At 37.5% G+C, this 72,089-nt stretch overlaps 1 long non-coding RNA gene across 1 annotated transcript; it reads right to left on the bottom strand.

The window, feature by feature from the left end:
* Positions 1 to 40,657: 40,657 nt before the first annotated feature.
* Positions 40,658 to 46,231, bottom strand: LOC115343230. The gene is made up of 3 exons (XR_003924060.2): positions 46,165 to 46,231; positions 45,627 to 45,631; positions 40,658 to 40,799 (listed from the first exon to the last, which is right to left on the bottom strand). It is a non-coding gene; the product is annotated as an uncharacterized LOC115343230 (long non-coding RNA).
* Between the last annotated feature and the right edge of the window lie 25,858 nt (positions 46,232 to 72,089).

The following is a 72,089-nucleotide window of genomic DNA, read 5'->3' as shown; positions in this document are numbered from 1 at the left end:
CAGAATTCTGTGTATTGACAGAGTTGAAATGTTAGCTCTAAAAGGAAAGCGTGAAGTTCTGTAAATCTGCAATTGTATCTAGCAGGGAGAAAAAAAAAAAATTGTCATGCTTGCTTTTTATCTTCTACCCTGCTAGGCAGGCATTAAAATAAAGGAAACAGTGGGGTTGGGTTTTTGTTTTGTTTTGGTTTGGTTTTTTAATATGTTTCCCATTTTTCAAGACAGCTACTTCTGTCATCAGGAGAAATCTTAAATACAAAATCTTATGTTATTATTGACCCAAGACTCCTCTTAAAATTACTTTTAACATACTGAAGATAGCTAAAATTATTTCTTGATTCCTCTTCTATACACACTGTATCACCTACAGTGATACAGTGATACAGCTACACCTGTAAAAATAATTGGAGAAAGATCAAAATCTGTTATATTCACTTATACTTTTTGTGCAAAACACAAACTGTGGTGGTTCCTCAGAGTGTCATCAGTTTTAGCTATCATTACACTGTTACCAAGGATGAATCACATAATTTATGTGAAGGATATGATATGGTTGTCTACTACCCATCTATATTTTATCAGATACAAATCTTGAGTGAGCAGTTCACCTGGACAGATGAATACACCACATGAAGAGTAACTACAAATGACTTGTTGAGTAAACCCTCATACAACTTGGATTCTTGTTATTACATATGAATATAACATAGACTAAATTATATTTAAATTATGCAAAAATAAATAAAAACTAGAGTAATCTCAGCAATTATTTTCTGTGAGCCATACTGCCTACAGATTTTCCTAACTGTCCATGACAAGTCTTGTCATGAACTCAGTTTAAGAAGAATATTTGTTCCAATTTGGTTTGTCTAACCTGTGTTGAGAATGGAGTAAAATAATTCTCCTATCACATCTGTTCCACATAAACATACACACCATCTGATATTTCTTGAAATAGTAGGGTAGTATTCTGTGTAATTTAGGAAATTAAATTGGGCTTCAAGGCATGAATTTTACTTAACTCTCTGAGTCCTATTAATTTCTTTAACACTGGCAGAAAACAAGCTTAGTGCAGGTAAAAACATTTTGAGACAGGAAATACAGACATAGATGTGTTTGAACTGTATCAGAATTTAAATCATCTGTGCATTTGCTGCATTTTGTTTTTTTCCTCACTGTGAGGTCCTCTAGCTGAAGGTGCAAGTGTAGGCTTAAAACTGGTTTGAAAGAGTTTTCAATAAAACTTAGAAAAGATACCAGTCTAAATAGGTGCATAGAACAGTGGAATAAAGTGCTTGCTTTAAATCAAGTATTTTAATAATGATTTATTCTATCATTTCTCTCTGAATAGCAGAAATGTGTTAAGTAAAATTAGATCTGTTGCTGTAATCTTGCAAGTGCTTTATTTGAAAATAATGAACACCATTATTAAAGAAGCATTGGAACACACCTATAAAGGTAAGGGTTTGATTTCCACCAGTGTCTCCAAATGAATGTGGTGGAGTAAAAGCAAAACCAGGCCCAATAGTAAAATCCATACTCTGGATAATAAATTATCCAGACACTGTATATTAGCTAAGGCAGTCAGATTCCAGGACTATTAACAAACAGTGGAGTTAGCCTTGTAGTGAAAAAAGTTTTTATTCTCAGCATCTTTTTGCATATGTTCATCTTAATGTCAGGTAACATGAACATGTCATTTGCCAGTAATTCTGATTTAGACTCAGCTTTTGAGTTTTATAATTTCTCATCAGCTCCTTTGAAAAATTTCCAGAGTATAGGAGGAAAGACAGCAAAACTCAGCTGGACTTTGTGTCAGCAATTGTGGCATACAAATGTCTTAGTCTTAAAAAGATGCTCTATAAAAGATTTCCCATATACTTATTTATAACTCAAGACCATACACGATGGCAATTAACTTCCACCAAAAAAAAGAATAAAAGACAATTTTACCTGAAATACCCAGAATCTGAGGTATAAAATAGTGCCTTTCTCTCTCTCCTTCAGTATAACATAGTGCCTCTCTCTCCTTCAGCCCTCATCTCTAAGAAATCCTAAGAAAAGAGGGCTCTTTTAAAATGAGCAATGATCAGATATTGATTACAGAAATAGATATGCCATTTTAAGATATTACCACTGTTGCTGCTCTTTGTTATTGCCAGTCTGCTGGAAAGCTGAAAAGCTCACATAATCATCTCACATCATCTTCCATGTAGAGACAGCTGAGATGGTCTAAAAACTGTTCCCCATGTAGGATAAACTAACTGGTCTGACTTTGAAAATAGAAGAGCAAATGAAGAATTTCTGATGTTGTCTTCTTCTTCTGTTCAAATTGTTCTGTTATTTAAGGGACTTCAGCCATTTTTCAACCTGAATAACAGACACATGGATATTTTTTAATGAAACTGTAGATAATATTTTCATGAATTGAAATAGTATGAACAATGTTTTACAAGACCAAAATATAACTTAGAAGAGCTTAGTACTGTAACTGTCAAGCAATTTCTTTCACAATATTTGCATAATTTGATCTAATTAATCCTCTGTTCTGTTCAGTTTCACCATTAAGATACAGTGAGCATCAGAATATTCATTAAATTGTCCACATACATACTTAGGGAACTACAATACATTAACTGACAGAGGTGATAATTCCTTTCTGAAAATTGTGGACAAGTGAGGTAAGAAATAATAGCAAGCACCTAGCACAATGTCAAATCAAATCATTAAGAGAAAACAATCTTCAAAGCATATGTTTCTTTTCACACGTACTTTTTGTCAAGCAGAGAGAATATTTCAGCCACTCTTAGAAGTTAACTTGAGTCCATTTCATATGACATTTACAACTATATGGTAGCTGGGTTATTTGGAACAAGAGCAGTAAGCCTCAAATCAAAGGTTTGGAAATGCAATATCAAAATCATATACTAAATCGCTCTGTTTTTTTTTTTTTTTTTTTATTTAAAAACTAGAGTATAGGCATTTAGTGGGCTCTTTGTTTTTCTAGGAGGCTTTTATTTATGATGTGGAAATATCTTAGCCTTGGTGGGCTGTCATTTATAAAATTGACTGCCTAAGTATATCCTAAAATATCACAGTATAGAACGTTTCCTATATTGTCATCGGTCTCTGATTTATCATCATTTCAAATCTGTGCTTTCTGCATAATTTTCCCAATGAACCAGAGAAATACAATAATGATCAGTTTTTAAATTCAACTGCTCTAATCAATAATAGTTTGCAGAAGTGAGCATTTAGTTTGATAAAATTCTGGGATAGAAATGTTTAGCGATTAACTTAACTTTCAGGAATCTTGATTAAAATTTCTTAAGAAATGTACATGGAAGCTGAAGAGGTTCCATTGAACAATTATTTTGCTTTGGCTGTTGGGTTGGGAGGGTGGGGTTTGAAGGGGGATTATAAGTAGGGGACCAGACTGGTGCTTTTTCTGCGGGTGCTATTTACTACAAGACCACTGAAAATGTTCACTATTCTTCATGAATATGAGGATCCCAGTAAATATGAAATATAAGCAAGAATGTATATATGCACAGTAAGCGTAATCTGCAAGCTTTTTTCATGGGAACAAATAAAGGCCACAAGACTGCCCACATGTGCAATCTGCAACCTCAAAAAGATGAAAATGAATTAACCACACACTTTCACCCATTTGTTTAACTTACTACCTGGGCATTTGCTCACTAATTTTAGAAAATAGGTTAAGATGTCTAGTTTTTACTAGCTAGACAACTGAATAAATTTTTACCTATCAAAGTAGTCTCTATCATACTCTCCTTCACCCTGTGATATTTAACAATGCAAGATATAATTGCATCCCTTTATCATAGATGTATTTCTAACTTTTAGGTGCATTGCATTTGCATTTTATCTTTAAACTCTATAAAGTGAAAAATTGTTCAAGCAGATTTGCTGAATGTTTATGGTTTTTTAGCAGATAATAGCAGATAATAAGAGGATGTCACTTTGAAGAGGTTAACAGTAAAAATGAATATATTTTGCTTTTTTTTTTACATGCATGCAAATAATTCTTAATGACCCAATTGCATACTCTCATACTTTATCAGGATTATACCCCATGTATCAGTAAGTAATGTGACAAGGGAACTTCTTTATGCCTGATATAAATCAATGATTTCTGCCTTAATTTAAAAGCTGAGTGATGATAAGATGCTGTGACTCAATAAATTTGTGCTTCTAATATTATGCAGAAGAACATAAAACCTGTTTGTGCATTATAATGTAGCAATAATGTATCCCTTCCTAATCACCGGCATACCTATCTTTTCTAGCTTGCCTATAGCATGCATAATAAAAAGTTTGCAAAATATGGAGAAATTCTAATTTTCATATACCTGCATTATGAATCCCTGCAGCTATTACAAAAAATACTAAAATCCTTAAACTATGAGGATAAAATACAATTTACAGGGTACATTTTCTTATTATTGCCTTTGAAGATAGCATCAGTTGTCTACACAGACCTATAAAATGTTTTAAGGGTTGAAAGATACACCTTAATGCACTTATCTTTCCTTTCTTAATAAAAGATAAAACAACAACAACAACACTCTGAATGATAAACAAACAAAAGCAAGCAATAACTTACTGCTTGCCTAAGTTGACCTCAGGTTTAAGAATCAAGGATTGCTTTTTGTTGGCTCTGGCATTAGCTAAACTAAATCCTAAAGTGTATTCTTTGATGGTGTGAAGTTGGTCTAATTGTATCCTAGTGAAGTGACACTGATTTGCACTAGCTGCAGATCAGGGCCCTTACAGGACTAACCACCTGCCCATGTTACAGAATTAACTGGGGATAAGACTAATTGTTTTGTAACTGTTTAGTAGAGGATTGGCTACCGATTAGTTCTTTTTGACCTTGTCTCTTTAACCTTGTGCAGATATCTCAGTGGGAGAAGAAACAGGAATGGAGAAGGTGGAACAGGATGATAAGGAAGCTGTGCTATTTTCTAGTGCAAGAAATTAATCATTTGATATACGTTCAATGTGAACTTTGTGATCTATGGGTGATGTATGGATGTTTCTTTTAGCTTTTCAGAAATACAATCCCCTCAAGCTTATAGATCAGTTGGAAAAAGAAGAGAAGGTAGAGATTATTGTAATGTATCTAAGACAAGCGTGAGAGGGAGGCTGGTATTTTTTCCTATATTGGAATCACTTCACAAAGAATATTTTTGAGAGGTTTCTTCAATATAAATCACAGCATTCTAGTTCAAAGCAACAAATTCAAACAAACGTGCAAAATATACAAACTAGTAAGTTCAGGATACTAATTTAGATATGGTTGTTTACATTCTCACCCCATTTTGCTAAGTGTGAAATGTTGAAAGCACTTGTAAAGACCACAAGCATTTTGGTCCTGGCTTTAAGTAAAAGAAACAGTGTAAAAAGGGAGTTATTGCCTAACTTAACGAAAGCTTTTGCAATATTTACATTTTCTTTTGAACAGAAGTTTCATAGAGTTAAAAACATTGTTCACTGGTGGAATACATTAATGAAATTTTTTTTTTTTTTTTTTTTTTAGCAATAAAAGGGAATAAAGGACCTCATAAATATGCTTACAGCTAGTGTTTACAAAATCTGCTAATGATCTCACTAATGGAAGCTAGATTATGGAATGTATTTTGGACCAGGTTTATGCCCAGAGCAGCCATTTTACAAGGAGTCCCTCATAGATGTTAATTTTTACTTTGGATCTGCAGTTCTTCAATTTGAAGAACATGCATTATGCTGAGGAATGAATCTTTCAGTGGGTGCATTTACATGTACTTTTTTTTTTTTTAAATTCTGTGAATCTTCTTTACACATGCACATTTCAATTATAAAAAAAATTTTTCTGATTATTTTGAACTCAAGTACGTAAAACTCTTAAAAGAATCCATGATACCTAGTTTCCATTGGTGTGTGATCCTAAAAATGTCAAGTGTATTTGTATGATGAGATACTCTTCCACCTTTAAACACTGTGACCTAGAGCAAGTCAAGTTTTAGAGTTTTAGATTGACTGAATAGAAAAATAATCTCTTTCTTTTAGTGCAGTAGCAGAGCTGAACAAAATGACTTGGGTGAAATGTTCAGATCTGATGTTTGTATGATCCCGCTAGTTGGAAAGAGATTATAGAAAGTATTTTACAGCAGGTTTATTTAGAGACTGCAGGGCCCAGTGCTGGTACTGTTCAAGACAGTGAAAAATTTCCAATTAATTGCAGTTACGAGAAGATCAGGTACAGAACAGCTAACCTCTATTAGATTTTATTGCTCACCTCTTGGGCTGTTTAAGATACACACTAACTTTCCGTTTTCCCCTGCCCTCCAGGGTAAGTATTTGCAATATTTGCCCTTGATGAATAGTACATGCAATCAAGGACTACGACCTGTGAACATTCCCCACTGTGGCTCTTCTGTGAAAGGACTGCAACTTTGCACACTGGGTTACAAGTCTGTCATTTTGAGGACGTCAGCAGCACCAAAGTGGAGAAAGCAAGTTCCTAAGCAGCGAGAAAGATGCCTTGTACTCTGACTCTGCTCCCATCTCAATATTATCATTCAGTTTAATGGGAACACAAACAAATCTTGAGGGCCTTATTCTGATTTCATGTAATTAAAGACTAAACTCTGGAGCCCAATTTAAGAAAAGACTTTAATATTTCATGTTGCAGAGACTTAACCTTGTTAGAAAGAGGGACATGACTAGATATTGATGTCTAATATTAATTATATTAACTATAAAACAAAATTTATTAATTAAAATATAAAAACTTCAATATTAGACTGTTAGTTTGGAAGGTAGTCACAGCCTGAACTCTGATGTAAAGATAGAAACAGCAGGTTTTCAGGCTTCCCTCCATTATCCCAAGAATCCTCATCATTTGACTTTTGATGTTTTTATGTTGCTGCCAAAAAAATGGCATCTCTGATATGGGTAAACCCATAAAACAACTAAACCCCTTAATTCCCTTTGGACCACTGACAAGCTAGCCATCTCTTGGAACAGTTTTGGGTTTTGAAAATTTAGACAAAATTAAATAAGTAATCTAAAGATTTCAGTTTTCTTAACTCTGAATCCCTTCCTTTGCCTATCCATTGATTTTCATCCATGAAAGTAACAAAATACTAGCCATTAGAATTTTTTTTTACAGTTACTCATTACACATTCCTCATATACTTTTTACTAATTATAAAGTAAATATATCTTTTTAGAACAGGTTTCCCATTCACCAGGTTATCATCCTTCAGGTACTAGAATTTTAGAATCATACCATATTCAAAAGCAAATATTTATTTTAGTCTTCTGTGCTTCTTTATTTCTCAAAATATTGTGACAAGCCTTGGAGAATAGGGTGGGTTTTGAAAAGGAAGTATGAATGTAAAAACTATGCATACAGAATAAGTTTAACTTAGCTGCAGAAGACAAAGGTAATGGAATTAGAAAGAATTCAGCTGGGATGCAAAAATCATTTACATTGATAAGTGGGAAGGAAATAACTTCAGGGTGGATTTTTGAGATACATTTCCTATGTTAACTTTCTGAGAATATTTGGAGATACAGTGTTACAAATATGGCTAGCAGGGTCCTAGGAAGCAAATATATATTGTATTCTTCTTCACCTATTTGCCTTAGTTTTCTCACTTCTTATGATCCTGCTCACATGGCAGTGCTTTTTCAAAATTTGAGCCAACCTTGGAGACAGTTTTCTTGTCTCCCTCACTGTTGAAGAGCCCACAGCCAGTTTGTGTGGAAAGTCAAAGAAGGAATGTTAGAGAAACAGCTAACAGAAGTGATGTTTAATTGTTGATTTTACTAGCTCTCCAGAGGGGATTATGGGAGGATTCATGTGAAGTTTGTTTCTTATTGAAAAATAACAAAATGCCACAAACCATAAGTTTTTTAACTTCTGTTAACTCCTGTGTACTTTTCTTGGACACCGGACCCAACTTGTTGGTATGGGCAAGTATATATACCTTCCTAACAAACACTTTACATGAGAAAATGAAATGCTAGATAATGCGCACTAAAAACATGGAGAATATTGGAAATGAAATTAATATCTGCAAATTCCAACAATAAGTATATACTGGGGACTTTATGCACTTTCACAGTGTATCTATATGTTCTTCATCTTGACCTCATTAGATACCTATAGATCTGCATGTATAATAAAGACTCATAAACACAAAACTACATATATGCTCAGTGTTAAACTTTGCTTTCTTAAAATAATCCCAACCATTCTCTGAGGGATTCTTTTGCCACAGAAAATCTACCAATACATATTTTTACAGGATGACTCATTGATTTATCTTCCTGTATTTCATTTTATTTCTTGTGTGGAATCTGCACAGCAATTAGCTGCTGAGGTTTCTGAGTGTTTTCTCTTTCAAGTTTTCCTTTTGAGGATTCACTTCAGCCTTAGTTGGATTTAGTATATTTCTTTGTGAAGCTCTTAAGCTGCAGATATGAAGGGAAGACTTAACATTATCATAGTACATCCTGTCTGCCTTCTTTCAGTAAATCCAATCCAAGCATGTATGGAAAACTAAACTCAGCATCATCAGTGATATAAGAGACTGGTTTGGACTTAAACATATTTTTTAAAACTCAAGAATTCAAATGTGCAGATATACTTATGCATGGCTACATGCACATCCACAGTCAACAGTTAGAGCTAGACTGCTGAAATCACTGCAAGATGGTTTTAGTTATTTCAGCGTATATTACAGTGGAGATGTGATTAAATGGTAAGTCATATTTTTTCTAAAGGTATTTACTTAAAAAACTTGCATTTTCAAATCTACTCAATGTTCACAGTTCTGATTAATTTCAGTCTGTATAGTCCTTTGGAAAATCATGCCAAATATTCATTCATGCTGAGGTGACATTTCTTAGGCTTCTTTAAAGTGTTTAGTAGAAAAATGTTACAGTGGAACCTTTTTACTGATGATGAGGTTGAGTTGACCATATATCCCCCGATAGAAGTGTGCCCTTTCTGATGAAAAGTGGTGATGTGGCATGGGAATTCATAATAATAATGCATTATAGCGAACAGGAACATGTTGTAGAGAAGAGGATGGTTACCCAAGGGAACCAGACTGCCGTTCCCAGATCCACTGCAACAACACATCCAATTAAATGTTTTGGAAGACTGCAAATATTTCACAGAATCATAGAATACCAGACTGGAAGGGACCTCAAGGATCATCTGGTCCAGCCTTTCTTGGCAAAAGCACAGTCTAGACAAGGTGGCCCAGCACCCTGACCAGCTGAAATTTAAGCGTCCAACGTTGGGGAATCTATCACTTCCCTGGGGAGATTATTCCAATGCCTGATTGTTCTCATTGTGAAAAATTTTCCTCTTGTGTCCAATCAGAATCTCCCCAGGGGTGACTTGTACCCATTACCCCTTGTCTTTTCCACGTGACTCCTTGTAAAAAGGGAGTCTCCATCTTCTTTGTTGCCACCCTTTAAGTACTGGAATGTGGTGGTAAGGTCTCGCCTAAGCCTTCTTTTCTCAAGGTTGAACAAGCCCAGTTCTCTCAGCCTTTCCTCATACAGCAGGCTTCCCAGGACTTTGATCATCTTTGTGGCCTTCTCTGGACCCTCTCTGGCCTGTCCACATCTTTCTTTTGTAGCAGGGACCAAAACTGAGCACAGTATTCCAGGTGTGGCCTGACCAGCGCTGAGTAGAGTGGGATAATGACTTCTTTATCTCTGCTGATGATGCCCTTGTTGCTGCAGCCTGCATCCTGTTGGGTTTCTTTGCCACAGCAGCACACTGTTCACTCATATGGAGCTTGTTGTCCAGCAGGACCCCCAGGTCCCTTTCCACAGAGCTGGTCCCCAGCCGGGTAGATGCCAGCCTGTGCTGCACTCCTGGATTATGTTTTCCCAGGTGCAAGACCTTACCCTTGTTCTTGTTGAACTTCATAAGGTTCTTGGTAGCCCACTCTTCCAGCCTATCCAGGTCTTCCTGCAGGGTGGCTCTCCCTTCCGAAGTGTCCACTTCCCCACTCAGTTTGGTATCATCGCCAAGCTTCATCACGGTACACTTGATCCCATCATCCAGATCCCTTATGAAGATATTAAACAGCGTTGGGCCCAATATCAGTCCCTGGGCGACCCAGCTTGTGACAGGTTGCCAGTTTGAAAAGGAGGTATTTACCAGCACCCCCTGGGTGCGGCGTGTCAGCCAGTTCCCCACCCACCACACAGACCACTTGTCTAGTCCGTAACCCATCAGTTTCTCTAGGAGGAGGCTGTGGGAAACCATACTGAAAGCCTTGGAGAAATCCAGGTAGACAATGTCCACCGCTCGCCCCACATCAATCAAGCAGGTTACTTTGTCATAGAAGGTGATCAGGTTTATCAAGCACAATTTGCCCTTGGTGAGTCCATGCTGGCTTTTCCCAGTCACGTGTTTCATTTGACTTGTGATAGCCCCCAGGATGATTCGTTCCATAACTTTCCCAGGGACTGAAATAAGACTGATGGGCCTATAATTTCCTGGATCCTCCTTTAAGCCCTTCTTGTAGATGGGGGTGACATTAGCCTTCTTCCAGTCTTCTGGGATGTTGCCTGATGTTCATGACTTCTCAGATATTATGGACAGTGGCCTCACAACGATGTCTGCCAGCTTTCTTAACACTCTCATGTGGATATTGTAGGGGCCCATTGATTTGTAGGGGTCAAGCTCCTGTAATAGTTCACATACCAATGCTTCCTTCACTGACGGTGTGTCTGTGTTTGCATTAACCTGGGTTTTTGTTCCCAAGGCCTGGGGCCCAACAGTGCTGGTAAAGACAGAGGTGAAGAAAGTGTTGAGAACCTCTGCCTCTTCAGTGTTGTTGGTGGCTAATTCACCTCTCCTGTTTAACAGTGGGCCAATATTTTCCTTCTGTTTCTGCTTGTTGTTTACGTACCTGAAGAACCCTTTCTTGTAGTTTTTGACATCTCTGGCCAATTTCAATATGAGCTGAGCTTTTGCTTTTCTAACTGCATGTCTGCATGCCCTGGCAATGCCCTTGTAGTTCTCAACAGGTATTCATCTGCTTTTCCATCTCTGGTAAGCTTCTCTTTTGGTTTTGAGCAGACTGAGAAGCTCACAGTTAAGCCAAGGGGGTCCCTTGATCCACCTACTTCCCTTCCCTTTTAAAGGGGATGAACTGGTTTTGTGCTTCCAGGAGAATGTTTTTGAAAAACTCCCAGCACTCGCTAGCTCTTTTATCCTCCATGGAAGGTTCCTATGGAATCCCACTGTATTGGGTTTGTGTGGCAAGGTTTTGGTAGCGGGGGGATTACAGGGGTGGCTTCAGTGAGAAGCTGCTAGAAGCTTCCCCTGTGTCCAACAGAGCCAATGCCAGCCGGCTCTAAGACTGACCCGCTGCCGGCCAAGGCCTAGCCCATCAGTGATGGTTGTAGCGCCTCTGTGATAACATATTTAAGAAGGGGAAAAAAGTTGCCATGGGATAGAAACTGCAGCCAGAGAGAGGAGTGAGAATATGTGAGAGAAACAGCCCTGCAGACCCCCAGGTCAGTGAAGAAGGAAGGGGAGGAGGTGCTTCAGGTGCAGGAGCAGAGCTTCCCCTGCAGCCCGTGGAGAAGACCATGGTGAGGCAGGTTGTCCCCCTGCAGCCCATGGAGGTCCACGGTGGAGCAGATATCCACCTGCAGCCCATGGAGGACCCCACGCCGGAGCAGGTGGATGCCCGAAGGAGGCTGTGACCCTGTGGGAAACTCGCACTGGAGCAGGCTCCTGGCAGGACCTGTGGCCCCGTGGAGAGAGAGGCCCACGCTGGAACAGGTTTTCTGTCAGGAACAGGTTTTCTGGCAGGACTTGTGACCCCACGGGGGACCCACACTGGAGCAGTCTGTGCCTGAAGGACTGCAGCCCGTGGAAAGGACCCATGCTGGAGCAGTTTGTGAAGAACTGCAGCCCGTGGGAAGGACCCACACTGGAGAAGTTCGTGGAGGACTGTCTCCCGTGGGAGGGACCCCATGCTGGAGCAGGGGAAGAGTGTGATGAGTCCTGCCCCCAGAAAGGATGAAGTGGCAGAGATAACGTGTGATGAACTGACCGCAACCCCCATTCCCCGTCCCCCTGCACTGCTGGAGGGGGCTAGGTAGAGAATCTGGGAGTGAAGTTGTACCCAGGAAGAAGGGAGGGGTGGAGGGAATGTGTTTTGAGATTTGTTTTTTTTCTCATTACCCTACTCTTGTTGATTGGTAATAAATTGAGTTAATTTTCCCCAAGTTGAGTCTGTTTTGCCCATGACGGTAATTGGTGAGTGATCTCTCCCTGTCCTTATCTCAACCCAAGAGCCCTTTGTTATATTTTCTCTCCCCTGTCCAGCTGATGGGAGGAGTGATAGAATGGCTTTGGTGGGCACCTGGCATCCAGCCAGGGTTAACCCACCACACCCTCCCAACTGAGCTCTGAGCGAGCTGCAGTTTGCTCTTCTAAAACCTTTGTCTTAGTACTAACCTTCTGTGTGCTCACCAGGATCCCCAATGCCTCAATATTGTGATCGCTGCAGCCAAAGCTGTCACTAACCAAGATATTACAAAGCAGGTTTTCTTGGTTTGTGAGTAGCAAGTCCAGCAGTGCCTCATTCCTGGTTGGCACATCTAACATTTGTATGAGGAAGCAGTCCTCTACACATTCCAGGAACTTGACGGATGACAGGTGAGCTGCTGTGCTGTTCTTCCAACAAATGTCTGGGTAGTTGAAGTCACCCGCAAGAACCAGCTTCTATTGACCTGAAGCTTGCTTAAGTGACCCATATATTGCTTTGTTGGCCTTATCATCTTGGTTTGGAGGTTGGTAGCAGAGGCGTACTGTTAAGATAGGCCTTGGAGACAACCCCTCTCATCCTGACCCAGATGCATTTGATAGGGCTTCCATAATCGCTGTAGCTGACTTCTGTACATTCAAGGTGCTCCTTAACATAGAGGGCAACTCCTCCTCCTCTTCTTCCCTGCCTGTCTGTATGAAACAGCCTATAGCCATCCATCACAATCCTCCAGTCATGTAAGTTGTCCCACCATGTTTCAGTTATTCCTGTGATATCGTAACTTTCTGACTGGGCGCAGAGCTCCAGTTCCTTCTGTTTGTTCCCCAGGCTGCATGCATTGGTGTACATATACTTGGGGTGGTTGGTCTTCTGGTTCTCATCCTGGGAGGCAGCTAAGGAACATTTGTCACTGCTCTGGTTGGCCTGGCTCATTCCCCAGTTGGTTGCAAAGGCGTGAGCGTTGCCACTTTGGACCCCGGACCTCAAGTCCTTTGGTTCAGAGCTCACCCCACCAAGCTGGCCAGCCTGCTGTCAAAGATTCCCTTGCCTCTTCTAGACAGGTGGATCCCATCCCTCCCTAATAGGCTATTGTCATCGAAGAATGTCTTGTTGTCACAAAAGCCAAAACCCTCATGACGGCACCAGCCATGAAGCCAGAAGTTGATTTGCATTATACCTCTATTTCTGGCCACACGCTTTCCTCTAAGTGGTAAAACAGAAGAAAAGATAACTTGGGCACCAATACTTTTCACTTGCACCCCCAGGGCTTTGTAGTCTTCTTTGATTCTGCCCAGGTTCTGGCTTGCAGTGTCATTTGGGCCCACGTGAAGGAGTAGCAATGGATACTGTGCTCTTGACAAGTTGTGGCACCCCCTCAGCAGCATCTCAGACCTTAGCTCCCGGAAGGCAGCACACCCCTCGTGACTCCCCGTCAGTCCGGCAGATGGGCACCTCAGTGCCCCGTAACGGAGAGTCACCCACTACGAGCACCCGTGGTTTCTTTTTGTGGTATCCGCTTTGTGCTGCTGGTGTAGTTCTTCCTTGCAGGCCTTGCTTGTGGGTGTCCGCCGCTGTTAAAGCTTCCTATCTGGTTGTGGCTGTAATGCTGGAGGGCGGGAGCTGAAGGAGAGTCTTGCTTTTGTGGGTCATCACGGTCCAAGGTGCCTCATTCTCTGTGGTGTCCGCCACAGGAGCATGGCTCTGAGACCACTTATCGATCCCCGTCTTGTCCCCTCTAATACCGCGCAGCCTTTTAACTGTTTTCTGCAGTTTTCAGGTTGATGCATTCATTTTTTTATAGCAAGCCCAAAATTTACATCAAATCAGATTTTTATATGGAGGTATAAAACATATAAAACTATATAAAAATGACAAAACCAATTTCCATTGCCTATGGGAGTTTTGGGTGGGGGGAAGTGTTTGGTTTTTTACCACAGTACTGGAGTTTGTTGCATATAGGAAAAAGTAGAGTAATATACTCTTAAGCTAACAAACATATATGTTCAAAGTCATCTTTTATAGGAGAAATTGTATAGCATAGGCAGATAAAGGCATAACTCCATACATAAAGTCCTCAGCAAGAAACAGAGCTATTCAGGAATCTCAGTAAAGTCAGCTCTCAGGCAAATATGGTTGGAGCTATGAAGAAGCGGACAGAATGCACCAGATGGAGAAGCAGCTGGTTTATGTGTAGTAGGAGAAAGGTGTTTTGTTTTTCTGCTTGTTTTAAACTCTTTATATAATTTTTGTGTATGTGTAACTAAATATTTAAGAATCCACACTGAATAATAAATGTTTCCAAAGATACGCTTTTTAATAAAAGACCCTTTGTTTTGCTGGTAGACAACAGGAATTGGTTTCAATTGTCTACATGCCCTTAAGTGCTTCCTGTGGATCTGTGCCCAACACATACCTTTATTATTTCTGATACCTCCAAGAGTTCAAACAGTGCTAGAAATAGAAAATATTTACAGGGACAGATGTATTTGGCAGCCATTTTTGGGTTAGAGGATCTCATCAGATGGAAATGTCAATTTCCTCCCTGATTAGGGACTCTGTATTTAGATTATATACTCTGCCCCTTTATCCCACCTTTGAAAAAACAGAGGACATCGTCACTGTGATATACTAAGGGTCACAACTCATATGGGTCACAGCAATGTACATATCCATAGGTCTGAACATATGAACCTATAAAACAGATAGAATGTGCCTACATCAGGAAAATGTAACAGTCTCTGCTGCATCAATGCAATATCTGCAGCAGGAAGAAAACAGAGAGAGAATGGTTAGTAATAAAATGGTAAAGACTGAAGATGTGCTTTACTCTTTACATAAACGCAATTGTCATGATCTAATTCTAAGAGTTTGGCAAGAGAAAATATTTCAAAATTGCTGCGATAAATACCCTGAAGCTTACAGCTTCACGTGCCTGACATACATCATTAGTGTAGCAGGTACCAATATGTAACAATAAAGGAAATGTGCCAGAAAAGTAGGCATCTGAGTCTGATATTGCCAGGGAAAGAAGACTGCCTGCTTAGCTATAGTACACTTAACGTTGCAAGACAAAGTTGTTCATGATCTTGCAGATTGGAGGCCATCTGGAAAAGGCCTGTGAGTGAACAGATAATTAATCATGTTGAGAAATATTTCCACTTTATGGAAGCCGTTGCCCTTTGCAATGAAATCTAGTTCCATCACAGGTGGGAACAAATATAAATGTACACTGAAAAGTGAAGGTGGAAATATGGAGCCAAGCACATTTGCTGGGGAATGGAGAACTGAAATCCTGGCAACTGAGCCATCAGCTTCGGCAGACATGGGCTGCACAGGCAGGCATCATTTGTCATGAAATTATAAACAGTGTTGAGTTTATAAGGTGACTGAGCCCTATGCTTGGAAGCAAACAGCTGCTTTATTTTAAGAAATTAATGTTTTCTATCTGTCTACGTGCCCCTCAGTGACACATTCCCACTTCCTAAGCAGAGGGAGTAGAAATGAATGCTGAGCCAACTCTAAAAACAAGGCATGTGGTTTTCTGTGAAGGGAGAGGGCTGGCAGCGACAAAATGACTGTGGTCTACAGCAGTGTCCTGGAAAGCCCATCTGGCTGCTGATGCTGCTCCTGAGGCAGGCGATGGCATGGCATGGTGCCCTGCTTTGGGCACTTAGGAGATGATGGCAGAAACCATAGCTTCTAGAAGGAATCATCAACATCAGCTGCTGCAGTGAGTAGCTGGGTTCTTCTACTATTTTTTACTAGTTTCTTCTCTCAGCTGCTTCTTCTCCCTTCTCATCTTCCAACACAGAAGTGACTCAATGGTAGCCGAGCCCTCATCACTGTGGCAATAAAATTCGGCTTTGTGCTTCCTGTTCAGAAATCTTTGCACCATTTCCAAATGAGTTAGTAAGTGCTTTGCAGTGATTAGCACCTAGGTGTTTTAGTGCAATACCTCCTTCAGTTACACTTTCAACTAAGATCTGAGATGGAGAAATGGGCTGAGTTGTGATACCGTAACCCATTTTATTTTGCAAGAAAGCAGCTGAGGGACCGAAGTATCTAAATGGGCTACAGCACCTTTGTTGAATGTTAGATCACATAAGCTAGACCAAAAAAAGTCCAAATAAATACATATTTGGCAACCCTAAGGCACTTGATTTAAGCATCACTTTTTTAATACATATACTAAAATATTTGCAAACTAAGTTTTGGCATTTTTTAATTTATACAATTGCAATTTTCATTTGAGTAGTTTTTCTGTTAAAGTAATTTTTAATCTAAACCCATACTTTAATATCAAAACAGGCAATCCTTTGCTTGTGCCGTAGAAATTTTTTGAATTTTCAATTTAAAATGTTGACATTCTGCATTTGTTCTGTGCCAGTGTTATTTTTTTAATTTTGGTATAGCTAAGAAACTAGAAAATCAATTTCCTCCCCTAACAGAAGACATTGTGAGGAACACTGAAGGAATAAAGGGAAAGAGGGCATCTGTTTGCTTTTTAAAATGTCTTGTAGGTTGAGCTAGAATGCTCTCACAACTGGCACAGAAGTAATGGATGCCGTTGATTTTCATGCTTCTTTCAGCTTTTAATGTGATTGTACACAAGTGAATGTGAGAGCAATAAAATGCACAAACTTCATTGAAAGTTTCCTATTTAAGTCTGGTGTTTCAAGGGAAGTTAAAAAAAGTCAGTAATGGGAAATAACGTGAAGGACCTCATGTCTAGTACACAAAACCTTTAAGGAATCATCTCTTTTTTAAAATGTCAGGTTTTGATTAAATATAAAGAATACGTGGTCTGGGATATGCCCTATTTCACACTGAGTGCAGTAATTGAACATGTGCTCTTCTTATTTATTATAAGCAGGAAACCCAACAGATCATTTCAGACACAGAGAAATACCTGTAATTTTTGAATTTTTCTATACTGTGCTTTGATGTTTGCGATCTTTTCCTGAGGGAATATTTATCTCTAGAAACCACCACAGAAAATGACAGGCTTCAAAAATCAAGGGAAAGGACATAGATATGAAAAAACTAAAGGCATAGTGGTATATATAAAAAAGCAACTAAAAGTAAGTGAAGTAAAAAGAGCATTTCATTGCTAATTAAAAAACTTCCACATTTAAAGGCCAAGTAATGGAATCTCTACTGATGAGGAAATGTGTATGTATGAACAGATGCAAAGAAAGTAATTATATGTCTTGTTATATTTCATCTAATTAGGAATCATGATGACTTTAAGGTATGCGTTTTGGAAGAAATATGGCTAACCCCCCCCCCCCCCCCCCCCCCCCCCCGAAGTATGTACTCTGACCAATGCATTAGATTCAGGGCAAATGGAAGCTTTTCTGTGGCGCTTGTGTAAATTAGCTCGCAAATACAGAACAGACCTGAACACTGTTCTTTGTGCAAGAATAACTTACAAAATGAAAGCTGCTGAAATACATATTAACACAGAACAAACAAGATACAGTATAATGTTTCAATAAAGGAGAAACTATGTTGCAAAAGAGATTATCTCCTGTTATAAAAAAATCTGGATGTCGTTCACTGATCTATACAGAAAGATACATGAGTAAATATGAGTGTTGGCATTTTTGATCACTCACTTTCTTTTATAATGATAACATTTTTTACTTCATTAATTAAATCAAAATCTGTGGTGCAGTGCTAACAGAGAAAGCAGGAAAAAAAGGGTAACAACTAAGTGGCTGATGGCTATTTTACACTCACTGTACATTGTCTGCAGGTAGGGAAGACTCTGGCCATCTGGCTTTAGTCATGTTGTAGAGCCAGGGCAGAATGCATGCATCTTAGGAGATAATAAAGATTAATGACTAACAATATACAAGTGCAGGTTCTTTGTGGGTGTTTTGTTTGTTTGGTACTTTTTCCCTCCATTGCATTTTTAATTAATTTACAAATTATTTTATCTGGGATAGCCAAACATTCTCAAAGGACAAAATTAATATTCAGTGTGCCTAGAAAGTCCTCCATCTTGGATTGGGGAAAGAGGCAACCCTTAAGAGATCCTTTCTTTTACTCATGCTTTCATCATCTTTCTAGCAATGTTATTTTATCAGCGATAATACTGCCTCTGACATCTGCTACATAAATGCATAGCATCCTTTCTTAAGAAGCAGCCAGCCAGTTGTGAAGTGTGCTATAGAAAGGTCAGAGCAGAATTAAAGTTCTGGTATTTTGCCATTACCTTGGTACATAGCCAAAGTGTTTTGGAAAACTACTTCTTTTCACTGAAACTGGTTGTGGTCCCTGTAGGAGAGGTCTGAGTAGGCCTGATCTTCCCAGCAACCCATCCTTTCCATAACCTCACCAGAGAGTAGTGGCCGTTACGGTAAAGGACAGATTTGTTTGTGGGACAGATGCGTTGTGCTCTGGAGGATCAGGGACCTGGTCTGTGTCCTGGTGCTAACACAAGTGGCAAGTCTTGTAGCACATCATAATCCCTTCGTGCCTTAACATCTGGGGTGTTAAGGTGCGTAAAAGCACACCTTGCTTCCAACCAACGCTTGGAATTTACCTTTAGGATTAGTGCTTATTGTGGGGTGACCTAGCAATGGCACCACAGAGTTTAGATACGTGCATAAGTACATGGGGGTTTGTGTGTGTGCATGTCTGCACGTGTGTGTGCATGTCTGTCTGCACATGTGTGTGGACATCTGTCTGTACGTGTGTGTGCAGGTACAGATGCAAGGAACTTTCACAGCCTTAGGAACAAGGCGAGTATACAGTAAGGCACCAGGTTCCTCTTTCATTCACTAACCACCTTTCGATTCAGTTCACGTGTGTGTTTACTGCCATGCAACAATAGGTAGATGGTCCTTGTTTCTCTAAGAGGGTCAAAGTGATTTTTTTTAATGAAAAATAAAATATTAAAGAAAAGGTAAATATAAACAGGCGAGCTTGCTTTTGCACAACCAGTAAGAAATTACTTTCTCTTGCTAAAGATTATAATATCTTGATAGTGGAAAATGGAAGAATATTTAGGGCCTGCTTAATGAAAAAATTAATTGCCTGATAATATTTTTGCATAGTTGCAGTGGAAGAGTACAAAATGTACCATTTCTATATTTATCAAACTGCCTTCTGACCTGCATATAGTAAAACTTGACCACAGTTATGAATACAAAAATAAATAAAAAAGTATGTGAGTTAATTTATAGGTAAAACCCAATAGCTTTCTGATAACTTTTTACTAAATCCAGAATCCTTTCCTCTAAGTATGGGTTTTTTAGTTAATAGTGGAGTTATGTGAGAGTGTAGGTACATACCTGTCAGTTATGTGTTGCATTGTATGATGTGTTTGGGGTATGCCATGAAGATGAAGTGCAGTATTCATTGTAATAGTCAGTACAACAGTATTATGTGTTAAATTGGATGTAAAGTATAGCTATGGTGTATAACACCGTTAAGAGAGCAATAAGAGTAAAGTTCCTATTACAAACAGCCCTTATTGAGTTCTATCACCAGCACACAGGTTAGTAACACACGTCAGCAAGAGCAGTGTATCTGAATAAAAAGCTTAATATGGCCACCATCTCAGCAAGAAGTAAAATACAGTTTGGATGCTTATAAAGCTTTAGGAAATATTAGATATGAATAAAAAAATGCACCTGAACTTCACAGTCGGTAAAGGTCCTCTGTGACCTGTCTCAGTTAAATGCATTTTTTTACAATATGTATTTTTGAGGAAAGTTTTGTTTATAGGGATTCCCTACATGCTTACAAAATTGAAGTAGGTAAAAGCATTAGAAGCTGGGAATGGATGCTTCTTTTGGATTTTTTAGTATTTTAACATCCAGCTTGAAAACGTACACAAATGCATTTTGTAAGGGCAGTTGCCCCTATGGGAACAATTAAATTAAAGATAGGGCTGGCTAATAAAATAATAAAGGCATTTTTAGTCATGCCACAGCACTGGCTAGATGCTCATGAGATCCTTAAATATTATACCCGTGTGCTATTAAGGCTCTCCTGAGCAGGCAGTAACTCTCAGGACATAGGCTCCCTCTCTGCAACATTTCACTTCTCACCTGATTCCCAGGACTACTGATGGTAGCTGGGCTTCACCACAGTTCAGGAATATGCTCTCCCAGAGTGTTTAGGTGTGCTGGATTTACAATGCACTCTCCAAGGCTTCTGTTAGTTGAAAGGAGACATCCAGATTTTCTAAGAGACTTTAACCACAACTACCCTTTACTTTAAATAGCACAGAAAATTGTTGTAGCCAAAATAATAAACATATCATTCTGTATGGTTTTGTCTGTCAGGAAATTGGTCAGCTTTTAGGAAATGAGTCAAAGTCCTCTAGGAGTCTTTTGTGCCTGGTACACCATTTCTCCCCTAAATCATAGAACCAGAGATTCTCATCTACACATTGACTACCCCTTTATTTTTCTGTTCAAACACCCATAGTGTAAAAGACACTTTATTTTATAACTCTTACATATACCATTGTCTTATGTTCCTCTAGTCAGCCTATTCAGGTAATTAAGTTCCTTCCTCACATGCTGGCTACCAGCCCACAAGGCAGAGTAAGATTGATTTATCTAGACCTGCACAGTTAAATTTATTCAAATGTCATTGAGCCCAGATAGTTCACCCTTCCAACCTAGACATGGTAGTGTGCTGCACATTAGTCCATTGGCTGCCTTTTCCTCAATCCCAGAGAGTATCCCTGAACAGAATTTAATCCCTTGAAGTCAGTTGAGCAAGCAAGATCACACAGTTACACTAAGTGACACTTAATATTTCATAAAAATACTGCAAAAAAAAATCCCCTATGGTCTCCAACAGCTGACATTTGTTGAAATAATTTATGCCTAGGTTTCTAAAGGTGTTCAGTGGGGTGAGGTCTGCCCGCATGAGATTTTAAACATGTTTTGTCTAATTCAGACATCTTTAAACATTCCTCAAAGTCTCCAGGTTTGCCTGTGAGCCCATCATTTCTGCAGGATTTGGGAGTCCAGTGGTAAGTAATGAGTTACTGTAGTATACTCATCAGTGGGAAGAGCAGTCTTAGGCTTATTCTTTTTATCACACTTGTACTAGCTGTGTTGTAAGGAACTGTGAACTAATTTACATTTCCAGCTCTTTCTGGGGTTGTGTTTTCTGTGAAGTTCCACTTGGCTTTTAAGTCTTAGTATTCCTTCTCTCCCCCCACATCGCTTTCCCCAGTGCTCATTTTAGCTCTTGACAAGTCAGATCAGGCATCCAGCTTGCTGTGACAGGAGGGTTAGTAAATGTTAAGGGCCTCTCTCAAAATGACATGCAGGCTCTGAGAAGTGTAGCCTGGTTGCTGTAGGCTTGTAAGGAGCTGGGCGACCATACGAGTCTCTCTGCAGAAGGGTGTGACGAGTGCAGAAAGAGTAAACTGTGTGACACAATCTGAGTGACTTAAAATTACAAATAGTCAGGATGTCAGATGTACGTTCCCATTATAGAAATTGTCCCATAATGTGGAATTTTGCCACAGAGATTATTCAAAATACTGAGTAGGACCTCTTGAATGAATAGATCTGTTGTTGTAGCACCTGAACATTATGAGGTACCTGTTCAAACATATCCACACCCCAATTTTATTTGGTTTGAAATTTTGAGAAGCAGTAGCAATATGTGGTTCTGAAGTATATTTTGGGGAGTCATGAAAATGAAACACATATCCAATGTTTTAATCTTTGAAAGAAACCCTGGCTTCATTAAAATTAATAGTAACATTTCTGTTGGCATCGACGATGCCAGATTTAACTTTTTCTTTTCTTTCACTTTTTAGCAGATGTGGTGTTTAGATGTATTTAGGGTCTTGTTGCATAACATTCTGCCAGCATAGAAAAAGTTCCATTTTTAATTTTAAAAACACTCTGTCTGTAAGGACATCAAAAGTACACATGGATCAAAGTGAGAGCTATTTATCTAGACATTTTTCTCCTCCATTGACTTTGGGCACACTGTGGAAAGCAGAAGGGATAAATAAAAAGAGAGCTTGACTTAAGCTACTTCGATTTTGTAATATCTAAATGTGAGGCACCAAATATTTGCAGTCAAAACCAGCCTTGTTCCATACTGGGAGCAAAATTACAGTAACTAATGTTAAATAATTCTGGCTATTTGTATGAAGAAAGTTAAAAATGCTGAATAATAGCTAAAATGCTTTATTATTTTCAAGGTTTTATTTAATGAAGGACTTATAGCAGAGAAGAAATACTGAGTTGGGAACACCTACTATCTTGGGCTACTGAATCAAAAGAGAAGATCAGTGACAAAGTTTAGCTCTAGTTTTCCTCATGCAATTATATCTGAAAATCCAAAATTTTTTGTTTCCCTCTCACCTATTTTCTTCCTCTCACAATGGTCAGGATGTTTTATCTCATCTTCAGCAGATCTTGGAGAGAATCCAGGGCCACCCACAGGTTATCGTGGATTCAAGAGAAGAACAACTTATTCTCCTCCCAAAGAAACAACTTTTTCTAAAACTGAAATTTACTGCTTCATTATCTAGGAATCAAGAACTCTAAATGGGAAATTCTGAAAAGATAAAGCATACACGGGAAAAAATAGTGTGTTGCCACTAATTAATTTGATTTCAAAAGGGGAAAATAGAACCAGACAATGTTTAGGAGAATTGTCTAGGACTCCCAGCCCTATCAGAAATCCTCTTCCTGGGTTTATAGCAGGGACAAGTGTAACTAATTCTACGTGAATTTGGAAGAAGAGGAGGAAGAAACTCATATTTTAACTTCTCTATGCAAGGCTCCATGAGGGTCTCTTGAAACTTGTGAGAAAAAAAGAGGCACCATATAAATACAATTCAGCAGCTTGGAGAATATCCTCCATGAACTACCACGTGGCAGTTTTTGTCCTCGTCCATTAAGTAAAGAAACAAAGGAGCAATTCCAGTGAAAGGAGAGGGTAGTACTGAAGAGAAAATAAGTAGAAGTAAAGGTAAGAAGCAAAAAAATCCCATATAATTTTCTGACATAAGCAACAGTACTGGCATGTTGTCTAGTAGTAAGGTTACATGGCATATAAACATGAATATGCTAAAAATACAGGGTTTTTTTCTTGTTGCTAATTCTTGTTGCTTTTAATTCAAGACTGGAACTTAAAAGCATGAAAACTCCATACCTCAATGTAAGTAGCAGTCTCCTGCAAAACACTGTGCTTATCATGCAGTATGCTGATGCTGGTCTAGCTCTGTGTCTTGCTTGATTGGTTCACAAATCAGTTAATGTGAACCAAAAGCATGTGGCAGCTAGTATAATTTATAGAGAATACTTTTCTTTCAAGAAAGGTAGAGGCAGAGGTGATATGCAGTGTACGTTACCTAGCTACTGTGCAAAACTTGTGAGCAGACATAAGTTTGAGTACACTAGTTATATAATCACCTACACATGATGTAGTCACCTGCCTGCTCTTCTCTCAAGACTTGGCATTTAGTCTGGAACGGTGAGGGAAATGTGTTGGAGTAAAAGATGATCTCACCCTGAAGCCTTAGCAGTGTGCCCGAGTATGGATTGCTTGCTGCTGTGGGCAGGCCTTTTTGTGGGAGTTTTTTGACACTGATCCTTAAACTTTCAAGCTTCACCTCTCACTTTTTCTTGCATTTGAGACAGCTTCTAACATTGTTGGTGCACTGGGTACAGAACCAGGGGCTTTCACGGGTGAAGGTCCCAGCAGCTCGAACAAACAGCTGGACCTACTCACATTCATTCTGTGATTTGAGCAACAAACTCACATATATTATGCACAGTCAGGTTATACACCTGCCCTTGGCAGGAAAAGTTTGTTGCTAAGATCTGAGAATGAGGTTCACTATTTGGCAGCAAGGTGAATGTGGTTGATCGTTCTCTCAGGCGTTGGCTTATGTTTGAGGCAAGGCTAAGAGCTGATCCTGGGCCCCCCTGAGCTGATTGTGGGGCCAGGACGCCACATGAGACAGACCAGGCACAGCACACAAGACACAAATGCTGAGAACCGACTTTCCTATTTACGGAGGACCAGGCCATCAGCTGATGCAAGTCGATGTTGTTCCATTAACTTCAACGGAGCTCTGCAGATTTATGAGTTGGGAGTTCAGTTTTAAATCCTGCTATATCCTGAAGAATAAAACAGGGATGGAAAGAGGCCCAATAGGTGGGTCGTTGGACCTCAGACTAAACTTCCAAGGGTAGGTGAAACCTGACAAGCCCAGAAAAAGAGAATCCTTTTGCTCAGAGACAGTGAGAAGACAGCTGGTTTAGAGAAAATGTTGTACCTGACTTGAGTTCAAATCTTTGTGTTTAAATCAAATCTATCAGTTCAAAGCTGAGCCAGGCTAACAGAAAGGTATGAGGTACAAGCTGGAAGTTATGATGTTAGATTCATTTTAATCCACATAATACATCTGCTAGATGAATAATGTTTCAGATACTTTAAGTAAATTTGATTAATTAAGCTGTCTAATGACATTCTACTGTTCCTAATAAGTCTAATTTTGTTTCAGAGCTAATAGGAGAAGAGCAGAGAACTGAGACACCATCTCTCATCTTGGCTATATTACAAATCAGTTAAAAGTGCAACATGCAACTCAAAACCACACAGCTGATTTACAATTATGCAAGCAAACTCTTCAGCTAATTGTATAATGATACCTGAATTACTGGGGTACAGTGACATTCACTTGTTATGCTCAAAGATACAAGTAGCAAAAAAATTATGTCAAAATGTATAATTCTAGTGTACAACTGGACGCAGAGCTGAAAGAGAGATAATAAGTCCTTAATTAGTATCAAACTGAGCTGAGTTATCTCTTCTGGCCATTACAAATTGAACACTCGCAAACACTTATCAGTCATTACTTTTCTTTCCACACACTTCAAAGCTGGTAGCCTACAGAGGTGTTTTAAATGTAATTATTATTATTACTTAGTGGAACTCAACCACCTACTACTCTTATTTTATTTTTAACCAAAAAGAGTGCTTCATCTTGCCTCCTGCTTGTGTGCACATTTCTGTTTATGCTTTCAAACAAAAATTTCTAAACTAGCAGCATTCTTTCCTCGGTGATATTGGTCTCCACCCATGACAACAGCAACAGTCCCTGTGAAAACAACATATAGCTCTAAGAAAATGATGATAATGCCCCAAACACTGTGCATTTGTTTGTCACATATAGTTCTTCTTAAGTAAAATGATAGTACCTTTTTCCCTATAATTTTGTTGTAAGGCAAAATATAACAGTTTCTCACTGAGAAATCTTGGGGTTTCAAAGCCCATGAATCCGTAGGCAAATTTGGCTATGATTATAGAAGAAGATCAGAAAAAAAAAGAAGAAAGAAGTACATTATCACTACAGCAAACCATGTATTTTGGAAAATAAATGCTGGGAATAAAAAGTGCTAACAATTCCAGAAAAATAATATAAAACTAAAATCTTTTGACTACTGTGAAACCTCCTGTGGCAGAAAACCTGAATGTTGTTTCTTAAGTTTTCTACATTAACCTTTTCCTTCTGATGTGCGAACAAACCTAAATCTTCAATATTTTCTTGCAGATCACCCCATGAGGAAAGGTCCTGTGTCCTGACTGGGAGGAAATAATTGTTAACTGCATAGAACAAAACAACTCTTCCATTGCAACTGGTCTAATTAGAGGTGATCAGGTAATAAATTAGATGCAGAAGCAAACAAGCTATGCAGAATTCAAATGAGCTGTTTTCCCAACTGGATTCAGAGTCATCAACAGCTGAATGAAAATGTGTTATCCCAAACCAGGTGCATAGGCATGGAGCCCTCAGCATATAAAAAATAGGCAAGGGGTAGTTGCTTAGTGGTTCAAGGCATCTGTGTCCCCTCCTGAGCCAGAAATCCTGCGGTCACCAGCACAGGTGGATGGTGCTGGCTTAGTGGCTATGAGTCTGTGGAGGGAGGGAAGAGAAGAAATAAAGGGGTATATTGATTAAGAATACCTTCTATTTGTCCATTTCTGCCAGGTTTCCCTGGCAGATGGTGAAGCTTGCCTTGCCAGCATATAACTTAGGAGCATCTAGCAATATAAACAGGGTTTATTCTACCACAGAGGTAAACTGTGTCGTACGTTCCTTCAGGATTCAACAGCAGCTATCTAGTGCCAAGTGACACTGTTTGTACCTAACAGGGTGTTTGATGGCTAAGGGGAAGGAACAGATAAAGAGAATGTAACAGATCATTTTCCTATGGCATGTCACTGTCACATGTAGGTTGGTTGTTCTTTAGTAAAAACAAGGTGCTTGTATCAGTGGGATCACTCAAAAAATAAGTTGCTTCGAGAAAGGGATCAGCATCTGGCTCTGTTCTAACTGACATAACCCACAAAGAAATGGCTGTCATGAAATGAACAGATGTGCCTAGAAAACTGAAGCCAAATTCTGGTCGGACCTATGCAACTCTATTAGCTTCAGCAGACCTATATGGGAATAAGTGAGTGAAAATTAACTTTGGGTCTTTGCTGCAAACAGTTCAGATATTTGGGTGGAATTCTGGAGAAGTTTAGCTCTCGCTTAAATAGTATGCAATTCTGTTATGTAAAGCAGAAAAGAGTTCAGCCATTTGTTAGGAAATAGCTGCACATGAACACCCGTCTGTTACTACCAAACTCTAAACACAACTGTGTTTTGTTGATGTTTTAATTCATGTGTACTGCTGTAATGTGCAACAGCAATCTCCTCCAAACTGTTACTATAATTAATGAGAAGACTGCTATGGTTTTAGGTTTGAATCAGGAAGCTGCTATTTGAATGATAGTACCAACTGATTTGGAGACAGTAATATCATCTGATGCTGTGCATGAGGAACATGCCCAGCTGGAGAAGTTTTAAAGCAGTCTGAGTAGTCTGAGTGAAGTTCTCTAGTATAATTAGTCTGGGAAATAAAGACAGTCTGAGTCAAAGATGCTATCACACTTAATCATTTCTGTTGTATTTTTATTATGTATCATTGAAATCTAGAGGAAAAGCAAAGACAAGTATTCCCTGAGGGACAGATGCTGCTGCCATTCTTGATACAATGCCTCTACAAACTTTTGTAGGCATTGCCAGTTAAAAGAGACGACAGGATAGGGAATTGCTCTGTCTATGATCTGTACGTGGTGATAGGCAACAGAAGAGTTAACACCAGAAACCACTTACAGTGGCGATAATGCTGATTCAGCCACATCACTTCTGGATTATCACTAAACAACTTAACGGTGTTGAAATCACACATGATGTTTTGCTCTTGCCTCTACCACAAAGCAGTAGGGACCACCCAACTCAGCATTTTAGTTGTGTTGAATGTATGCATATTTGAAAGAAGTCATGAAACAATTTAACATGAAATGCGTTTCAGAACACATGCTTCTATGATAATGACACTTAGGAACTGTGTAATGGGATGAGCGGTAAATGGTATGAGTGAGTGGGAAGTCGCTTTCAGCCATATACACTGTCAAGAAGAGGTAAGTCTGAAATGTTGGCCTATGAAATCCAGAAAATAACCAAAACTTTTGGGGCCATTTACTGAAACAGGCTGGGGTGAATAGAAACTGAGGAAGATGATAGGGACCGAGGAGATCACAGCAACAGAACATGAAGTGAAAAGCACAACTTCTTTACAAAAAAACTTCACTGTATTAAAACCAATGATAGATAGTACATGGTTAATAAATGAACAGTCAAAACAAAGACATAAATCACACTTTCCACTTACCATACAACACATGTGTATATTTTGTGTCCCTCACCAATAAAAGCCTTCAGTGTTAGAAACTATATGAAAAATGAAAAAAAAAAAAAAAAGGAATGTGAAATTGCAGAGGGACCACTGTATGAGAAACAGTAACTAATCAAAGCATCACTAGACAATTCAAAATTAGTAAAAGCGTTGGACATTTAGGGCTTTTTTTTTGGACTGCAATTGTGAAAGTGAGAATAGGACTACAGAAAAAAATATGTAACAGTTCAGACCGTAAATAGGGAGGCATTTTCCTTAAGGTGACTCAGAACTATGGTAGGAAGCTGCCTTTGTCATTTAGAGAGGCTACTGCTATTACAGCGATGAGGCTGAGCTGCCACTGCAATTTGCCTTGGACAATATTAAGAGCTACACATCATTCTGTGGTAAAGGATTGAATGAGATTCTCAGATGAAAGGAGGATCATATTTATATCAGCAATGTCATAATAGTGTAGTTGTAGCTGCTACTGATTAAAGCTATAAGTTAGCCTATCAGCTTGTCTCCCCCTGCCACAGCTATATCAGATTTGTCTAAAAAATGTACTATTTTTCCTGATAAACTTTGCATGCTCTAGATTAGCCGTGCAGTGACTTCCTCATATTTGCAAACACTAGCTGTGTATTTAATCATGCCAGAAAGACTAATTCCCTGCTACTCTGGGATAGTTATATACATCTTAACTTTTGTGATAAATTATGTGCTTACTGTAACAATTTTTCATATCCTCTTTCTGAATCAGTTTGTACTTTAGTGGCCACACAGACTGCTCTTTATGTACATCTTCCTTCTCAAGGAGTCTGTGGGGAGGCTTTGTAGTTCCACATCTGTTTTTACACATTCTTCTCTTTCTGTTTCTCTTTCATACCAAAAGAACATATGCATCAACAAAAAAAAAAAAAAAAAGAGGGAAAAGAAGAAAAGAAATCCCTTTATGTCTCCCTCTCTTCTAACCCTCCCTCCCCTGTTTTATTAAGATTCAGAATTGTTACCATTCAGATGATCCAACTGTGTCAATAGTGGCAGTCTGACAGTTTTATATACATACGTCTCATGCATTCACTCCCTGGTCTTGCTCAGATTTTGTAAACAGACTAAATGCTCTTTTCTGCAGGAAATGGTGATGCTGTGAAACGAAGATGCATTTATCTATGCCATGTAGAATTGGATTTATCTGAGAGGTAGTGGACTTCTGCCCTATGAACCCACCTCTGACTATGAGTACTAGTTCAGGACAGCAAGCATTCAGGCAATGTGAGAGTGTGTTGTTATGCCACAACTGAGGTTTCTTTAGCGATGTTATAGATGCACCCAAGCCTATCTCTATTGTCTGAAATAACTTCTAGCTGAAATGTCAACAACATATTGGCTTGCATTACAGAGGTTTCTGGTTGGTTCCATAGCCTCAATATATATGTATATATTTTTGTACTTAAAAATTATTCGTTTCTAATAAGAAAATCCCAGTCATATTTATTTGTGGGTGTCACCATGCAGCGGTAGTTTATGAGACTGACTTAAAAACCATTAAACCCAATGGTGACTGTAAAGCATTTTTAGTGCACAGGCTCCAACTTCGCCAGTGGTATTGCATGTGAGAGATGTGCCTCTCCAGATCTAACTATATCCATGAAAGGGGGAAGGTTTTCACCCAACCTTTTTCCTCAACACTTTCTACAAGCAGTTATGCGTGGCTCCCCAGATCAACATACTCATAGCTGTGGATCTTATTCTTTGGTGGATCATGCAGCTCTGTTCATGGACACACACATAATTCTCCATTAAGCAGAATATGCCTAAAAGCCAAGCATTGGCATGCTTCGTTACCTAGGATTTAGCTAGAAATGACTTTATAAGGGCAACGAAGCTGGTGAGGGTCCTGGAGCACAAGTCTTGTGAGGAGCGGCTGAGGGAACTGGGGTGGTTTAGTCTGGAGAAAAGGAGGCTGAGGGGAGACCTTATCGCTCTCTACAACTACCCGAAGGGGGGTTGTAGTGAGGTGGGTGCTGGTCTCTTCTGTCAGGTGGCTGGAGACAGGACAAGAGGAAATGGCCTCAAGTTGCGTCAGGGGAGGTTTAGACCGGATATTAGGAAAAATTTCTTTACTGAAAGGGTTGTCAGGCATTGGAGCAGGCTGCCCAGGAAAGTGTTGGGGTCACCATCCCTGGAGGTATTCAAAAAGTGGGTAGACAAGGCACTTCAGAACATGGTTTAGTGGGCATGGTTGATGGTTGAACTCAACGATCTTAAAGGTCTTTTTCAACCTAAATGATTCTATGATTCTGTGATTCTATGAATATCATGATACAAATCAAGGCAATGTTGGAAAAAAACCCAGCAGAAGACCTGATAGCCTTTTTTTTGTCATTTCTGCTCTATTACAGTGTACTTTTCATAACCATAGTCTTTCAGTTTCATGCTAAATATTTATTAAGAAGACCATTTTTTCTGCTTCTTGCTTCTTCAAAGGCCATTTAATTGTGTATTTGTGTCTGTTTATCCATATAGTAGCTAGGAATGTTCCTTGATGATGAAAAGTTCTTGAATTGGTTAAGCAAAGACAAAAACCATGAATCTTGACTGAAGAGCAGTTGTGGGAAATATGCTAATATAAGTAATATTACCTTGGATAAGGGAGAGAAAAGTGTTTAGAAGAGATGGAAACAAAGATTTTTTTTCCATATTGATATGAAAAGGTAAATGAATAGGTGAATATAAACTGTATATTACGCCCATCTTTACTTGACATGATAATTTAGTCAAAATAGAGTTGTTATTTATGTAATTTCAGTAGTGAAATCTGAAAGAATGAAAGTGAAGAATTGAAGCGCAACTTGAAAGAAACTGTGTGCATCTTTCTCCACAGTACTCTTACATTAATAGACTTCCACTGAATTAAACAACTTTCCTGAGAAATTGTGTGCCAAGTAAAAAAGAGAATAACCAGAATTACTATTTCTTAGAGACACCTTTTCCTGTTCTTGTTTACAGGAATGGTGTTAAAATAATGTTGTCACTTTCTTTAAAGAACAAGAAGTGGTAACAACTTTTTATTAATATTAAATTGTGTAGCTCTTAAAATCATGATCCCCATTTTACACAGCCCCTTTAATGAGAACAATATAAATTGCCTTTTTGCTATCAAGCTCACCTATGCTATATGTGAATCTAGATTTTAACAGCATGTTGAATAATCAGTGAAGAGGTATGAATATTTTGCTCCATAGTTATCTTTCTAGCAGTAAGATTTAGGGTCAACTATTTTTCTTTTTGAAGTGATAGTGGTACAATTTACCTTTTTTATTGAAACATTACTCTCTGGGATTTCTGAGAGAAAACTCGTATTGTTCTGAGCCAACAACCAGCTTTAAAGTCATATGAATATTTAGGTGGCTAGTTTGTAAACAGAAGGACCTTTTGGGTCTCCCGAAAAACACTTGAAGGAGGAAGGCTTGTGAATGGAGCATATGCTACTTGCAGGATGTCCAGGGATGGTAGCACAGCTATGGCTTACATTACAGTAATGTTACTACAGCTTGTTGGCTAGTGCAGATTTGAACTACCTCCACCCACAGGCCCCAAACTTCACCTAACTTCATCTAGGGAAATCCAAGACATACATGAGCAAAAGCAGGACAGGGTAAGAAGTCAGTTATTCCCAAAGGAAACTGGCATTCTATGTAAATTTACTACATTTAAAAACTTTTCTCCTTCTTCCACTGAATCTCTCTTTCCCTACACTGCCAGTAGAAGTGGTTCAAACCCATTAGAAGAAAACGCAGAGTTAATTCAACGGTCAAGAGTAGTTTCCCCATTGCGCTCTGACAGTTTTGATTCAGTCCCTAGATTTGATCTGGCAACAGTTTGTATGAGTTTCTTAAGGCTATCTGCCATACATATGTACAGGTTTGAAAATAGAGAAAATGTCATTAGAATATTGTGTACAAGGGTTTATGTATGTGGAGAGAAAGAGGAGTAGTTGTTAATCTAGTGATTATATAACCTAGGACATGCAGAAGATTTATCTTGGGGTTCATGTACGCTTGCACTCAAAGTGTTTACAAGTATTGGCACCTTTTTTATTTAAACACTTCTGTGAACAAGCAATTATTGATTTTATTTTAAAAAAAGCCACAGGTTAAGACCAATAACTGCAAGTGCAGTGTAGGAACTAGAAAGTGGTGATCTCCTGAAAAGAATCAAGAGAAAAAAAAGTCTTGGGAAAAAAAAAATAGATTACATACAGACAAAAAGAGAATATGACTCCCTGGCATCATTAAGAATGAATGCTGCACAGGATGGAGCACAGTAGTATGACACAGACAATCCACAGCTGCCACAGCCAGTTTAGATGGCTTACAAGCAGCAGGGCAGCAGGGCTGGTGGCTGTGCCTGAAATAAAGCTGATCCTGGATAGATACAAGATCTGAGGTATGAGATAATATGGCCTAAGTGTCATAGAGGACACACACCGAACCTGTTTCCACAAATTAACATGCTATTGTGCATCCCATGAATTATGATAACTTACTGTCCTGGTTTCAGCTGGGATAGAGTTAATTGTCTTCCTAGTGACACTTACCCTCCATATATTCATAGCTTACAGCAAGTTTAAGTTCAATAAACATCCTCCTTAGAACTTAACTGATATTAAGTACCTGTTTTTCCATGGAAACTTGCCTGTATATCCAAGTATCTTCTTGTTGAAGCCAAAACTAAAATTTCTGTTCTTCAATAAAATCATATTCGTGTTCATATTCATTAGATACACCACTAAGGGATTTAGAAAAATAAATATGAAACAGGTGAATGTCATGTACTTACGGTGTTAACTCTATTTCTTACACTCAGAAAATGTGTTCCTCTTTGCTTAAGGGAAATACTGCAATCTCAGGTTCTGATTTACTTGCAAAATAATATTTATCCATTCCCAAGTTTGGTATACTATTTCCTCAAAGCCTGAAAAACCTTTTCCATTGGGAAATTACAACTATTGTGACTGTGCTGGAAAATAGCCACGAGAAAAGGGATTTTGCCAGGAGATGTCACAACACCTTACCAAACTCCAGTAGCTAGTCACTCTTTTTGCAGCGATATAATGGCTAGCTGTTCCAAATAGCAGTCAAGAGTCAATTCTACATAGAACAGTTCATAATGGTAACCTGTAATGAAGTTTGTACTTTGTCCTCTTAAGTAAAACTAGTTAAACTTTGAAGTGTAATTCAGGATATGGCCAGCTGATATCAGTAAGACCTTAATGTCTGGTATCAGTATACTCACTCACAGTCTAAAATCTATTCTTTATGTTGGTGTGCCAGGTAATCAAAAGAGACAGAATCCAGAAAAAATAGCCAGCAGTTATGACTCAGAAATGCCGAACGATTTTTTACACTGGAAATGCCAATGCCTTGATTATGATGTGACATAGCTATTCAAAATAAATTCCAAGTACAAATCTGCTTTTGAATTGGAAAAGCGGGAATGTCATTGAATAGGTCTGTAAGCATCTAATTTAATTTTGCTTTGTTTTGGAAATAAAAAGAAACTTTTTTGATAGTGAGCAAAACTGGAAGTCAGCTTCTTGCTCTAAGTTTCCACGAAAGATAAGACTCCCTGAAGGAAGTTTATAAACTAGCCTATAATTGGGACAGTTTTATTTCCATCATTCTCACTGCAGTATTCCTGAAGACACTCTGGATCAATTACTTAAAAACCACATTAGCATAAACAATGTTAATTTAATATTATAAGCTACTAATTAATAGACATCTGTTTGAAAGAAGTTTAACAAATGAGCCTAACAACTTCACTAATATTCCCACTGAATCTGTTGATCTGTGAACTTCAGAGGTGAGGTGATCCAAGCAACCTTGGCAGATAGCCAGTTGCCTCACCAGGCTGAAAACATTAAGAGGACAAAAGCTTGGTTGAAGTGAAGGACTTGGCAAAACAGAAGCTGCACTCAAGTTTTTATGAATATGCAAGTGGAAGGCAGTGGAGAATCAGGCCTTCCATCTTAACATGTTTAAATATTGTCTCATCCGGTGCTCCCAGGAATTTGGGAGAGTCATTTAAACTGGTTAAACAAATACGCTGTACTTCGGTCTTTAGCAGACAAGCTTTTATGGCTTTCATCGAAGTCAACGGCAGTTTTACACTGGCTTCCAGCGTAAAACCCAGGAAGAGTGTTGGGCTGTAAACAGCCTACAGTGCTTGCTCCACAATGTCATGACATAATGTTTGCCAACCTTCCCTTTAAACTGACATTGCTGTTCCAGAGCTTTGCGATTTCCCAAGCAACTTGCAGGACAAGGCAGAGGAGCACACACTCTTTGCAAGGCGCTTACAGCTGTTGTTTTATTCTTAAGACTTATCAATGAAGGTGTCACTGAAACCAGCTGTGCCATGAAGAAATTTAAGCTAGATATTACTGCCTGTGGTGTTTGCATTTAAAACACTTTGAACACTGAAATTACTGTTTGTAGAGGTAAAAAAAGCAGGCTACATGTGGTCTAGTAGCACTTTAATTCAGCTTATCGCTTGCTCGGTATTTTCTGCAGTACCACCATTATTCTTAGCCATACATTCATTTATTTCTTAACCCTAATTTATTTGTAAGAAATTATCAATATATATAAATATTTTTTTCTATATGTAATGTGTCCTGAAAATTTTACACTGAATTTAAAGAGGGTAATAGGAATAATAACAGGTTTCCAGGACACTAATAATGATTTCTTTTCTTATTGTCTTTTTTCTCCCAGAAAAAACCCGAACCGTCCTACTTAAAACAGACTTTGAGAAATACAAACCAAAAGCAGCAGAGTAAAAACCATTTACAAAACTTGAAGTGGCTGATGATGTAGACCACAGGCCTCCGTTTAATTGCATCTGTATCTTCTATCTGTAACATTAGTGGAAATATGGAAAAATTAACTCTGAGGTCAAATGTCATTCAGTTTCACAGGAACCAAAACTCCTCTGGTATACTATTCAGCTGCTTACACCGTATCTGTTTTCAAGACAGTGGCGCATGAGCTATGAGAGTAGTATGAAATAAGAAAGGAATCCTTTTCCCCCTTTCCATAAATCATGTTTTTACAGTTCAGGAGGAATTCTAAATAAGTGAAGTGGGAAAGAAATGGTGGCAAACTTTTCTGCAGATGGCACATTACATGAGAACAACTGAGAAGTAAATAGGGTTTTAATGCAGAGATGGAAACTTTAAAGGATATTTGCATTCTTTTTTTTCCTGTTCATCTCTGTTAGATTGCTCAGCACCAGCAGCTTGTTCAGTTGTGTCTGGGAGAAAAGAAAAAGTCCTTTTAGAAGCATTGTCCTTCACACTTCATGAATGAGCAGAACCATTGCCGCATGGATTTTCTCCTCCTACTTTCTGATTATTGCTCGACAGAAACATCTGGTTGGAAGCCCTAATACTTCCCTGAGCACAGAAGCTCCCAGACTGTGCAAAATGGGGGCTCAGTCTGTCCTCATCTCTGAAAAGAATGCCTGTTAAGTGCCTGTCGGGGAGGACTGGGAATGGACCACTTGAGGTTAGCTCAGGGATCCTGCAGCTAAACACAACTTAGAAAAGAGTATTCTGGTATAAAGCACAATTAGTATTTTATGCGGTACGCAGTGAATGTGAGGGTTTTGCCAAGGTTCAGTCTTACGTTCTTTGTATAAATTGCAGTCCTCTTTACCTGAGTGGTAGATTGGAGAGTCCAGGAAAATGGAACTATTGTAAATCATTAAGACAATATGGGAAAACATTACTAAAGCAATTACGACTACAATCTTTAAATGGTTATACAGGGATTAATGATGCAATAGCTTGCAATATTCGGTTTTATTACTAGCAGAACTTAACTGTACTTTCTGAAGGAAAAGGCTTTTTTAATAAAAGAACAATATTTATTTTTACTACATTACATTTATATTTAGATTATTTAAAGAAAAAAAAAACAGTGACAACATTCTATTAATCTGTTGTCAGTAACAGTTTCCATATATGAATATTATTATTTCTTTCCACACTTGCTCAAAATACACTGAAGAGATGTTATTCATACTTACCTTTGACATAATCTTTTTCTGATTAAAAGTCTTTGAGGTTTTACCTTCAATTATTCACATATATAATACTCAGTAACTAAATTCTGCTCAGTGCTTTGCTAATCACTGTCATACAGTCTATTTACTTTATCAGTTTCAATTTGCTAAAAATCTAATTGGTGATGGTATGATAGTATTATGTTCCTGAGATGGTAATGTTAATTAATAAGCTTTTTTGCTAAAGCTTTTATTCCACTGAGCAGTTCTTGTTCCTGACAAGGAGTATTATATGAGAACACCTTTTACTTCTGGAAAGAAATTTGAATCCTGTTATACCTGTTGAGCAATGAGAAGATAATTTAGTCCTTTAAAACATGTTTTGACAAAGCACCTCTTGATAGAAGCAATATGCCTTGTGAAATGGCACATAGCAAAACCAGAGGAACTTGGCTCCCCATATGTCTCCCGTATCTGTAGTATATGATGTAGACAGAAACAAATACAGAAATATTACTTATTGTGAGGATATCTGGACTGGTTCTTTCAAAATTTAGAAAGAAACTGTGAAAAGAAACCGAAAAGCAATCCAAGTCAGAGAAGAAGGAAATAACTTCTTTACTAGTAAGTGAAATGCTAATGAAGAAAAACTAAAGGAAAACAGTTTCCTTTTAATTTACATTCTGTTTCTACTGTATGATTTGTGCTCATTTCACATAAGAAGTGTAAAATGAACAGTAGAGAGCCACACTCTATATAACAGGAAAAAGAGATTTTTACTTGTAATGACCTCAGGAACATCATCCGATGCATTCAAAATGTTTTTACTCAGCAATTCAGGCACTAATAAAAGCAGAAATAATGTTATAGTTACACAGTACAATAATTTGGTGATTCTGTCTGAAATTTCCACTTTGTGATTGGTTCAATTACATTGCTCCTGCTTTGCATGTTAGGGTATAAATTGAGTGAAGTTTTGCTACCGGTGCTTTTTTTTGCTACATGTTTCATGTGCATCCAGACCAAGGACAACTGGGAATCATTAATGTGACTCATTCACAGGGGAATACACTGAAGAATGGATTGGCTTCAGTTGAAGAGAAAAGTATGGGAGACATACATATTCTCAGCAGAAAAAACAACTGTGGAGCTTGCAACAGATTCTCCCTTGCTGAGCTGGAGAATTAAGGTCTGAGGCAGGGGACCATAGGTCCCTGAAGAACCTGGAATCACTCAGAGTGATCAAGACTGTGGTGGGGGTTTTCCCACACACTGAAGAATTTCAAATGCATTTGGGTGGAGCTTTTCGAAACAAGAAGGCCTTTAATCCTGCAAAATGTTCACATAAAGCTCACAGAAAAGTTTCTGGGATACAAATTTTCAGCAGAATTGAGAGTGGGACAGTTACACATCAGATACAGATTTTCTATTGCATTGACTGACAACTTGGCTTTGATGTAGACTGACTTCCACTTCAGCTGCAGCCCTGTGGAACAAATGATGCTCAAATCTCCTATGCAAAAGCAGCTTCAGTTGCTCCAGTCCCTTTCTTTCAGCATTTCAACTCCTCTCCCACCTTCCCTAAACTGTTTGAAGCACATTTTTTTGGAGGACACCTTCTGATCTGTCACCTTTTCATTCAGAAGTGGGAGACGGAAGGTTGCAGAAACATTGCAATGAAAAATTTGGGAAACTTGTAACAGTTATTCTGTACAAGATGATGTGGAAGATGGAATACAGTCTAGTTCTCACCAGTGGGAAAGGCTGACAAGAGTAACAAAATACCCTTTACCCATAAAGTAAATAAGCATTGCATGGGTAACTATAGAGGCACAATTCTCCCACTGCTATGGTTGTAGTGCCACTAAGTCAGTAAGATTTCAAGTTTTTGCTTATGGCAAAGGATATCTTACTAACTTGAACAATAGGAAACAGAAGTGATGAAAAATATCTAATTAGGTGGTGGTTGGATTACTGTGATAGGCCTAATAAGAAATAGGCCTGAAATAGCTTTTTGCATAGGAAAACTCTTCCACTCTACTTCAGCAGTGATAAAAATATTACTATAAACAAATTAATCATTACTATGATAAAAAATATTATTATTGTATCCGGTTGCACATGGAATTATATGGAGTTGAGAAACTCCAGAACAGTGAGGAAAAGGCATGGGGTCCTTATGCTTGTGTCCAGAGGGAATAGGTTTTGCATGCTCTTGATGTACCCTGTTTGTGGTGATAACACAACAGAGGCTTGAAAGATCTTGAGCCACTGATTTCATTACCTCTGTATCCATTTCAGCTGCCAGCTGCATTAGGTGTAGGTAGTTTATACTAGAGTGTTTTTTTTTTTTTCCAGTTTTGCCCTGGAGAACTGTATTTGCAGAGCTATCAACATAGCACATATCCACTTCCACAAGTCACATAAATTATATTCAAATGAGCAATGAATGTGCCAGTTTCCAGATGAAGACTATAGGTAAGACAGCTTCTTTCTTTCTAGGGTGACCACTGGGACAATACACAACCTCTTTTAAAAAAGAAATGCCTTGCTAAGATTATAATAATGCTGAAAATACTTGTGTACATTGTGGATGACCCATACAATCTTCTACTGCTGCAGGAAGTCAGGCATGTAACTTTCTCAGAACAGCACTAAGAAAACGAATTAGTTACTAAGAAAATAACACTAAATTAATACTAGCAAAGAAAGCAAATTGCAAATTATTTTGCAAACAGTAGAAGATCAAAGTCATGAATATTAAAAGACCAATTCAAATAAATGCACTTCTTGGTGCTATTACTTTTATGGCCTCCTTCCCAGGCAAGAATTCTGTATTAGAAACCTAAGTTCCCAGGCAATTCATGGGTAAAGTAAGATTGACATTTAGAATAACATGCTGTGTGTGTAGCTGCTGAGTGTTAAACAACTGGGCGGGTGACTGAGTTATTAATCCTGTCCCCGAGTCAAGCTACCTGACGCCTCTCCTGAAGACAAGTGCCTGACTCTTAAAGAAATACAGTTGTTTGAAGAACTTCAGTTTTATGGTCAGAGCATTTGGCCTAGAAATACAGAAATCTTGGTTTAATATTTTCTTATTGCCTCAAAAAATTCAAACTACACCACTTACTCAAAAAATTTCTGGACATTATGGGCCTGAGATGGAATATGGTGCTGCAACCCAGTAGTCTGGACACTAGACTAAGAAAGTGAAGGAGCTGGGGGCTGCAAAGACTGACTGTTTAAAGGACTGGTAAATTTCTAAAATCTACTCAAGGAGGAAGGCCTCTTCAGAAACTATCTTAGGCACTAAATTACTCCATCTTAGGTGTTTTTTACATCATTTCCTATTCCTTTTCTAGTCATATTCATATAAAGAAAAAGGAAAAAAAAACCCACTCCTTTGAAACTGGCTAAGGAAGGGACTGTGTTAGAATTTCGCAGCTCTTCATGATGAAGAGAGGTCATGTTTTAAAAGATTGCAGTTACTTGCAGCTGCATTTGAGATGATGAACTTGAAAGCTGAATGTGTATTAGATATGCTCTGATGATGTCTCTCAAGTCAAGTTCCATGGAGAACATATGTAGGAAATGACATAATTTTGGATCCTAATCTAGCTGTATAAGCAAGGTGTGAGCCAAGCATTGTGAACTACTCAGCTATGTCAATTGTAGGCATCTCTGGAATTTGGTTTTAAAATGTGAGTCAGCTTGGTAGTTTGGATGGCAGTGCAGTAACGATTTTTTGAGTGCTGTTTGGACTTGATTTCCAAGCTACGTTGCAGTCTAGGTGCCTCATTCTTTTGCTGCTTTTGACCCCTTGCTGGTTTGTTTTCAGGGAGATTACTGCACAGAAGGACAGAGTGTTGGTTTATGTTGTAGAATAAGAGTAAACATAGAAGTGGATTCGGTTATATATAAAGCCACTTTACACGGCAAGTTTTCTCTTTGGCTTTTAAGGCATCCAGGTATCAGGAAGTTTTTTCTTCTGGTTCAGATTAAAAGCTTATTGTGCTTTTGTATATACAGCAGGGAGATATTGTAGGCAGCACAAAAAAGGCATTGTTCCTAGGCTATTTTTCATTGTTTTGTTAGAGCATGCCTCAAGATAATTTTCTTCCTTCCAATTAGGAATCTGGCGTGTTTCAGAGATATGGAATGTAAAATAATTACAATGATCAAGTAGTTGAGTGTTTGAATGTGTGCCTAAAATGTATGGGTAATTGGTATAAAAAGTGCAAATATTTGACTAAGTGTCCTGAGACACTCTTCTTCACATTTTAAAGTCAGTATTATGGTATCGAGACTTCATGCAAATAACACCTTCTGTGATATGCTTTCTTCATATCTATTACATATGGTTACATTTACATAATTCACTGACTGAGTTTCCTCAGAGTAACTGCTTCCCATGCTTTAGGAACATAAACTAACATAGGAACCTGAATCTGTACTTCACATATCAATGTATTGCTCAATTTATTTATGCAGATTATCTATATTCTGCTCTTACTTGGAGCTGGAAGCAACACCCCCATGTCTGTGAGGTTCTTATCAAGTGAACCATCTGAACCTAGTTGACCTTCATTTTCTCCAGTAGTCACTGTTGTGGTTTAACCCCAGCCGGCAACTAAGCTCCACCCAGCAACTCACTCACTCCCCCCTCCCCCAGTGGGTGGGGGAGAGAACCGGAAGGGTAAAACTGAGAAAACTCGGGGGCTGAGATAAAGACAGTTTAATAGGTAAAACAAAAGCCACGCACGCAAGCAAAGCAAACCAAAGAATTCATTCACCGCTTCCCATCGACAGGCAGGTGTTCAGCCATCTCCAGGAAAGCAGGGCTCCATCACACGTAACAGTTACTTGGGAAGACAAATGCCACCACTCTGAACATCCCCACCCTTCCTTCTCCTTCCCCCAGCTTTATACACTGAGCATGACGTCATATGGTCTGGAATATCCCTTTGGTCAGCTGGGGTCAGCTGTCCCAGCTGTGTCCCCTCCCAACTTCTTGTGCCCCCCCAGCCTACTCGCTGGTGGGGTGGTGGGAGAAGCAGAAAAGGCCTTGGCTCTGTGTAAGCGCTGCTCAGCAGTCACGAAAACATCCCTGTGTTACCAACACTGTTTTCAGCACAAATCCAAACAGAGCCCCATAGCTACTATGAAGAAAATGAACTCTATCCCAGCCAAAACCAGTACAGTCACCATAGGCTCTTTTAGCTTAATTTTTACCTACTTTGCAATATCCATGTTTTGAGATTATTAAGTTTATTACATCTAGCAATTAGACCATTTGAGAGTTAATTGACTATTCTGAATAACGTTGTTGTCCTGGTCCTGCCATTGTAGGCTGCCCTTTGTCAGATGCCACCTTGCTTTAGAAAGATTCTTTTTCCGTTTCCATCTCCAGACTGTACCAGAATGAACACAGGGAAATGGGAAAAAATGTACAGTGCTTTGAAGAGGAAAAGTAAGTTGTAACTAATACACCTAAAAGACTCACAGAACCAAATGAATGAGATTGAGGAAGGGAAGACAGATTAAAAGAATTCCCTAAAACCAGAGGGAAGGCTGCTTCACTGGTTAAAAACTTCAGGTGTATAATTTTCTGATTCTGAATCTTTTCAAGGAGACATCTAGAATTACTTATTTCAGTACTTTCCAAACATTTTAAGTTACATCAGGATGGTTGGATAATTCCTGCCAACTAACTCTGAAAACTTCTGTTTGCTTTATGTAAATATCATTTTAACTGTGTTCCCTCCAAAAATGAAGACTCCTGAGGGAGAATTTCAGTGAGGAACACTGTAATAAATACATAGAAAATGCCTTGCGTTTTCTGAAGGTGTGCTGAAGTTTAATGTGAAATCATGAGTCACTTTTTTTTTAAATCACACTTATTTCTAATCCTAGAACTGTAAAAATGAAATCACATTTTCCCCAAATGATAACAAACCAAGAAATATTAACTCTTTCTTTGTTACTTTGTGCTCGGTTGATTCTTTGTAGGGGACAGATGGCCAACTGTCTATTTCCCCATTCTTTCCTAACCATACTAACAGTACATAGTTCAGTATCTGTGCTTGCTTTTTTTCTCCATGGCATTCTGAGCTTTGTAAGTGAAAAGGAGAAAGGTTTTGTGACAGTGCGCACATAGCATGACTATTCAGGAGGCTGTAGCATAGTCTCATTTTGAACTTGTTATCTAGCAGCATGATTCTATCAGGTTAAATGAAGTAATCTGTGCCCTGTCAAAGTGTACATGACATCAGATTCAGCCTGCTCTGACAGCTCCTTCCCAGAAGGTCTTGATATTGAATCCTCTGTGACAGTATAGCAACAAGACAAGTTACTATTCTGTCACGAAGCCAGCTATTTCCATGAGATGATAGAAAAACCCGTGAATAAAAAACAAAGAATAAATGTCAATATATTGGTTATAAGATAAATATTACATCTAAAGCAAACACTGGAAATGGTACATATGATTCCTGATTATTGTCTGCCTTGAGGCCTCTTTCAGTCCACAGAAAATAAGAAACATATAGTAAAAGTGAAGAGGAAAATACAAGAGGTTCAATTTCCTTGTAAAAGGAGAGAATGGAGTAAAGGAACAGATATATAAAAGTTAAGTGCTCAGATTACATTCAGTGGGGGATAAAAGGCTTTTAGGATAGGATCAGCTAAGTGCCAGAAATAAAAAGGTTACGGCAGTTATAGCCAGACAGTGGGAGGTTCAGGGCTGGAGTGATAACAGACAGCATCAGAGACAGGAAGGTGATAAAACTGAATGGATGAAATAGGATTAAGAGAGACATAAATAAATTAAATCAACTGAAACCTTACTTTGCTTCTGCCATGTAATTATATACAGTTATTTTACGGATCATGAAGCTCAGAAAATTGCAGCCATTTTCAACAAGCCATGCCTGTTTGGGAAAAAAAACCAAACCAAAAACGTGCCAAGCAAACAACATACACATGCACAGAGGGCATATATTTTTGCAGTTTTCTTGACCTGTCTTGAAATATTTTCTTCTCTATTATAAACTTCCCCGTGTCAACTAGAGGAAGCAGCCGTTCTGGGAAAGACATCACATCATGCTGCTCAAATAAATTTTATAACAAGAAAATTCCTCAGAGAAAGCTGACTTAATCAAGGAGGTCTTTTTGCTGGCTTACAGCAGGGCCATTTTTTTTTCACAAATCAGCTATGGAGAATCCATCCATCAAGTGGGTAAGCTTTATATGTTTATTCTATATTTGTGATCTAGTAGTTATAGCAGAATCTAGTAGTAAATACTAGTAGTGACATTCATCTCAAATAATTTTATTTGGTTGAGTGAGCATGTAGTCAAACTCAGTGTCATTTTTTTAGTCATTGGAGAGAGACTCATGCCTCCAAAGTGCAGTTCCTCTACTCACTTCCATAAGGAAGGAACCTAGACAGCTAATTTTTAAATGCCTGAAGTTAGGTGAGAGGAATTTCACCCAAAGTGCCCCAGAGAGACTAAGCAAAGTAACTTGGATATCTACTGCTATCAGTGGAATTATTTATCAACACAGACTCTTGGTGGTTTAACTTCAGGAACAGAGACCCATGTTTGTATTTGTGGCCTCGGTTCTTTAGGAGTCACAAATTTGCTGTGGAAGATACTGGAGAATCTCAATGCTATCCCAGCTGCATAAAAATAGGCTAGGTTAGGAGAAACAGGGAGAAAATTAGTAATAAACTCTGTCTGTGGTGTCTGTCTTTTATTAATAGCAGGTGTGAATTGCTGCAGCTGTGAGGGAAAATGTTTACCTGATGGTCAGCCCCGGAGTCAGCTACAGCCTGGGAAAGGTGGCCTCAGGAACTGCCTACTGGGCACTAGAAGCACTTACTCTGATTTATGTTATCAAACATCTTTACAGAGGACTGTGGCCAATAAATTCACTTTCTTATCATATTTTTTTGAGTCAAACACCATTATGGGCATGGAGTGGCATGCACTGGATTGCCACGTGGGTCTGGGTCCTAGTGAGGCACAGTAGCAGGGATTTCAGTAAGTTATCACACATTTTCCAAAGCCATCCTCAAGTGGCCTTTGTTATTACCTCATCTTATCTCATCCTTCCTAAAAGTTATATTTTTCCACACCCATTTGCAGTACACACTTAACCAGGAAATACCATGAATAAATATGATAGCCAAGAAGTTAAGTGATAGTAGTCTTAAAAAAAAAATTACATAAATCATAGATGATTTGATATCTCTTCAAAGTATAACAATGTTCTGATCTGAAGCTCAAATAAATTATTAGGATGTCACTAGGCTTTAAAGAAGGCCTTAAATTTCTAGTGGCTTGATAACAGGTTTAGTTTTCCCCTGAAAGTTGGATATAGTTGGAAATCTTCCATTGGATCAGTTAGGGTCATCGCTTTAGAATTTAAATCCAGCTTGCCATTGAATATATGGTATTTGATTTGCTTATTACAGAAAAAGATATTTAAACCATCAAAAGAAAAGCCTGGATTGCTGTTCCAATCCATGTTATGTCCTCCTAATATAGCAACTTCAGCATTTTATCTATTTGACTCGAAGGAAAAAAAGCCTACAAAGCCAAAGATTTTAAGTCTGAATTAAGGAGACTGATATTATGTAGGAACATTGATTTGTTATGAGGAGTAGACAGTAAAAGATTACATTCTAAACTCATATTTTGTGAATTAAGAGGGTAAAATACAACAGGTATTGATCTCTGCACATAGGTAAACAGCAGTTGCAAATACAAATTGCTATTCCGCAACACCATTCATGCAACGTGTCCCAAGGAGCTTTACTTGCTATCAATAAAAAAACCAACAAAACTGCTACTGAACTAGATAAGCCTTAGAAAACAGATGTCTTTTAAGTAGTATTAAAGTCAGAAAGCCAGCTGCTTGGGCCCAGCCAAAGGCTGATACAGGATTTGAGAGAGGGAAATGCATCTGTCTTTAAGTCACAGTTTTATCTGCGATTGGCAAAGGCCAGGTAATGGCTCACTGCCAGTAAACCTACTCTGCTGTGATGGGGAATGGGACAGATGGAACAAATCTCTCAGATTCTCCCATGCTTCTCCAGATTGCTACCAAGGGCAACATCTTTTTAGGTTACCTAAACAGTTAGAGTCATTAGGAGAGGGGTCTCAGAGTCCAACCCTAAACCAAAAGTGGGGTGAAACAGAAGCACCGATTCCAGGCCCAAGGATGGAGTGAAACACAGATTTCTTGAGAGGCTATACAAGGTCCCAAACCTGTGCTGCATCCCCTTGTCATTGCTTGGCAAGATGTTGTTTGTAATAGAGAAGAGTTTTAACACCCCTGCTCCCAGGCTGCTGCTGTTTAAGTATTCTGTCACCAGCTTGTAGGGGTTTTGTGTAATCTATCAAGCCAAGAAGGAAAGTGCATATGTACATAAAGGATTTTGTTTGACTGAATGGAGGATTTCCTACATGAAATGAAATAGTACTATGCCTGTGTGGAAATGTATCAAATCACTAAGAATCAGTATTGGCTGGTCTTTTTGTTATTTTGGCTGGTCATGGAGTGACTGCTAATTTGTCCTACCCTGCTCCCCTCCTACACCTGTCACTTCTCTCTGCCTTCTCTGTCCACTGCCCTTCATTCACATTTCTTTCTACTTAAGTTATTTTCTCTTAAGTAAACCTCAGTTCTTACAAAATAATGCACATATACATATGAACCAAGATGAAATTAATAGTGTGTTGGCTGGTCTATTTGTGTATCATACTTACTTCCTTTTTTCATTTTTATCTTACCAGTCAGATGAAAGCTATTGAGAACAGGACTATCTCTGATGTTGTTTTTACACTTCTGTGAGCACCACTTTTCAGTTGGCCTCTGGAACTATATATTAAATTTATTATAGTGTCTAATGGTGTGTCCTATAGTTAATATAATTAATAATTCTGAGCTTAGAGAATGTCGTGCTTTAACCTCAGCCAGCAACTAAGCACCATGCAGCCACTCACTCACTTCCCCAACACCCAGTGGGATGGGGGAGAGAATTGGAAAAAAAAAGAAGTAAAACTTGTGGTTTGAGATAAAAACAGTTTAATAGAACAGAGAAGAAGAAACTAATAACGATAATAATAATAATAAAATGACAATAATAATAGTAATAATAAAAGGCTTGGAATATACAAGTGATGCACAATTCAATTGCTCATCACTCGCTGACTGATGCCCAGTTAGTTCCTGAGCAACGATCCCCCTCAGGCCAACTCCCCTCAGCTTATATACTGGGCATGACGTAATATGGTATGGAATACCCTGTTGGCCATTTTGGGTCAGCTGTCCTGGTGTGTCCCATCCCAACTTCTTGTGCCTCTACCGTCTTCTTGCTAGCTGGGCATCAGAAGCTGAAAAATCCTTGACTTTAGACTAAACACTACGTAGCAACAACTGAAAACATCAGTGTGTTATCAACATTCTTCTCATACTGAACCCAAAACATAGCACTGTACCAGCTACTAGGAAGACAATTAACTCTATCCCAGCCAAAACCAGGGCAGAGAAGTACCAATGTTGCATCAAAAATGCAAAGTATGAAAAAAATCAGAAAGGTATAAGCCTATAATATTTAAAAATAATAACCCAATAAAGAACTATCAGGAATATAGTAAAGTGAATAATTGTCAGGAAGGAAGATACTTTCAGGCAGTCACAGCAAATTATGTATTTGGCAAAGTACGTATTTTAGTAAACTGTATGTTTATGAAATATTGCATAGAAACCAGGCCTTTTCAAAATGTTGTTTTATGAAGAAAAGCAGCTAAACAGTAGTCAAGTGCCACTGATGCTAAGAATATTTACCTATTGTTAAGGATGCTTCAGGAAAACAAAAATCCAATTGAATGTCATTTTTACCAAAAACACATATGTCACATACGAGCTTTCTTAAAGGCAATGGGGAACTATGATGTTTACAAAGCACTGCAGTATGTGAGAACATCACGTAGCTTAATGTCTTCATCCGTTGAATTCTCACATGAAGTAGAAACATCACTTTTTCTGTATATCTTTCAGATATAAAATGAAAGACTTTGCAACCTGTCCAAGTCATGTGAGGTGATTGAGTTTGGGCAGTGATATGAATCTCAGTTTCCTAACTTTCTGATTAGTGCCTTGTCAGTTTATGTGCTTTACAAATAACCCATCATTGTCTGCTGGTCTAAATATCATTTGCAATCTTACTTATCCAGAGGAAATGTTTATTGGTGAATGATGCACATTGGTCTTTCATAACATGCAGAAGCTTTCTGTGAGTAGTTCACTCATGAGGGACCTGAGACCCCTGTGCAGGCACGTGAAATCATTGCTTTTTCCTGAACAGAGGACAGACAGTTTGGCATATGGAGGTGATATGCCTGCAACATAATACAGTCAGGGAATAAGATTATACCGAATTGTAACCTCCCACTTGTTTTGTGAACAAGGTTTCTATTGTTATCTCTTTGGTAATTTGTTTAGCTGGAAAAAAACAGTTTGACAGTAGATCTCTGTGTGGTGGTGAAAAACAGTGACCTCTTGAGATTGACAGTATGATCTGGCAGGAAGCAGGGCAGCCCTGGACAGCTAAGTGGTTGAAGCCTTCCTTACTGAACAGCCAGTCTTCTGCAGAAGAATATTCTGTATTTGCCACCCATGGGTCACTGCTTTGAAAGCCCGCTTTTGAGAGGAACTAGCTTGAGGAGGGCAAAGGTAGAAACTGCTAGTCTAAACCCTTGGCTAAGAAAAAAAAAATCAGTTACTTCTATTTGACCAGCTAATCCCAGGTGATGAAGAAAACCTCAATGGCTTTTGAGACTGCCTATGGTTAAGGGATTAATTATTATTTAATGTGATTATTTAATATTTGTCTATATTATTCAAATGTTTGGTCAAAACTCTAGGAAATCTTCAGAGGAAAAACTAAGAGTTATGAGGCGCATCTCAAGAATGATCAAAAAGATCATTACTTTCTTTGAAAGTGTCTCAATCTTTGTGTAGCAGAGGTGATGCTGAAGGGAGAAGTGGTGTTATCTGTTAGCCAGCTGAAGGTATCTGGTAAGAGGGATATGGTGAAGAGGGAAAAGAGGGAAGGTGAAAATTGGAACAGACAAATAAAAAATAATTTAAACACAAAGAAAATGTATTTTGCAAATTAAAAAAAAAAAGGGGGGAGTAAAAGCAGAATTGGGACAGATGAAATAAGAGGAAAGAAAGCCTTTGAGGCTAGTACACTACTTTGCAGTACACTCGTATTGCAAAATAACCTGTTTCAAACTGTCATTAGTTCTGATAGAATATTAGGGTATTTGTGAGTCAAGCTTCCAAAACTGACTGGTAAGATCTGAAACACTCAACAACAGCATGTAACATGCTGTCGAGATTCATACACATTTGTAAGACCCTGATCACTTCCCACATGCCAGAAATTCTGAATCATCTATGCTGAGTATAAAACTAAAGGAAAAAACCTACTAGCAGAAAAAAGTGGTATAAGAAAAAAGTCTACTTTTCTAATAATTGAACAACTCTGAAATTATATCTGAGAGATAAATTTTCTGCCATCTTCTCTGGTCTTAAGCTTAGCTAATGCCATTCTTTATTCTTGGCCTCTTAAATGACTGATAGCACTCAAAAGTAATAGAAGTTAAAATTGCTTTTTCTTAAAGGGAAATTTCACACCTATCATGTTGCCCCTTTTTAAGTGAAGTGCCCTGATTTAAGTGAATCAACTTAAAGAGAAATGCAAATACTACCTGTTTGGCTGAGCAGTGTTTTTGGATACAGAATGTCAAAGTCTCCAAGCCTTTGGGATGAAAGAGCTCCTGACAATATCAGTAACAAATCCATTTGGATGTGTTGTTTGTCCGGCTTTCCCAGTGGGCGTGTGGCAGAAGCAAGAACCATGACATGTGGGAGCAGGGTTGGAGTCAGGATTGGAAGCAGTGCAGAGAGGAAGGCCAAGCCATAGGCAGAAAAGAGGGATTGGGAGACAAAGCAAGCCTGTCAGTGATTTGCAGTAGGTTGCATTGCACAGCTAATGGCCGTACAGCCTTAAGGATGTTATGTACTCCATAGCTTCCACAGTAGGAGCTTTGATAACCATTCCAGGAGCTATGCCTGTGAATTGTTTCCATTGAGTTGTGATGAATCATCACACAGCGATGCGTGCCAAATGTCACCACCAGTTTGTTTCATTGTAAATTTGTAATGGGTTACTGGAGGTAGGAAGTAAAAGACAACCAAATAGAAAGTTAGTGTCAGCATTTCTTTGTCTGATGTTGGCTGATAAATCAGCAGAGCATAACTGCTTAACCTAATGAGAACTGCACCTAATGCTTATGTAGATCTTGTATCATTTTGAAGAAAACTATTCTATATTAAAGATACTTGATAAATATTGACCTGGGAGATACGTTTTAGACCTTTATATTTTCCAGTTGTAGATGACAATTTAGTTTAAGCTTTATGAATAGGAATCTGAAGAGAGAAGCAGCTACCACATATCTTGAATTTCAAAGCTATTCTATTCTTTTTTAACAAAAAAAAATCTGTGCTTTTGGAAAAATTGCAGTATGATTTTATTTTTGGTCAAAAACCAAATCAAGATTTGTACATGAAATTATATGTGACTTTAAATGAAATTAAAAGAAGAAAGTATTCAAAAAGTCACCTGCTACCTGGTGTACAATGTATGCAATTCTTTCATTACTGCTACAGATATAAATTTTTTTGCCAGAAGGCAGAAGAGTTTTTGAGAAGACGTGTTTAGGCACTGAGTCTTTGCTTTTAAAGGATCTTTTGAGATCTTAAGAGGCAGTTTTACATTAGCTGTAGTATTATCTTTAGTCTTTGCTGTGAAATGCAGAAATAATGCAGTTTTAATTGGCCTTTGGAAGCAGTAGTTTTCAAATGGTAATCTACAAGGAGACTTAAAATCCTGAAAAAATGAAGGCTGCTGTTTTAATTATAACGACAACTTGCTTGAAGAATTAATACAAGCTAAATGTTTGTCTAATTCATGTGATTAAGCAATCACAAAATGGCCTCTCTTAACGGTTTGCATTTTGTGTGGGAAACATGCATATTTTGAGAGCCACTGAAAGTGGCTACATAGAAATGAACAAGAAGAAAGATCTCTCTTTTCATTGCTTATATTTAGAACCCCTTTCTATGATATGAAAAACTTCAACAATGAAAGTAAAAAAATAGAAACATTTCCTTGCCATTGCTTCTACTTTCCAAAATGAACTTGTGTGAAACCAAGTTCTGCATGCTGCAGAGGGTGCAAGGATTTTTAGAGGCCTGAACAAGATAAACCACAAGAAGTGCCATATCTTTTTTTTTCTCAATGAAACTACAGAAGTCTCATAAGTGTTTCATAAATCTGTGAAACAAATGCAATTTAGAAAAACAAGTCACTCCTCAGGTGTACAATATTACTGAGTTGCAATGATCTAATTGTCTAAAACTGAAAAACGTTTTGCTGGGATGAATGAGTGTTGAATGAAAACTTGTACATTTTTTAGAGCTGAAAAAGATTCATGACCTCATATGGCAGCTGACAGAAATGAAAATAGAAAAAACCATGCTCAGTGAAGCTCCAACACAGCAGTTCTCACCACACTGATAGCTTTAGCGCCTGTAAACAGATAGAAGAACACTCTGTCTGAGTGTAAGAAACAAAAACTATTACATCTGTAAATAAATGGGAGATTTTAGAAATTAAATGTCAATTTTATTTAATTGAAATAGCTATTAGAAGGATTCATCCATATGTATACACAACACAGTCTCCCCACAACTAAAACCTCTTGACAGATATTATTAAGTAGAATTCAGTTCAAAAGGGCTTCTCTTAAATACAAAGTAGGTTGATAATATATACAAAAATCCCGCTACAAACACAAATGTAGTGGTTATCAGACAAGACAGCAGTTTTCTTAAAAGTATTGCCATATGTAGTATTTAGGAAGGAAAACTGCAAAAGAAAAAAGCTTTCTTTAGAAATTCTGTCCTTTTTTGTGCCTTATTTTTTGATTATTGTTGGTATTCTTTTTAGCATTTCAAGTGGCAAACCTTAACCCAAGCTTATACCTCTTTTTAAGTTATAAAAATGAACTTACTTGTTTTAGTTGCATGCTATTCATTTTCTGCGGAAGTTGGCAATTTTAAAGTTATTGATTTAAATAGCAGCATTTAAAGGCAGTGCAATTTGCAAACATTTCCAGTAGCTAAGTTAGGACTTGGAAAGAATGTTGTAAGCTATAATGAAAATGCCAGTTTCTCTCACTTCTTATCGTGTTGTCACGTTCTGCATTCTTGAGGCAAACTGAAAATCATTATGCAGCCTTTATGATACAGCCACTATTTTGCCAGGAAGTAGAGTGCCATCATTTTAACAGCAGAGCTTTTATACTGTACTATATTCATTTCCTTCAGCAATGATTTACAAACATTCCTATCTGCATATTAGGCCAAGGTATAACCCTAACACACAGTTTCCAAACAAAAGCAGAATAAAAGACAGGCTGAGCAACAGCTATAAGTACCTGTCTCATGCAAAGAGAAAAAAATAGTCAACACTTGCATCCTGGAAGGTGCTGAGGCACCTCGTTTTCTACTTTGTTTAAGTTCAGTGGTAGTCAATGGCATACAGAACTGAAGCCTCAGGAAGAAGTCTGTTTCAGGCTAGTGCTCACTCCTATTTGATGCAAGAAAGAAAAGCGAATGAGGACCAAAGCTCATTCAGGTGTGCTTACAGTGGAAAATCTTTACAGATCACTAATTTTGTGATTAGTGAGCCCTTGCAAAAGCAGATAGTGCCATTCACGCTTGAAAAATGTGTAATCCATATTATCTGGCAAATAAAACCTAAAATGAACAGCCTTTCCTCTTTCTATACGGTTGCTTTTCATTGCTATGCATTTGCCCAGGCTGAGAGTTTTAAAACTAATGCACCAGACCTGCTGACTCTCATGTTACTCTTATGTTATGAAGTTACTAAACTTCGGTGATTTAAGAGAAATAGTTGTAGGCATATCTTTGCTGCAGAATCAACCAGGAGGCTCAGCACATGGGTTAGCCCCATGGAAGAAAGGAAATACTGGAAGCTGCACTTGAGTTACCCTCTCCTGACATGAGTGACCCTGACCCTGTGGGTTGCTGGGACTTTTGGGGTCATATCTTTTGTTCCATATCTTTGAGGTCATACCTTTTGTTCCATATCTTTGGGATCATATCTTTTGTTTTGCTGGGTACAGCACAGCAAGTCTGAACCTTGCTGGGAGAATGCGACTCGCCTTTGAGGGCACAGAGGAGGGAGTTTTGGGAAGGCAGTGAAATACACTGAATATAGGAGTATTTTACTCAATGTACTGCTTCTAAAGAAGCCAATGACAGTGAAAATGCAGCCCATGCTCTCAGTCAGGCTAGCTAACCCGCATTCAAAGGAGCTTTTCATTCAAGTGCCTAGCCTAGTGCTTCAGACAGGAGAGGCAAGCAAAGAAACCCTATGAATAAACCCGACTAACTAAAACAAAAAAACCCCCCCTCAAATCCCAAATGAAATAATGGATTTTGGACTGAATCTGGAAATTATAGCCTGCTGTATCTGTGATCGTTACTACTGTTTTGCATTTGGCTGAAGGTGACAGCGGTTCCTGTAAGGGAATGTGCACTGCTATAAATTCAGAAGTGGATCCCATTGTATGTATGTCTTTTGAACATGGGCTGCAAAGTCTTGATATCCAAATCAGCTTCAAAATGTGAACTAATGTTAAGAAACTGGGAATGTTTGCTGCCAGTGAATTCACTCATTAGGAAGTATGATTTGTTAAATTGGGTTCAGTGTAAAGAAATAAACTAATTTGCTTAAATCATTGTCAGAGAAAAATACCTAATATTGATTAAGTATTTGAACAAATGTAGGCACTGTTTGGAATACACAGTTCATAAGACAGTGAAGGTAGGTGAATATTGGAAAACTTCTGCAAACTGTTCACATGTTAATGCTTTGTTTTGACTTTATTTATATTCCTTTTGTAACACTTTTCGCAAATTCTTTGCTGGGTCCAATTACTATTAAAATACTACTTTGGGCTAATTTTTTTTTTAAGCAAACATTGCAAAACACTTGTGGATATTTAACAGTGAATTGTATATGCAAGTATTCACACTTAAAGATTTCTATTTAGCAGGATGCTTGTCTGTCACAGAATAGAAACAAAGCTTCTGCAGATATGCAGAACAATATTCAGTAAATACTTTAAAAAATAAATTATTTTAGGTAAATAGTAACTTCTTTAACAGAAAATTCAGTTAGAGAAAACACATAACATTATTTTTCCCAAACAAATCAAGCAGTTTGAGTGCATATATCTACACCAATGCAGGTGCTTGTTTCACTGGCTCATTAGCTGACACTCATTTCTCATAGTCCTACTTAAGTAGATACTTGAAACCTGTTGTACAGCCACTAGTGGCTGCTAAGCCCAAGATGAGCTCAGTCTTTCATATGGAATATCGGACCTTCATGAATCTCACTGCATCACGACAGACTTTTGGTTTTGAGCTGATCCTTGGTGAAAGGTTAGGGGGAAAGCAAGCTCAAGGTCAGGGATAATATTAAGTCCTACCTAAGTTAGGTTCCTAAGTAGTTTTACAAGGAGTGTCTGTCTCTGTCAGGGTGGTTCGGGAATTCTTTCCTCCCGGAGTCTCAGTATATATACAACACTGTTTGTTAATAATGCAGATTAGTTTTGTTAGTTAGGCAAAAAGAAAGTAGATGTAATGACTGGTAATTCTGGTACTGGTCACAACATACAGTGAAAAGCACCATATATTTGTACCCTGATCTAAAAGTTACACGGGTACCTGTCTTGTGCCTGAATGAAATGGGTCATGCAAAATTTTTGAAATACTACCTGACAGATGGCTGACTACATCTGACAGATCCTTTATCCAAACACTAGATAGTATCATGGTGTTTGGAGACTAGAACTGTAGCCTGGCAGCAGCAGTGTGTTTGGGAGAGAAATAGGATTATTGTTTCATATAGGGCAAAGCAACATTTTTTTCAATACAACTGATGAGGGAAAAAAACCCACCCCAAAAAGAATGAATAGAGGAAATTATTACTTTAATTACTCTGCCTCTACAAGACAGAGAAGAAATTAAAAGTGACTCATTAATGCTCTCTATGAAAACTGAAACAGATAATGGTAGGTACCCTATCAGATAATTCCTCAGCAAAGGAGTTCCTCAGTATAGCACTTCCTCAGATGAGAAGAACCTGTGAATCACAGAAAACTAATAGCAGCCCTTCTGTTCACATATGAGAGAAAAGGATTTCAAGAAAAAGGATGGGAAACCTTAGCAGGCTGGATTGAAGGACTGTAAGGTCCTCCAGCTCAAGGTTTTCTTGAGCCTAAAACCAATTGATGGTTGACAATATACATGTAAAACCACTCTTGTGTGACTTGAAGTTATTCTTTAGTGTGGAGACTGACCCTACTTCATACATTTAATGTCCCTTATCAGGCCTTTCCGGCCCTGGACATTCACTGTAACTTTTGAAGACATATAATAATTAAATTTTCAACCAGATTTTTTTTTAATTTCTTTAACCAATAATTAAAACCAAAGGCTTGTTTGAAAACAATTGTAGATTCTGGGGAAACCAGTGAGTCTTGCTTCTTCACCTAAAACATGGAGACAAGCTTTTAAATTTGGTTAATTAAAACTAGGCCTTTTGCTTTCTATGCACACACTGTTTACTGAAGGGACAAAGCAAAGGTAATCTTTGGGATTTGGATCATAAGTGTCTGTCTTCACTGAAAGACTGCCTGCAGTCTGTCATGCAGCTTTCCTCTCCTTACTTGGCAGAATAATGCAGTCTGTGTTGGCTATTCCACTGCTGGATAAACTCCCCTCATTGACCCCTCTGCTCACCAGCCTCCACCCCCAGATCTCTAAACTAACCATATCTGTACTGAATAGCTGATTGAAGCCCTCACAGCAGGGGCAGAATGTGATTATCGACTCTTGGAAGCAGATCATCAACGCAGTTTTACTGTAGGGGCAAAATTGTTGAATATTTATGGAGCATAACCTGAGCCAATTGCTCAGAAGCTCCAATATACAAGCCTCTAGAAGACTGTAAAAGGAAAATGGCAGTCTCAGACTGAGAAAGGTCCCCCAAAACCAAAATCTTTAGCTGTTTTTTTCTATAAAAAAGGCAACTATGCTCCAGTTCCTACAGCTGTAAACAACATCAGAAATAGTTCAGGCAGACCACTGTATAGAATGAAATCATAGGCCACAAAAATTTCTTATGTTTTATGTCCTGAGGGTAACAACATAAACACAGTAATGCTTTGCAATTATGCAATGCCTTTGAGCTGAGGAGCCCAAAATGTTTTACAAAGGTGGGTAAGAACTACATTTTTGAAAGACTTACAAACAGCAGTGGGGAGTCTTCCATGTAGAGCTATGTGAAAAACTGATTATTTTCTCCACGGTTCTCTAGCTGAAATGAAAAAACAGAACCAAAAATTCTGTTTGGATCAATAGAAGGCTAATTTTTTATTTTCTTGGTGAAGGTGAAAGTCATACAACTTCATTTTTTCCATCTAAAATAAAACATTCTCTTTTATTTTGCTAGTCGAACCTCTGTTCTAATATATCCTTTATTCAAAATAAGTTTTAAAAACAAATCAATAATGTTCCATTTTTAGAAATACTGACATGACTGACTTCCACTTTTGCCCATTTTTATATCTCATTTTGAGGTGTCTTTTGAACTTGATACAAATTCATTAAATGTTTCTGTTCTTCTCCTTTCTAATTCATGCAGCTCTGTTCCACTCTCCTCCCATTTATGCCATTAATACCGCTACATCCTGAATTTGCACCAGTAACTGGTCCCACTGTGTAATGATTGATGTAACAATTCAATCTGAAAGCAGTGTCTTGATGCCTGAAATACACTTAATTGCACTGCAAGCCAAGCCAAGCTTGCAGGGGATGGATGGAGTTTCAAGTCAAGCAGTAACTCTAGTTATTAAGAAGCTGTGAATAATGCTGAAATAAAGGCTATCCATATTAGGAATCATTCTTAATGTAAAATGAAGTATCTGAAATAATCCTTGTTAATCTTCTTAAAGTCTGAGACAGTTAAATTAAACAGGATATGAGAGAAAAAAAGCCATGAAAAATTTGATTGAATTGTATTCCATTAACATTCTGAAATTTCCAGGGTTTTTTACACTAGCTGTAGAGTAGATGGGAAACTGGGAAAAAAAAAAAAAAAAGAAAATAAAAAGAAATAGGGAAAATAAACTCTTGGGTTCTCCAGCTTCCAGGAAAGCATTGCTGTTGGCCTAGAAAAGCCTCAAGCACGTAAGCGTGACCATTATTCTTCTATTGTACTCTGGGAGTACGGCATGTGCCCAGCTGTAGCTGTAGCTCTCTCCACTTATAGAAACTTTAATGACAGAGGCTCTGTAAACGAGTATGGCATCTAACATTTGTGAGCTAAAGTTCTTAATTTTAGCTAAGTTCCTCCTAGTTCTAAATAAACTAACATGGACAACGATATTGCTTCTGATGGCTTATGCTCAAGTACACTATTTGACCATATAGTGTTGTCCTCGAGTTATCCCCTCCAGACTTGAGCTTTAGAACAATTAAGAATTACTGTTAGGGAATCAATCACAGCTTTTACATGAGGCCTAGTGCCAGCTGTAAGACATGAGGAGTTTATTCTGGACAGAAATTATAGCTAAGAAGGACTTGGAAGTAGTGAGTGTTAAATACAGGAAAGAGCATGAAGGATGAAGAAAGGAAAGACCCTTAACGAAGGAGTCATCGGAAACAGGGAAAGCTTTCTACTTTGGCTGTCAGTAATACATGGACTAACACACGTACAAATGTAAATATACACACAGACACACACTGTATTTGCACTCTGATTAGATTTTCAGATGTGCACAGAGATCTCCTCAAAAAACTTTCTCCAAACTGAGCACGTTTTAGTGCACAGGTAGGAAGCAGCAAAAAATACAGCCCTGTGATATAAGACACCAACTTCTCAGACATTCTTGCAAACAACTTTCTTGCCATCTAAATGTCATGAAGTCAAGGCGAGTCTAATGACTACGAACAGACACAGTCACTGAATGCTATCAGCTATTCTTATTTCTTCAGAGTCTGATACTGTGAAGGCAGAAGGTTTTCCATAGTATTTCTGACTTGCCTTGTCTACTCACATCTAAGAAGAGACAGAGAAAATTATTTTATTTTTAACTCTAAGAATTCCTGTAAGATTTGGATCTGGGTCAAAGGTATTGCAAGGTTGTTCTCATTGTGCACATTGTTTTTCTTATTATAAACTTTTGATATAAGAGCAGTCTGATTTTTCTTTTTCTTCAGGCTGGTTGGTAAGTCTCTTTTCTGAGACTTCATGTCTGTGAACCATACTGGAGAATTTATGATTTGTGACTACATATATAAATACAAAAGATCAGAATATATTTCATTACTAATATCCATGTTTCAAAGAGCAGATCCATTCAAGATGCACTGCTTCACTATTCTCTTTTGTAGGAAAGTATAATGTGTTTGTGGTTAAATATCCTCAGAAGATTCCTCCTCTTCTTTTTTATAGCTTTGTTTCATATTTCCCACAGCCATGAAAGACCACACAAATAAAATATTCCTGTAAAAATGAATAGCACAGTATCACAGAAATTATCTTAGTTAATTTGAGCACAGAACAGTTGTCAAACATGGTATTAATTTTTAATGTGAAATATTTATTCTCTCATTTTCTCTTGTCTTCAAGAAGAAAAGAAGATGATGCTTTGTTTTAAAAATTAAAGAGGAAATGCCAGTAACAGTTTGTATTGCTCTGTATGGAACCAAAGTTCTTCTGTAATCCAGGAGTAAAAATGTAGTTATTTACCTAAGAAATAAAGAGTCTTTCCACCAAACTAATACTGCTCAGTGAATTATAGAGCAGGATAAATACTGTAAAAAATCCCAAGTATATTCATACATTTTAAAAAAGTACCATAGCTGTGATCACGTTCTTTTTATATCCTGTTTCCAAAAATACCCCAGCAGCAGCATTTTCTGGCAGGAACATGTACAAAAATAGCCAAATGTTAACATGACTATTACAGAATGTGTGTGGAAAGAAAATTTTAATTTCATTTTGCAAGCTTTTATATATAAAATACATTTCCTGGACTCAATAAAGTACTTAGACAGATGTTTACGTATGATTATTTTCAAAATGTATGCTAAAATTTTCTCTTGTGGAGTTGAGAAATAACTTGAAAGTATGATATTACTCCAGAGTTTCATTCACTTATTACAAATACGAATTCCATATCTGTCGATAAAACCAGAATACAGACAGTACTGTAGAAATGATAAAACATGGAAACTAGGCATCACATGAACTTTCTGTCTTTCATTCAAAATTAATTTAATTCTGAAAGTCTAAGTCTCATAACAGACTTGTAAACAAGCCACAAATTAAGATTTTTTAAATAGAAATTACTCAGTAGTTAAATTTAAAACCCACAGATTTTGATATGTTCAGAAATCGTGAGCAGGCAAAAAAAATCATATCAGTTATTTATCATGAAATTTTTTATCTAATATTTAGCACATAATCCACTTAGAAGGAACAGAGGATTTTTGTTCATTAATAGGTATTTGTAATTTTTTATATATTGTGTTTTTCAAATAAAACATATCCTACTGTTGTTTTTAACTCCAAGGTTTTCTTCTTCGGTAGTGATGAGTCAAATTTCTGTTTAAGGGCAACTGCTGTCTTGTTTAAATTCCTGATTAACCACATTCAGATTTTTGATACTTCTGGCATTTTTATTACTATGGGGTTTTTTCTGCTTTAAACAAAATGACTAATTGTTAGCAGATTCATTCTGGTGATAGCCAGTGGTGACCAGGGCCAACTCAGGCCAAGGCTGCAAGTACATAACATAACTCATTTGGGGCCTTGTCAGTACCTGCTCAAGTCAGTTCAGCCAATACCTGTTGAAGTCAACAGAAAACCTTCAAATAGACTTTGGCTATTTCAGCTATATCCCTGAGAAAGGAGAATCTGTATATTTCCAGGAATCATGACTGCATCAAGGACTGAAATAGTTGGTGGGCGAGAGAGATATCTGTGAGTTCCTTGTTCTCTGAAGTCACCACATTCTTTAACTGAGACTCACTTCCCTGATAAGTTCATTACTTTTCTTGGTAGATCATTCCATTTTTATCACAAATGAACAGTATTTAAAAATATTTTCTAAAAGTCATAGAAGTGGCTAAACTATCTATTCATTAATGTTCTGTTGTATAGTCTGTATTTGTGTCAGACTTACTTCAGTTCTTATATTCTGGAAAAAAAAGACATTAACTTCTACAGTGCGACACAAATGATCACACTCTCAGGGTTGCTAAGTTCAATAATTCCCATGCTTACTTGTTATATTTAGGTGTGGGTACCATACAGACTTCTCTATTGCTGGTTTTTCTTTTCCTTTTTCTCTTTTTCTCTTTTCCTTTCTCTTTTTATCTTTTTCTTTTTCTTTTTCTTTTACTCTTTTTCTTTTTCTTTTACACTTTTTCTTTTTCTTTTTATCTTTATCTTTTTCTTTTTCTTTTTTCCTTTTTCTTTTCCCTTTCTTTTTTCTTTTCTTTTTCCTTGTCTGTTTTCTTTTGTTTTCTCTTTCTTTCTTTCCTTCTTTCTTTCTTTCTTTTTCCTTCCTCCTTCCTTCCTTCTTTCCTTCCTTCCTCCCTTCCTCCCTTCCTTCTTCCTCTTTATTTAAGAAGAGAAAGTACATACAATATTTTCTTATAATTTTTGTGCAACAGTAACAATTATTGTTTGATATTATTCTCTTTTTTTGGTACTGATTGATATGATATTGCTCCTGTGAAAGCAGTTGGTTCTGCAGATCTCAAAAACTGAAGGACTTTTAAAATAACCAGTGATAAATCTCTAGTGTTTAGTTAACCATCAAAGTAAGGAAAACACAGAACAGGCTTTTTAAAGCAAAGCAAGTACACAAACCATGGCCTTTGGAATATTTTCCCATGATTTGCTCGTACTGGAATTTTCAAGTTGAAATTCAAAAGCCGAGAATATCTTCTCTTATTTCCTGCTACTCAGAGTAGAATAAAAGCTTCCCATGTAAGTATTCTCAGTAAGCAAAACTATCTATAACTCTGTATAGTTGCTACCACATTCTAGAGTTCCACAGTGTTATGTTTTTTCAGACCTTGTTTTTTATGTTTTAGATTCTGAACAGTCCTAAATGGTTTCAGCCATCATATAATTTAACACTGAGTCATTCTACATTCCTACAAGAAACCTCCTCTTATGCATGATTATATATTGTGAAAATGGATAGGCTAATTTTGCAACATGAATTTTCTATGATAGCTGTTCTGCTACTATTTTAGTCTGTTTTTAATGATATACTCACTGCAACCCCTCTTATATACAATTACAATTTTGAAAAATGACTAACTTTGGTTACAATTATATACATCAACCCAGACTCTCTCCTGTGGTAGAGTGTGCATGGACATTTTTGTGTGTTTCTAGACCTAAACAAAGATGTTTGAAAGAATGTGCCCACTACAGGTATTATCATGAAGTAGAGATGAAAATGAGAAGGCTCTGACAGTTTCTCAACAGTCAAATGTTTCTTTCACCTTTGCTCACTTGTTTCACTTTCTAAGCTGATGTGCAGCCAAACAGAGTGGAGCTGCTTTGGATTTATATAAGATGACTTGTGGGTCCAGAAGGTCCATTTGCCCCACAGTAGCCAAGAGTCTGCTTTTATTTCTGCACACCTAAAGAAAAAAATAGATTTTGCTGTTACTGCCAAATTTAACAAACTTAAAAATAAAATTAAACTTAAACCTCTGCCCTTTTTTTTGCTTTTTATCTCTCAACTCTGAGTAGAGAGAATTGACATTTGGTAGCCACCTTTTGCTTGCTCAGCAAAATGGAAGGTTAAATTAACAGAGTGACAAATACTGAAACAGTCATTTAAGATAAAAAAGAAAAGACATATCAATAGGGCTGGAAGATGCTGTACAACACCCCACTTAAAGATACAGTGAGAAGGATAAAGGTTCTCAAAGAAGAGAGTCCCTTATTCTCAAATTTGCCAACAGGTCAACACAAAAGCTGCTACAAGTTGAGGAGCAATAACTGAAGGAAGGAGAAGAGGTTAGGCAGACGAGAGAAGCACAAAAAGCTTCTACGTTAGAATTTCTTTTCTTTCTACAAAGGAACAGCTTTGGAACGTCCCCATGTGGAGGATGATAGAGATAAGAAGCTCTCTGGTGGTAGGCATCTGGGATGGGAGGGAAGATCATAGGATGTTGTGGGATTCTCTTTGTTTCTTTCTTTAACCGTGTGTATCTCCACTGTTTTTTTGAAGCTTTTCCAAACCCCAAGGCTTCTGAGGTTCTTGCATCACTCATTTTCACTTCTTTTTTTTTTTTTTTTTTAATATAACAATGTCAGAGCAATGTGTATATATGTTAACACAGGAGAATATCAGTGTTGGGCCCCTAATTAGATTCATATTGATATTGAAATTTTAATAAGTCCACAGCACAAATGAGTTACCGTAATGATTTCTTCCCTCCTGATGGGAAAAGATAGCAGTTGTTGCTCTATGTACTAGCCGAGCCAAGAATATCTATAGATTCAAGTTTGATTGAAGCTCAAATAGATTGTCACATAATGAACTTGATTCATCAGTGCTGCCTTGAACAAACCAAGGTTCGCTCACTAAGTTTCAGACTGTGTCTTTGGAGATCCTTGTAAACTTACTGTATGTGTAGTGGTGTTGTCTGAAACCAAGTTAGTCTTCAAATCAAAGTCTTTAGTACCAGAAGATGTTGTACATTACTGGAGAATGACCAAGTAAATATTGGAGTGCTGCCATGTAAGTGAAGAGAGAAAGAAACATGTTAATGGAGACAATTTGCTGCAGGGAACTACTTGGGAATAGTTTAGGGGGTGGGAAGAAAGAGTTTAGGGCACAAGGGAACAAACCCAAACATGCCTTGTATTTATTCAGCACTCTGTAGGCCATTCTCCAGTGGCCTTACCTTTAATGTTGAACATTTAATTTTTTTGTAGACAAACAAGAGCTCAGTAAATGTTCTATTTTCAAGGTCTCTGCTCATCCCACTCATCATGTATTCTTTGATCAGTGGGAAACTGAAGTAAAGGCGATGCTTTAGGGCCTGATCCAGAAAGCTAGATAATTTTATTTACATGAATAGAAATAGACAAAACTACATTAACGGGTAGGGGCTGTACATGGACATATTTAAAAGATAACTTAGGAAGTGTTAACTTGTCTGTATGTGGAGGCTGTTCAGACAGCTTTTTTTGTTAACAAGGAGGTAAAAAAACCCAGTAAAATAGTAAACTAATTATCAGCATGGATGGGAAAGGAATCATACATTTAACATCTGCTTTAGACGCAATTGTTATAGCAATTTGTTGAAAACTGTGTTGAAGAATATGATTTTCTTTAGTATCTTTAATGCTTTTAGTGATTTCTATGCAGAGCACAAGATTTGAAATCAGAATTCAAAATCCAGTGATTTTTTATGCTTGCTTCCATAGGAAATCAAGTCCTTCTCAGCCATTTGGTCTGACTTGCTGTCTGTTAAAATGGCAGTTACTGAAAAATGTGGGGTTTTTACCCACTGGGACTTAAAAAGGGCTATAATTTCTCAAATAGCCTAATTAAGTGTGAAATTTTGAAATATGTAAGAGTATTCCTCCAACTTAATTTTGTATTAAGATGTGCATGTGTAATATAATATATCTTCATAAAGTTTAAACAAAGGTTGATAGATTAAATACAAAAGTAGTTTAGAATGTCTCATCAATCATGAAAAAAACATGGCAAAATCTTGCTAGTTTCATTTATTAAACCAAAGTTTTGTACAAGACTTCACTTGTATAGACAATTATGTTCATAAAAGCTGCTTTTACTTGGATTGTGATGAGCAAAAAGTTCACAAGATCAAGGCACTTCAGTGGCCATTGTTGAAGTTAAATATTTGAGTTCAGCTTAAAACACATTTCTATGGTCTGTGCTTTATATAGTATCAAATCAGCTGAACATTGTTAGACCCCAACTGTTCTCCATCTCCATTTTTTACTGGCTTACCTGCATTTTCAGTGACCCCACCATATACCAGGAGGTGTTTTTCTATGTGTAGAAGTCGGTTTTACTGTCTAAAGACGATAATTGCTTGTTTATGTCTGGAGTAGCATAGGTACGATCCAGTGCTGCAACTTCTTCAGGGTACAGATTACATTTTTTTCAATATCAGTAGCCGCAAGTTATTCTAAGTTATAATTTGCACAATTTTTCACACTATCACTGCCTATTACATCCCCACTGAGCGTAGCTGTAATCACTGGTCATTTGCCACATACAGTGACATGACTGACTAAATAACAAAGTGATCTTTCAAGATTTAAGGCTATATGCAATGAAACTATAAACTGTGTAAATTCAAGGGAATTATGCATGCCTGCAAATGAATGTGATTTACAAGTGCGTGTATCATAATGGGTGATAGGAAATATCAAAAGATTAATAAAATGTTGTAAATGAAATGCAAGGTAAAATATAGAAGATCTGACATTTGCCATGCCTGCTTGTTGGTGGTTTTTCTCTGCTGTTTTTCCACTTTTTTTCAGTCGTCTCTGTCAATTGCACTAATTTTTATGTTATAATTTTAAATTCTTATTTATCATTTGGCTGAATTTGGCAGCAGACACAGAACATAGATGGGCCCTACCTTGACATTTTGGTTTGGAAATACTGGATCTTGGCAAAAACTGTAGTTATTTGCTTATTCACTGTCATCATTATAGTAAATACATCTCTCTATGGCTCACTGAAATGCTTTAAACACTTTTTTTTTTCTGATAAGCAGCACTTTTCCAAATATAATTTGTAAGAAAAACTTGGTATATTGAACAGTGACATTTCACCATTTTTACAATATTCTGTGATTTTTTTCATCAATAGAGCTATTGACCTTCTTTTGCTGAAAAGTGACCAATGTCCCTTGGTCAGGACCTTTACCAAAATCCCAGTGGAGCCTTGAATGAGGAACATTTTGACAACTCGACATAAGTAAGTTTCAGGATTCCAAAGCCATATTTTATCTTGGCAACTGCCCTGATTAGTTTCATTGGAAAATGCTTTTGGTTGTGTGAGTGAGGAAGAAGAATGTGACTCTGGACTATGCAAGGGTTTTGGATTTGTTAAGTTTGGGACTTGTTAGGGCGCTTACACAAACTGCTTTTGTAAAATGCCTTGATATTTCTGGACTATTAGGAGGAGTATACACAAACAGAGGAAGGTGGATTCAGCTACCAAAAGAAACTTTTTGTTCTAATAAATACTTTGATTTGCTTAATCTGTAACCTACAGGGGAATACCATTCGGTGGGTTGTCAGAGTTCACATGATTCTGTATGTAATTACCTTGGTATTATAATTGCCCTCTGTAACTGCCTATGCTGGAAATGATGTAAGTTTCTGACCAGGGGGGATGTTTTTACATTATTGCATTATTCATGTTTAAAGCAAGTTGGTGAGAAGTATAATTGGAAAGACAGAAAACAAGGAATTTAGATTAAAGCCCTTTACAGTAAAAGAATTTGGGTTTGGAAGATTTTTTTTTTTGTATGGCAGAATTGTTGTGAGGCAGATTAACACATTCCTTATCCCACAGAATCATTATTTCTGCTCAGAAAAAAATTAAAATTTAATAATTAGGAGGATTTGGGAACAAGTCTTGACCTTATGAACACTTCCTAAAAATAATGTGTTTCGGAACAAAACACATGTCACTGTGAGAGCCTCCGAACTTATGTACTACATTCCAAAATAGCAACAATTTAGGGAATGAGATTATAACACTAATCAGCATGCCATGTAGTTAAATGTGGTTTCAATATGCTTGTGGACTGGTTTCTGCTGCTTCTCTGGAGGAGGGGAATCTGCTTCTTCAAATTTCAGAGGAAAGGTCATAAAATCTGTAAGATTAGAAATCTAGCAAGTTCCACACATCTGCACTAGCAGAACTCCCTGTTTTAATTACTTTCAAGTAAGCATATAATTTAAATTAACAGTTATTCTGACTTTTCATCACCTTTTCTTAAATTAACAGTTATTCTGACTTTTCATCACCTTTTCTATTGAAGTCCACATAGTGAATCAAAAAAAAGACTTCTAAATGATCGACAAATGTTTCAATAGGCAATAGTTAACTGTAGTACAACAAATTAATATGTTCATTCTCATTTGAAATTAACATCTTGTATTTTCTGCTGTTGTGCCCTAAATTATTTGTACCACATAATTCTAAAATCCAGCATTCAAATTCTGAAATAAATCAACCATGTACAACAATTTTAAAACACTAAAACACTGAATCCTGAGAGTTTAAGGATTTTTTTTATTCTGATTTACCACCTTCCTGGTGTTTCACCTTTTTATATAAGCAGAAACAGCTATCCATTCTCTCAATCATTTTAAAGTTAAATGCTGATGACTGCAAAAAAATGGATACAGTACTCTAACCACAATAAGACACAGATATATTTAATGTTAATTAAAGGTCGAAAACATTTTTTAATTTTATATCTCTGTGAAGTATATACCGCATTGCCTGCTTTAGCAGTTACAGCAAAGAAATCAAGAATTGAGGGGAAAAGGGAGGATTTGTTTCCTTACAAATTAATGGTCATATTTTAAGCACTACATGATGTTTTGTAATACTGATGATATTCCTCTCACTTATACATAAAATATTTATACTAAAATAAAACTGCTTATTTGATTTCCCCTCTTTGCTGCATGTCTGCAAAGAGGTCTCAACTATCTTTACTAACATAATTCATTCTTACAAAAGTTTCTTTTATGACTTGACTATGAACAGCTGCTAGGAGTATCTTATACTGAGTACTTGATCTGTGCGAAGTAATTAGGTTTGGTCAGAGTTATGCTTTGGACATGTAGAAAATAATCACAAGTTCTCTGAATCTCTCAAGAAGAGGTAGTAGTTTAGTTGAAAAAAATATTGTGGAATTTTATAATAGTTTTAATGCTTTGTGACTTGGCTACACTGGCTTAGCCCACAGCATCATTCCTGAATATATTAAGCTACTGAAAGATTTAATGACTGAGTGAAGATTTTAGATTAAATTGTATTTTATCACATTCATGTGTGTAATTGTGTGAGCATGCACAGCCTCAGTTGGAAAGAAGAGCTGAAAACCATGGCTGAGTCATCAAATGCCTTTGTATCAGGACTCTGGCAAGGGGTTTTGAAAAGAGCAGTGTCCTATTCTACACAAGGTTATCAAATGCATTGTTTTTTATTTCTCTCATTCTCTTCAATTCGTATTGCCTCTTGCATTTTGTAAAGTCATTAGCAATGCTGTCCCCAAATTGATCATGAATCAGAAAAGTCTTCTAATTCAAAAGGGGAAAATACCTTCTTTCTAAGTAACAGTAAGAAAGCTCAACAGCTTTTTTTAAAGAAGGCTAGCTTTAACTTGTGCAGCAGCATTTGTAAACTGGTTCCATACCTGAATCTCCCAGACTGAGAACAGTGTCCACCACCTGCACTAACTGTTGACATAAAACAACAACATGCTTCTGCTTGGTCTGAGCTGCAAAATGCATGCTCACATTCTTGCCTGGCTTATTTAGTTACTTCCATAGATATGATCTTTGGAGGAAAACCTGTCTTTGGTTTTACCTGTGAACATATACTACCACTAATGTGAATACTTGAAACATGAACTTAAGCCCAACTTCTTTTTGGACCAAGAGGGTGGAGCTCTTGGGATCCAGTGGCAAGTCGCTGCTTCTTGTGAATGATTGCATTCATTCTGTACCCAAAGTAAATCTGAATAACCTCTGAGCCACTCTAATTTATGCCTGGTAGCCTCAGTTTGCAATGGATAGTATAGCACTAAAAATTTCCAGACGAAGAGCACCCACTGGATGTCTTTTTTCCCAGCCTGTGATGCATTGCACATAGCACTGTATTTTGGTAGAGGCATTGGAAGGAATTGCACTTGGTCCACTGCTGCTATTTTCTGTCCTTTGTACAGTGCTTAAGAGGTGTAAAAGAGCAAAGAATAGATGAGAATCTGGCCTTGCCTGTCTTCTCTTTTTTTTTTTCCTGGTAATATTTCTTGTGAAAAAAAATCACTTATGAACACATGGATGTTTGTCAAGTGAATGGGGAATGAATACAAAAGTAGGCTGAGCATGACTGAAAGCAAACAGCCAAATATATAGTTTTGGTGTTATTCTCCTAATTCAACACTTGTTCACATGCTTATTGAAAAAGTGATGAAGATGGAACATTTTCAGCCAGTTTCTCTGGAGAGATTCCAGCATTCAATTTAGGACTTCAGTAATACACCTTAAAAAAGAAAAACAAGCAAATGTATTTGTGATTTTTTTTTTCATCATTCATAAAAAGAAAAACTAATCATGAAAATATTTATTTGATGTTTTATTCATGAGCTAAATGTTATAAATTGGTTGCTGTAATAATATAGTTATATACCTTTACGTTTGATTCCAACAGTTTCTTCTATTTACAGTCATGAAAGAGAAAATATAATGATGCAAACAGGGATGAGTGATTAGCATAATGATCCGTACTGATTAGTACTGTTCAAACTGTTTCTTCAGAAATTTCCTCTCTCTACTTTCAATAACTATAATTATTTTTTATTCAAAGTAAATTGCAGCAGCAGAAAGTACATCCCTTTAGTGGCTTTTGCATTTTGTTTCAAGTGAAATGCCTGGCAATAAGCAACATTGCTCCCCTTTGTTCTTCCTTATTAAATACAAGTGAGTTTTCACACTTGTAATTTTTCGTGGTCATTCCAATGATATTCTTTAAGTAGTTTAGAAAAATAAAGATTTTGACTAAAACTTTATTTTCATGTATAATACAAACCTTTATTTTCATAATGAAGTCTTATAATTAATAGACAACAAAGCTTTTTCTTTAACCTAAAGCATTTTTAATTTTTGAGAATGGATTTAAAAAATCATGAGATAATCAAAATCAAAACATAGTTAAAAAGGAATTTTGTTTTTAAATTAACTTATGAAACAAAACCAGTGTACAGTTACTGATTTTTTTCCCAAGTTGTGTTCTTTCTGTTCACTTACATGGTCAAGATTCACTGTCTGCTTAAGCTGGTGGAATCTGAATCCATTCCTATTCATAAATAAAATGAAGAAATAAGGATGAACCTAATATTCCTGCTAAACCCTCCTTTAATCCTGACAAATGATAAAATACAATTCAAGAAAAAAAAATCTTGAAAAAAAATTTTTATTATGGATTTCACTTTCTAATTGTTGCATAGGGCCACCTCACTGCATTCAAAATAATGCTCATGGCATTCAAGACTGAGAGTATAAGAAAGAAAGTGACTTATTATTTCTATTGTGGCTTAATTAAGAGGAAAGGTTTTTGATTTCTACAGTTTGCTTTTAATAACCCCCTTGTTGGTACAGTACTGAAAATAAGTTACATGTAATTTTTCCCTGGATCAGTCATAAATAAACTAACCAAAAAAATGTGGTGAGGGGGAGGTAGGGAATCATAGCAGCATATAAAAAGGAGGATGAAGTCGTTTTTGAGGCAGACTTCTTTATCTTATAAAATTAATTCAAGTGGGTTCCAGATCCTGCAGAATCAGATCTATAGGCCCAATATTAATAACTTATACTAAGTTGTGCCTTACGTTATATGAAGTTCTTTCAAGTGAATGAAATTGCTTTCATGTGAACATACAATTTGCCAAAAGCAGGAGTTTCAATATCTGGTTTTTAAATCTGGCATTTATCCTTTTACCCTAAGGCCTTATGGGTTGGAACAAACTAGCATCTGGTCCTTGCAAGTCAATCTATGAAGCGTATTATAAAATTTTGACTATAACATTTCTGCAAAAGAATTCTTTGTTTTTCTTTTTGTTTTTCAAAGATAAAGTGTTCATCTTTTAGTGTCTGAATCTCAGATGAAGACAAATCCTCTTGGATGAGTTAGCTGGCAGCAAACATTTCAAGACATAGTTTCTCTTTTGTCCTCTATTTTTGTAATTTAATCTGGCTTAAATTCAAGTATCTTCTCCATTTAGCTACCTTGAGTATCCTGTCTTCGCAGGTTAGGAAAGTGGTTTGTGTTCTTCTGCCAAACAGTATGAACAATCAGAGTGAGTAGGAATGTTGCCATCCTTTTAATGCTTATATTCCAAAAAGAGCAGGAAGACTTCCCAGGATATTAATTGCTCCTAGCTGAATTGTGAATGAAATTCATGATCAGTTAAGCCCTTCAGTTTTCAGAAAACCTTTATTAATTCTGCTGTAATTTTAATTGAAAAGCATAGTGTAGTACTATTGACTGGAGTTCCATATGACTTTCTTTTTGCTAAAGATTCTTCTTATCCAACAAGACTTTCCATTTACACAGATGATTTTAAAATGCCTATGTGATTAAGCGGTGCCTAATGTGTCAATATAGTCCAGCAGCTAAGGCAGAGAGATGCAGAAGACCTAGATGTTTTTCTTAGCTCAGGCTTGGGCCCACAGGGTGTCTTTCGGCTACTTACTTTTCCTCTCTGAGTCAGCTTTCTCACCTACTGGGGTTTATGAAGTGTCCTTCTTTTGTGAAATCATTACTAATCTACAAGGGAAAGGTATTATGCAAATGACAGTCATGTAGTTACAATATTTTTCAGTGGTTAAAAGTTACAGAACCACATTTCAGGCTTCATATTTGTAGTCCAGCTCCTATCAAACTAACATTCATTTTCCAATCTCGCGTACAAGATAGGTGATCTGGAGGTATTTCTCACAAACCACAAACATGTCTGATGAAATATGCTGCAGTATTTCTCACATTAGCTGTGTTTTGAAATGGCATTTCCCAATGGAGACCACACAACATCATGGTGAGTGAAATAGGAGAAAGGGGAATAATACACTGATGAATCAGAATTCATATGGATTCTCCTTCACGGTGGAAAGTCTTCAGAACTTCTCCATGTTTTCTGGGCTACTAATTGAAGGAAAACTTAGTTGCTTTAATGGTGTCTTTATTTGCTTAGTTAAAACTTGGTATCTGTAACTATGTTTGTATATAAATACACACACACACACATATGTATCCTGATGATGATTGATGCTGAGAAATTTAATTTTTGAAGGCATTTCCTTAATACCAGAATTATCTTTCAAATAGCACAAAAAATGTTGAGTTTTTCCTTCAGACAGTAGCATCCAAACTCCTAAGGTAGAATTCAATCAGAACATTGTGGTTCTCAAAGCTCTGGGCAATGCTACCTCTCTGCTTATTCAGTGAGTCACACACATCGTTTTTGTTTCTTGGTTTTTTTTTTTCCTTTTTTTGGGGGGGGGTGTGTGTTAGGTTTTTTGGTTGTGTTTTGCGGGGGGGGGGGGGCATTCTTGTATCTTTTGGCATCTTTCAGTGATCAAAGTGCCCTTAGCTCTCTGATTCTGTCAGAGGAAATGTGGAGGGTCTTCATGCTACTTATTTACATGCTGAACACTGAACACTACTTACAACACTGCCAAGCAAAACACACCCTGTTAAATTTTACATTGGAGGCTTAGCACAGGCATGCAGAAGTCTGCTCATCAGTTCTGTCTGGAATGGTATGTGAGAGGAGGTTGCATTTGTTTGGTTGCCTTTTAAACAGGCTAATAAGCTATTATTAGCTTTCTTGTGAGAGGTCATAATGGGGAAAAAAGAAGTGGGGTTATTAAATGCTTTGGCACCGATTTCAATGCAGTGAGAATTACAGGTAGTTAGATCATAATATTGCTGGAAGGGAATTCAAGAGATTATCCAGGCAGTGTCCATCCACCTACTGCAGGGCAGGGTCAATTATATTTAGGTATAGTCTGAGAGACATCTGTGCAACCTGGTCTTAAACACCTCCAGCACTGGAAATGCCATAGCTTTCCCAAAAAGTATGACCCAGGCTTTACCTTACTGCCGTATTATTAATATGGTTTTGTTAATATCTTGTTCATTATAATTTAAGATGATTGCTGTTTTTCATATTTACATGAATATGATACTAGGTTAATTCCTTCCCTTTTCCTGAAGTGTTTATTTAGGTGAATACTTATTTTGTTTCTTCTCCTCTTGTATCTCAGTTTCTCTCCTTCAGATTAAACTTGTCTGTCTCTTTATTCAGTATTCTGTAATAAATCATCCTTTAAAAACCTCTCATATTTGTGTCTCTCCTCTGGACTCCCTTCCTGTCACCTTTCTTGAAATATATTGCCTCAAGCTGGACACAAAGTACTTCCACTTTGTCCTTACCAGTGCTGTCTAAATCAAAAGATTATTGCATTTGTCTTTTGTTTATATGTGACAATCCAACGTTTAGTTGGCTGATTGCAAAAGCATGACTCCATTGACTTATGTTCTGCTGCTTATTAAGATAACTACTATATCCATCTCTCAGAGTGATTTCCCACCCAATGATTTCAGACCATGTATTTATGTAGATGACTGTCCTTTAGTAAGTTCTACTTCCCTCTGTTAAATAACATCCAACTATTTTTCAGGACGTATCTCCAATTTGTCAAGTTCAATTCTGTCTTTCAATATATTTGTAAACCTAATTTTGTGAGTTCACCACCCAGTATCTTAATGAAAATATGGAATAGGTATGAGGACACAGATGCATGAGAAATAGAGCTCTGCGGAAATCCATTTGCCACCTAGTTCAGAGGGAACCATTAAGAATCATTCCTGGA

Source organism: Aquila chrysaetos, chromosome 1 (assembly GCF_900496995.4).
Source record: "Aquila chrysaetos chrysaetos chromosome 1, bAquChr1.4, whole genome shotgun sequence".
NCBI lineage: Eukaryota > Metazoa > Chordata > Aves > Accipitriformes > Accipitridae > Aquila > Aquila chrysaetos.
The sequence above is the reverse complement of the archived record's forward strand: the minus strand, read 5'-3'. Positions and strand labels throughout refer to the sequence as shown.